The 71,199-nt window shown below is 45.7% G+C and overlaps 3 protein-coding genes and 2 long non-coding RNA genes across 6 annotated transcripts; 4 read left to right on the plus strand and 1 right to left on the minus strand.

Moving 5' to 3' along the window:
* Window positions 1–1,543: 1,543 nt before the first annotated feature.
* Window positions 1,544–5,234, plus strand: LOC135240016 (uncharacterized). Of its 2 annotated transcripts, XR_010325550.1 has the most exons (3): window positions 1,544–1,860; window positions 3,588–4,098; window positions 4,905–5,234. It is a non-coding gene; the product is annotated as an uncharacterized LOC135240016 (long non-coding RNA). The 2 variants fall into 2 exon arrangements; XR_010325549.1 differs by lacking the exon at window positions 1,544–1,860 and having other exon boundaries at window positions 1,875–4,098.
* Window positions 5,235–6,041: 807 nt separating this feature from the next.
* LOC135240015 (uncharacterized) lies at window positions 6,042–22,570 on the plus strand. The gene is made up of 3 exons (XR_010325548.1): window positions 6,042–6,292; window positions 20,419–20,558; window positions 22,521–22,570. It is a non-coding gene; the product is annotated as an uncharacterized LOC135240015 (long non-coding RNA).
* Window positions 22,571–23,999: 1,429 nt separating this feature from the next.
* LOC135239465 (rabphilin-3A-like) lies at window positions 24,000–42,766 on the plus strand. Its single transcript, XM_064308134.1, is given in 17 exon segments — window positions 24,000–24,166; window positions 25,120–25,249; window positions 25,762–25,845; window positions 27,396–27,561; window positions 28,200–28,244; window positions 28,801–29,016; window positions 29,418–29,597; window positions 30,399–30,478; window positions 31,061–31,135; window positions 32,501–32,519; window positions 32,522–32,609; window positions 33,670–33,796; window positions 34,726–34,782; window positions 35,876–36,027; window positions 36,983–37,064; window positions 37,577–37,673; window positions 40,069–42,766. Coding segments are annotated over 17 exon segments (1,758 nt in total). The 5' UTR covers window positions 24,000–24,137; the 3' UTR covers window positions 40,200–42,766.
* Window positions 42,767–45,739: 2,973 nt separating this feature from the next.
* On the plus strand, window positions 45,740–54,463 carry pla2g3 (phospholipase A2 group III). The gene is made up of 7 exons (XM_064308135.1): window positions 45,740–47,294; window positions 47,561–47,693; window positions 49,172–49,306; window positions 50,380–50,957; window positions 52,251–52,380; window positions 52,865–52,987; window positions 53,287–54,463. The coding sequence occupies exons 1-7, from the start codon at window positions 46,742–46,744 to the stop codon at window positions 53,498–53,500; spliced, it is 1,866 nt and encodes a 621-aa protein (XP_064164205.1). The 5' UTR covers window positions 45,740–46,741; the 3' UTR covers window positions 53,501–54,463.
* A 2,520-nt stretch (window positions 54,464–56,983) lies between these two features.
* On the minus strand, window positions 56,984–59,152 carry LOC135239623 (hydroxycarboxylic acid receptor 2-like). Its single transcript, XM_064308432.1, has one exon. It carries the CDS (start codon window positions 58,866–58,868, stop codon window positions 57,735–57,737), a length of 1,134 nt encoding a protein of 377 aa, XP_064164502.1. The 5' UTR covers window positions 58,869–59,152; the 3' UTR covers window positions 56,984–57,734.
* Between the last annotated feature and the right edge of the window lie 12,047 nt (window positions 59,153–71,199).

Below are 71,199 nucleotides of genomic sequence, written 5' to 3' on the forward strand. Positions count from 1 at the left end.
AAATAGCAAGCTCACACCTCTATGGCTGTTTTGTCCTTGTGTGTCAGACTGTGTGAATTCCACACCACGAGCGGTGTCATCGTTAAGCAGCAACAGTGACTTCATCTTTCCCAGCGCCAGGTGTTGACCCACCAGCCCAAGGACGTCATTGCGAGAAAAATGCAACTCCTCTGCAATTCACAAGTCAGTAGGGTCGCAATTTCCCCCATGTCGGTCACAGGATGCTAAATACGAATATTAAATTAAAATACAGAAGAACAACTAATCGCAGAATACTGGATTTAAGCAAATTAAAACACAGGAAACTGATAAAAGCCAGGAAGCCCGAAGTGAAATTCACGCACCTTTGGGCTGCTGGGTAGCGCACTCTGTAAAAGCCTTGATTGTGCGGATTGATCACCACGGTCTCTGGTCAAATCCAACCTACGCCAGTGCCGATTGGCCGGCAGCCCCACAGGCGTGGCACGTAACCGACTTTGCGTGGGCTCAGGCGCATGGGAGGGACACTGGCTGTGTCCCAAAACGAAGTCAGCTGCCTCACTACCTGCATCCTTAGAAGGCAGCTCCCTCTGCAGGCAGCATCCTAACGGAAAAGGAACCTCGAAAAAGCAATGAATTTGGGACATGCCTATGAAGGACAAGTGTGGAAACTAGTGAAAATGCTGCCTTCTAAGACGGCTGACTTTGTATTGGGACACAGCCACAGTCGGTAGGGATATTGTTCCTTGCTCAAGCAGCTCCTGCTGGCTGATTTGAAGGAAAACTACGGATATCTGCAGACGCCATAGCCCGCTGTTACTCAAATGGGGGTCCTTGAGGGCCAGGAACTGCTAGTTTGCTACCCTCCCTTTTACCTGGGAGTCGAGTATGACTCGACTGCTCAGTTAATTACCTGGGAGAAAAGAAAACCAGGGCCGGAATTGGATTCAAGGGCCAGATTTGAGCATCCATGCTGTAGCCCTCCAGGCCACAATACATTATGTCAGGAATACTGAAATCCAGCCCTCAAGGCCAGTAGAACTACCTGGTTTTTGTTTTTTCCCTCCAATCAGGACGGATTTAAACCTGGGCTCTTATCCAGAGCGACTTACACAACTCTTTTTTTTTTTCTTTTTTTTATGTAGCGTTTACATTGCATCCATTTATACAGCTGGATATATACTGAAGCAATGCAGGTTAAGTACCTTGCTCTAGGGTACAATGGCAGGGTCCTACCTGGGTATCAAACCTGTTACTTTTACACTGCTGCCCCCAGGACTGGAGTTTCAGGGTTCCAGGTTTTACTTGGTGCAGTTATCCAACTAACTCCATAATCCTGCTTTGTGGAAAACCCCCCTGGAAGGCTGCAATGACTACAGGTTTAACTTCAGTCCTGAAGGGCCAGAGCAACTGCAAGCTTAACTCCAGTCCTGGAGGGCTACAGTGTCCACAGGTTTTTGTAGTTTCCTTGCAATCAGAAGCCAGTTTAGACCTTGGGAACAAAGAGTCTTTAGCCAATCAAGGACTTAGATTAAGCACTTATGTACTTGAGCCGACTGGAACACATTGAAAACCACAGTTTTTTGTAGTTTCCTTGCAATCAGAAGGCAATTTAGACCTTGGGAACAAAGAGTGAAGCCTCTTTAGCCAATCAATGACTTGGATTAAGCACTAATGTGCTGGAACCAGCTGGAACACATTAGAAAACCAGCAGGCGCTGCAGTGAGTTGTTTGAGACCCCTTGCTTAGAGTTTTTGGACACAGCACAAGGCTTATTAAATTTGGCGCCTTGATTTTCAACTACTGGCACGCAGGTCCAAAAAGTTTCCCGACCGTTATAAAGAGCACAGATGAGGGAGTCACTTGGAGCCGAGCATGAAGGTAGTCAACCGAAATTAAAACCAGCAATGTGAACACAAAAATATAACCGCTGTTTGAGGGAGAGGTACGGGTCTGGAGTCGGGAATATCTCTACGACGTATGTTTACACGGCCCAAAATGTAATATTTAGCATTTTGTAATTTCTCCTACATCTGCTCCCACAACCCAGGATGTCGAGCGTCAGACATTACGCCGCATAGCACGTAGTGTTACTCGGTTAGTTTACTTTAAAGAATCTCGAAATGATTTCGACTTGCACATCCCATTTCATATTCATTTTACGCCCGGGCACGTTATTCACCGAAAACAGCGTTACTTTAGCGTAGTACAAATTAAGTGCTTTTGACAAGATTTTAATTCGCCCAAGCGAGCCAAAGGAAAGTCCAATGGATGGTTTAAAAAAGAGTGTCGTTACCAAGAGTGGAGCGTTTCCAGCGGTAATGCTACGTGGCAGCACGGTCGGTCATTAAACAGCTCGTTTGTGATTGCATTGCTTTTTTTGCCAGCATGATCGATGCCCCACAGCGGCGTTATGTCCCCGTGCATCCACCAAAGTATTACGTGCATGAAGGGAGGTGGGCTGTTGGAAGACTTATTACTGCAATCTGAGGCGTACGTACATACATAATTCCGCGCTCAATGGGCGTTTTATAGAAATGAACGAATATGATTATGGCGTAATATGATGTCAGCACCATCACTTTAATATCGCCCCTCAGCTGGTGTGTGGCTGGAAATGGCGGCCGCGAATCACCTTGGTGGGTGTGATGATTGCTGGTGGTGTTAGTGGCTGAGCTGCGGTTCAGTGTTCTGTAAAATGCTCTATAAATGCACATTGTCGACTCGTCATCATTGAGATTTGAAACACTGATGTATGCAGCTTTAGGCGGGGTAATTGGTGGAAACAAAACAAAAACCTACATGCACACCTACAAGCCTCCCAGGCTTGTAATTGTCCCTGGGCGATATGGCAATGTCCACAATCTTGTGCTGCACAGCAGTAATGCTACCAGCAGGCTTAATATGTCTTGGCGCATAAAGACCTTTGACTTGGCATAGGGTGTGCTGGTGTGATATACCAGCACAGCTGTCCTGTTTTCTGCATAATGTCTACTTTAATTCCAATGTGCAGTGTAGTTTCATGACTCACCATAGAAGAACCTCATCACAGAAACCGCCATTTCTATATTTTTCATTTATTTCCACATTTCTACCACACTTGTCTGTCACTGGCAATGAATGGAAATCCTGAGACCAGCATAGTGTTTTGAACCTTTAAAATGTTTAAACATCCATGGACAGGAGTGCGGTTTATTTTAGGCAAAGCAATGAGCTATCAAAATTAAGATGGCTTGTCCTTCAAGATGCCTAAGAATATATACCCCCTGTGGTGGTGTGGATGACTTTTCACATGCTGCCTCTTTATGCTCATGTGCTCATGTCTTGCATCGACCAATTACAGCTGTGATTTGTATTGACAGCTTTGTCTGTGATTCAGCTTTATCTGTAATGATTCCGTGCTCTGCTCAAACTGAGACTGAGGCCTCCGTTTCTTCCATCATGATGATGATGATGATGATGATGATGACAGTGCTCCCATTTTTTCATTTCATGACTGCATCTGATCAAATGCTTCGAGTTTTAAGCTGACTTCTTTTCCTTGTGGCACCAACGGCCGGCTGAACCTGTCGATGATCACCCATCTCCGGGGGCGACGGGGCATGCAGCACATCCTAAAGGCGATTCAAAAAGTATTCCTTAATGAAGAACGGTGCTGCCATTACGGCGATGGTGAGATGCCCCAAATCCTGAGCAGGTATCACCTCTTTCCCTCAGCTGAGATCTGCAGTCTGGCTGTGTGCGATTTCTCTGAGCGTCTCACCTGGGACAGGTGGCTGCTTGTGGAGTTCTGATGTAGGCCGAAGGAGGGGGGAGGTGTGGGAGTAGGCTTGCGGGAATGAAAGGTTGTGATTTGACAGCGCAGACAGCCCCCCCCCGGGCCGTCCCCGCTCAAGAGGTGTGCAGAGGAGGATATCAATTGAGGGATTGTCAGGGGGCACTTAATGAGCCCGTCTGACAGGCAGTCAGTGCTGCACACCGCCCTGCTTTCTCTCCTGCGGTCACGGACCTGCAGCTTGTGGCAGCCGTGCCCGTGGGTCTGATTTGGCCCGCGCCGTGTCCCCAGCCGATGTGCGCTGCGTTCACGAGCTTTCAGTCATCGCAGACCGACACTGAAATGTAAGTCTTAAATAGAGGGTCAGTTGCATTTTTATTTTTTTTATACCATTTGAGAATATCATTGAAATATTAATACTGATATGTTTTCGTTTTATATATGCACACACGGTGAGCTCCATAATGTTTGGAACAGAGATTTTTTTTTCTTCTTGATTTGGCTCTGTACTCCACAATTATAGATTTGTAATCAAACAATTCACACATGATTGAGTGCAGATTCTCAGCTTTTTTCATATATTTTGGTTTCATCCTGTAGAAGTTACAGTACTTTTTATACATAGCCCCCCCCCCCCCCCCTCATCATTCCAGGGCACCATGATATTTCGGACATCTTAATGTTGTGTGAAGTAGTCATGTTTAGTATTATGTGACATCCTTTTTGCACGCAATGACTGCTTGAAGTCTGTGACACATAGACCTCACCAGGTGCTGAGTATTTCTATCCGCATCCATCCACAAGATCTTTTTCCAGAACTCTACAGGCTCTTTTCGGTGGTACTTTGCAAACTGTAACCTGGCCACCCTGATTTTGTGGCTAATTAGGGGTTTGCGTCTTCTGCAGACAGTAGTCAGTGACACATCTGCATATAATAGTGTTTCTGATTTGTCGGACAGGTGTTTGGGGGTTTTTCTTCATTATGGTGAGAACTCTTCTGTCATCAACTGTTGGTGGTCTTCCTTGGCCTACCAGGCATTTTTCAATGACTAAACTCACCAGTGCCCTCTTTCTCCATAATGATGTTCAAAATATTTAGATTTTAACCCTAACCCTAACCTATGTCTCTGACTGTTTTTTTATTTCTCAGCCACATAATGGATTCCTTGACTTTCACCGGCACAACTCTGGTCCTCGTGCTGATAAATGCCAATAACTAAGACTCCAAAGGAAATCTAAAGCCTAGAATCAAGACTAGATACTGAAAGTCCTCCTATACCTGCACTAAGGAAGCGATTGAACACACCTGGCTAATCAGAAATACATGCGCAGCCATTTGTCCCAAAACATTATGGTGCTCTGAAATGGGGGACTATGTAATAAAAGCTGAGAATCTGCACTTTAACCACATGTGAATTGTTTGATTACAAATCCAAAATTGTGGCGTACAGAACCAAATAAAAATGTCTTTGTCATAAAACATCATGAAGCTCACTGAATGTATGTATAAAAAGAGGGAAAGCAAAGGATATTTCACTTTAATTACATTAGATATTTAGTAATAATTAATGGCACCATTACTTTGAATAAAAAACATCGCACCTGGATTTTTTTTTTTTCATTTAAAGTTTAAATACTCAAAAGTAAAACCAATACCAACTACTGATACGCAATAAATGCAAATGCAATTTTATAAATTGCGTAGCCGCATAAAATAAACAGCAGTTTAGCTACCTAAAGAAACTGACGCGGTACTGTAGAGTTCCTGTTCAGTAGAATTACTGTACTGTACCAAAATAAATGGACGTTCTCTTAGCTGGCCACGGGAGGGCGACAACTGAATGATTCATTCAGCCAGTACGGCGTAGTTTAAAAATAAATTGGCACAGGCAATGGTATTAAACACAGCTGGCCATTTACGCGGCTTGAAGCCAACTAAAGCAATAGGCTATTGGAAACCATATCCTTAGAATATAGTGTGAAATAACTTCGAAATGCAAATCTGATTTGCGGTTCAATATCGACACCCGTCACGGTGTTTTGTTGATGGGCTCACACGATATTAAGTGTAGAATTACCCCGTCATGGCATGGGGTACAATCTCTAAGATGCAGATGCACATAAGAATGGACATAAATTTGCCGTTAAACCGGCAAAAGATTAAAGTCGTGTTTAGAGGGTGATAAATTATAATAACAATCATCATCAGTGTGTCCACTGTCCATTTCTGGTGCATTCTATGCATTTGGTTGATGCAGGGGTTTCCTTCCCCGGGTAACAAGGGCTTCTCATTCTTTGGGTGCTGATTCTGACTGAGCCCGGTGAGAGAGCGCGCAGTAGTAGCTCGGAGCGGCGATGCTGCGCGATACAGAGGCGTTATCAGCTTAAGAATACTGGAGCATCCCTCGCGGCAACTGTTAACTGGCTCGTGAGAGTGCCTGCATGCGCAAAACACGTTCCCGTTGGTAACTCCCGACTGTGCAGAATTAGGCGGCATCATTCGCTCATATCTTCATTAGAGAACCGGCTGACTCCCAGGTAAGTGGGTTTATAGCAATGCTTTTCCCCAATGCAATTTGTTTGCCGCAGCTCAATAATTTGTCTCCGTGGAGAGGGTGTTGGCTTTACCCAGTTGAACGGTTTGAGCAAAAGGGCTTGCAAAAAAGAACAATGGTAGATATAGTGGACCAGCACAGCTGGTGGTCTATGCCTATTTGATCAGCTCTGTCTATTTCTATTATTGTACATGCCGTGGGTGAAGTGGATTTTATTTTAATCTGAAAATGTCATTTAGTCTGAATTGTCCAGGAATGTTGTTGATTGGATATTGGGGGGCACCATCCCCCTTACTATGCACAGTTCTCTGAATGGAATTTTTTCTACGGTTACATATTTACACACGTTTACTAACACACACGCTCACAGGTGCATGCGTAGGAACACATTAAGTGAATATTATTTGACTGAATACAAAATAACGAAGTACCTTGCAAAAGCCGTGAAATGGTGATTTCCTCTGAACGCCTTATTTTTTGAAAATCTGTGGACATCGGTGGTGTGAGTGCTGCTACCCCCTTTTGCTGAGCTGAAAGAAAGAAGTATTTGGAAGTGTCAAACAGCTTTTATTAATATTTTTGCGTGTGTGTTGGGGATTGGGCGGTTCTGCCGTTCATTTCTTAACGTGCCAGTTCATTGACTGACGGGTGACTAACGACCGTTCTGGTCAATCCAGTTTTGGCATCACTGCTTCCTTGTGTTCTATCAGATACTCCACTGTCTATTTTTAGGTGAGAGGCAGGTAGAGCTTGTGGCATTCTTGGTGGGGGGCGGGGGGTTGGGGGCATACCCTGGGCTTTGGTGGTCTTCAAAGCTCCTGAAGGACTGAGGGACACCTGAGGGGTAGGTGGCTCCCCTCTATCCGTGTGGCCAAAAACTCTGGGCCATTTCAGGGGGGTGTGGGGGGAGGGGGTATGGGAGTGGTCCCCCCCCCTTAAGGTTTGCGGAGTGCTACCAGTGGGCCTCTTCAGCACTGGAAGCCTGAACGCCTGCAGCCCTTTCAGCCACCTCTCGATGAACACTCAGACTGGCTGCTGATTGGTCAGCACCATTTACCTCAGATCCACAGCTGCCTGGATGTTACAGCCGCAGAGTGAGTGAGTGAGTAAAGGAGGAAAGAGTGCTGAGAGAGCGAGAGAGAGTGCAGAGAGTAAGAGAGAGAGAGAAAGGGTGGGATGGCAAAGAGAGCACGGGTGGTTTGAATGAGAAGGATGTAATGAGTCAAAGAGGGAAAGACAAAAAGAGCATAGAAATTGGTATAGACAGCAGATACTACATGCCTCTCTGTTTGTGTGTCTGTGTGCGTACACAAGCTCGCATGTGTGTATGTTTGCATGCGTGTGCATGCGTGTGTGCGCGCATGCATGCATCCATGTGTGTGTTGCAGAGTCAGATAAAGTGGCAGGGAAGTTATAAGAAACCTCTATACCAGGGTAAGGAGTTTGAAAGGGAGGGAAAGTGTGTTATGTGCATGTGTGTGGGTGTGTGCGCACATGTGTATGTGTGTGCGTGTGTGTGTGCATGTATTTGTGTGTGTGTGCGTGCGTGTGTGTGTGTATTTGAGTGTGTGTTCATGCGTGTGTGTGCACGCATGCATGCATCCATATGCATGTGTGTGTGCGTGTGTGTGTGTGTGTGCATGCGCACGCACACACGTGAGAGGGAGCTCCATAAGCAAGCTGTGCACTAGAGCATCTGTGCATAATTTAAAGGGTTAGCGGTTTTACAGGCAGATGGACCCTTTTTCCGGCGCTATATGGAACTGTGAGGAAAACCTGCGCCTTCTTAAGCGACTGCATCTATTTTAGACCTCGCTGCGCTGCACTTCTGATCCTCCGCCCTGGGCCTGCAAAATAATTCATTTAAGCCAGCGGGTCTAAAACAGTTTTGGCCAAAGTTCAATTTTACATGACTATTTCAGTTTTCTCTCTCTCCAACAGTGATGTAATATCCCCCCCCCTCCCCTTTTTAAAATTTGTGCGAACATGAGTTGACTCCTCTGAGCTCTCATAGGGGTCGCACTGAGGTGGTGAACGTGCGATTGCACAAGCACATGATGTGGTCGGGGTGAGGAGGGGGCTGGGTTGATTTATGGACTGCCACATGAGTGACCAGGTATCAGACCGTCTTGGGTTCTTCCAGCGGTGACCCCCCGCCCCCCCCCCCTGCTGCCTGTCCTTCCGGGATAGAATGTAATGTATAGCTTATATAGTATGATGTAATGCTTGGTTAAACTAATATAACATGTATGGTGTTATTTCAGTAAGGAGCTCTCCTACATTATGACATTTTTAACGCTGGATGTGCCAGGTCAGTCTTTGTGCTCAGAGAGGGGGGGTGGGGTAGGGGAGGGGGGTGCTGGTGGGGGCTCACCTGAAGTCAGGTACGATGCTCTTGTATTCTGCCAATTTTTGGATCTCTCTGCCTAAGATCAGAACAGCAGGAACGGGGGTGGGTTTTTAAAAACCCAACTGAAGAAGATTTCTTTTATTTGTGCTTTTGTGTGAGCTGTACGCACGTGACTGACAGGACTGCGCCTTGCTCGTGTTTTGCCGGTTGGAATTTAACTGTTCGGCACCCTGGGCGACCCCTGGTATGAACAGCGACACTGAGAAATAAAATTGACTGAAATCGATCGTTGATTGAAATTGAGAGCTTTTCGGCTGGAACGAAGCCCGGCCTTTGCCGCTTCTAGAAGGTTTGCGAGCTCCCCATTGCTGTGAAGCCTTTTTCCATGAAGGCGTGAAGCCTCCCCCCCCCCCCCAGTTATGGAATGCCCAAGGCCGTCACAGGCAAACGTGCATGTTATCCTCCAGAGTGTGTTGCGCTAATGAAAATGAAATTTACTGCATATATATTGAGATAAAATATATTGCAAGATGGGAAAATATATTGCAACACGTCGCTGTTAATGGGCAAGTAGGCAAGTAGCCATTTTCAGTTTGTGAGAGATGTGAGCTTGACGGCTGTAACTTAGCTCCTGTGTCTCAGCGCTGTAGCTTAGCCGCTGTGTCTGTGTCAGTGCTGTAGCTTAGCCTCTGTGTCTCTGTGCTGTATCTTAGCCTCTGTGTCAGTACTGTAGCTTAGCCCTGTGTCTGTGTAGTTAGCTGTTAGCTGTAGCTAGCCCCTGTCTCATGTGCTGTAGCTTAGCCCCTGTGTTCAGGCTGTAACTTAGCTCCTTCTCAGCACTGGTTCCTCTGTGACACTGTGGCTTAGCCTCTGTTCAGGCTGTAGCTTAGCCCTGTGCAGTGCTGTAGCTTAGCCCATGTGTCTCAGCGTGTAGCTTAGCCCCTAGTCTCAGCGCTGTACTACTCCTCTACTAGCTGTTCCTCCTTTGCACTGTAGCTTAGCCTCTGTGTCAGTGCTGTAGCTTAGCCTCTGTGACAGTGCTGTAGCTTAGCCCATGTGTCTCAGCGCTGTAGCTTAGCCCCTGTGTCTCAGCGCTGTAACTTAGCTCCCATATCTCAGCACTGTTCCTCCTTTGCACTGTAGCTTAGCCGATGCTAAGGCGTAACTTACTCAAAGGTGCTGCGATGCGCAGCAGTGGTAGTGCTGCCCGTGTCACTCTGCTCATCCTGTATAGCAGCGCCGTGTGAGCGTTCTGTGCTTTTCTGTTCTCCCCCTGCCGAACGCGGCCAGGAGGCTGAAGTGTGGTGATGACTGTCAGCGGCGGCTCTCAGCAACTGGTCTCGGTTGAAGACCCTCGGTGACGATTCGCGGCGATGGCTCTGGGCTCAGTTGGAAGGTTGACGTGATTGGAACAGACCCGTCCCGTCACAGACTGTCTTGAAAGGGCTGATGACTCATGACAGCTCTTAAATGGCGGCCTCGGCTTGTAGGGGCGGGGTGAGGCGCAAACTGGTGAAAGCCCCCACCCCCGCCCGTCCATGCCCCCCCTCCAACACCCCCCCCCCAACGCCCCCAACCCCCGGGGCCCCTTTTGTTGTAGTCTTAGAATAGCAAATACAACACTGAGTGATGAAACAAGACGGGGGGGGGGGGGGGGTGGGGGAGGCACTTCAGATGCCGTTAGGCTTCTCGCGTGAGACTCTTCACGTTGTTGCCGTGCGCGGAACCGTAAGGAGGGGCTGTTTGTGAACACAAACCGGTTGGTAGCACCGTGTCTGTGGACTGCATTTGTTAACACAGCCCTGAAGGTGTGTGTGTGTGTGTGTGTGTGGGGGGGGGGGCAGTCAAGCGAGCGGTTCAGGGCCACGAGGACACTCAGCAGGTCACTGGTCCAAGCCAGGAGATTTAGTGCCACTTTCACTCGATGGTAGCATGCTGTCCGTTTGCACTGGCGGGGGGTTGCCCTGCCCTGGCCACGCCCTCAGCCCCACCCCCGCCTCCCATCCCCAGTGACAGCAGCAGCAGCAGCAGCAGCAGCAGATGGATGGCAGCAGATCTGGGATGGGGGGAAGGGAGGGGGGGTAATAAAACACTTTCACTGTGGCTGTGGTGACAATGCCTCTCCTACGGCCTGACTAACACAACATGCCCAATCACGTATGTGGTGCGCGCGTGCGAGCGCGCATGTGTGTCTGTGTGTGCGTGTGTGTGTGTGTGTGCATGTGTGTGTGTGTGGCGTGCATGTGTGTGGTGTGTGTCTGTGTCTGGGGTGTGTGTGTGTGGTGTGTTGTGTGGTGTGCAGTGTTGTCTGTGTGTGTGTGTGTGTGTGTGTGGATGTGTGTCATGTTGGGAGTGATGTGTTGGTGTTAATGTCAGGGTTTGTGTGACTGTGTGCATGTGTGTGTGTGTGTGCACTGTGAGTGTCTGTAGGGTCTCAGTGAGCATCCACAGAGCAAAAGGCTGCGCTCCTGTTGCCCTGGAGACGCACTGCCCATGGATGGGCAAAACTGCAGTTCAACCTGTCCCATCACAAAAAATTACTCCCTGTTCCGTCACAAAAAATTACTCCCAAAAAATACAGAGGCGAATCCAAATAATGATGACCCAGATGCAGGGAGCTCACTGAGGCCTGGACTGTACAAACCAGAGGAATGCAGCCTGTGTTCATGTGAAATTCCGACATGCAAATCCACATTTCAAACGCACGTACGTGTCTGTGGGGAGGGCGGGTTGGCTGTGCGCTGCCGATGCTTTCAGGCTTTAGGTAGGATGGGGGGGGGGGGGGTTGCAAATCGGGCTCCTCTGGCCCCGGGACGGCTCCCTGGGGCGCGGGACGGCTCCTCGTTTCTGACGCCTCCGGAACGTGGAAGCGCCCCCGCGGCGGGTCGCACGGCGGGCACCGCGCCAGCGCGGCGTTCTTAACGAAAGGAGCGCGGCTCTGGTCCCGACAGATGGCCCTGCAGATGGTCCGCCGTTAATTTCGTACTTATGAAGCAGGGGCGGTGTGCGTGGGGCCGGATCATGTGACCCAACAAGCCCCGCCTCCGCACCGGGACACGCTCCTCATTAATGGAAAGAAATGCGTTCCAGTTCCGGATCAGATATGACATCTGGAGTGCAAGTAATATACTCCAACTGCGAATGAACTAGACACATTGAGGTCAGTTCTTTTGGCTTTTAGATTAAAACGTAGACGTTTAACATTTTTGGAATGGGCCTGATAACCGGCGTATTTTATATACAGTATACGGTATATGGTGTGTGTGTGTGTGTGTGTGTCGGTTAAATGCAAACGTGTGTGGGACAGTGACACAATTTTTGTTTTGGCTCTGTTCTCCAACACATCTGAAAACAGTGAAATGATGAGTGGGTTAAAGTGCAGACTGTGAGTCTTAATTTGTGGGTATTTACATGGCTGGTGATCTGTATAGTTATAGCTCTTTTTATGCATAATCCCCCCCACTGCTTTACTGTTAGCTTCCGTCATATTCATTAAGCTTCAGTCAGATTAATTTAGCTTTCGTCAGATTTCGTTAGCCATCTAAATCAATGCCTCCAACAAAGTCTGATTTAATGCCCCAAACATCCAAATGGTATTAAAAGCCCCTTTTGGGATCTATAATTTTGCCTCAAAATTTTCCTCAAATTTTATGTAGAGATTGAAACATATCAATAAGATTTCTTCTGATGTTTCAGCCTATGAAATCTGCATGACAATGAAGGAAAGCCATTTCTCAAAAAGCATCTCAGTTTCACACTGGACTAATTCGAAACGACAATTTGAGAATTTGCAAATTTTGTCTTAAATCTTTGTCAGCTTTTATCATGAAAACTGCCAAATTACCATGATGGAGGTCTACACTGTGTTTTCTCAGGGGAGCAGGAGTTCACACGAAGGTTTTATAGTGTCCTGTCCTGTCGCATAAACATTCATTTTGCATGTACGCCCCTTGGCTTTCATCGGTTGTGTTCAAAAGACCACTGTGAGTATTTTCACAATCATAGGACTGTGATAACATCCTCTTCTCCTGGCTAAGCTCATGTGACATTTCCGTTGGCTGGTTTTAACGCCTGTATATTTTTTGTGACAAGCAAACAGGTGCCTGTAGCTATGCAGAGCTCCCAGGCTATATGACGAAAAGGCTTGTTCTAGGCATGCAGCCAGCTTCTCCATGTTGCATTAACATAGGTCCCCTTTTTGGTGTTGTACTCCTGTGCATATCTTTCACAGGGCTATATGAATAAAAACACTTTAGTACTATAATTCGGTAATGAAAATGGGTCTTTGGTGTAGACACATCACCTCAATGCCACACCCCCACATGGTCTACATCCATATATTCAGAGTTACATGTATATATTAAGGCTTTTTGTCTACATATTCAGTTACATTAACATATTCATGGTTTTTATTTATACTGTATATTCAGGATTTCAGTAATTATATCCTGCATGCCCTCCCCTATATATATATACATATGTGTGAGAGAGAAAGAGAGAGAGGGCACACAGTACAAGGTCTATAAATGTGACAGAACTCGGAAAATGTAAATAATTAAGAAATACTGAGTGAAGTTACCAGTTACCACCCCCCCCCCCCGATCCCATCGGTGCTGCTGGTGTAGTGCTTTCCATTCCTCTCCAACCCTTTTAGTGCCTGCACCCCCCCCCCCCACCACTCTCCAGAAGCCTGGAAAAACAACCTTCTCCAAAAACTCACCCCCCCCCCCTCCCGCCTCGCCCCTCGCCCCTCGCCCCCGCCTACCCAGCCGGATTACGCAGGCATCTCTGCCTGCGCTGAGTCAGGTGCGCCTGCAGCCCACGTCCATTACACCCTCAGGCGCTGACTCCTTTATTCATGCCTCTCTCTCTCTCTGTCAGATTCAAATTCAAATGCTTTTTATGGCATGACATAAAATGTAAAAATACATATTGGCAAAGCGTTGTGATAACTGAAATCAACGTAAGAATATATAAAAAACAACAATAACAGCATAAATGAAAGTAACATTCCCTTTATTAACTATTAAATTAACTATTAAATGTTATTACTCTACTATACTATTACTATATTATGCTATTCTCTATTAATTACATTTTCTTATGCTCTCAATAAAACTATTATTCTTTTTTGTTTTACATCTCTCTCTCTCTCTCTCTCTCTCTCTCTCTTTTTCTCTCCACCTCCACCACATCCCCCAGCATCCTCTGTGAAGCATCCTCAGCCAGGCTGTTATTTCTCAGTGTGCAGCTTTAGCCCCTGTAGACCACAAACACTGATCTCTACCCTCTATGCACCCTCCCCCCACCACCCCCACCCACCCACCACGACCCCACCACTGTCATCCCCCCGCCATTAACATTCTGCCCAGTCCACACCGCGCGTCCGCGTAAACGCCCAGGCTTTGAAGGGCCTGTTGCCGGGACACAGCGCATCTGTGAGAAACCAGCCTGAAGAATAAAATCCCCTCCCCTTGTGCTGCCTTGGGTTTTTTTTTTTTTTTTTTCGTTTCTTTTTTCTTTTTCTTTCTTTTTTTTCTTTCTAGAAAGAGTCATCAAACTGGCAGCCGGGGGATGAAGTGGTCGATGCTGCTTTTTTTTTTTTTTTCCCTCCTGGTAAGCCGCCACTAAGCTGCTTCTCCCACTCCCCACTTAATGGAAAGGAGGTGGGCGGCGGCTGGGATGGAGGGGGTCTGAACTCCTCTGCTCCAATGACACGCAGGGTGGGGGCGTGGCCTCTGGACTGCGCTGTGGGCTGCTTGTCTTTTGGGGAGGTGGGGGCGGGGGGGGCGCAGGGGTTCTGAGCTCCCTGGAGGGGCCCCCATCAAGTTCTGAACGCAGCTGAATTGAAGCGCTGCCGTTTCCCGCTGCTTAAGCTCACTGCTCCAGAGTCAAGATGGCCGTTTGCTTACCGCCATCTTGAGATGGAATACTGCAATATATTCAAATAAAATGTGGTATGAAGCTTAGGAAATATATGTATATGCAGGACTTCACAGTGCATTGGCAAGTATGCATATGATTAGAACTTTTAAAATACTGCTGTATATCTGATGAACCGGTGGCAGCCATACATGCCCTAACTATCATAGATCGGATAGCTGTGCAGGAGTTGACCTTGCCTGCGTGAGTCGGCACTAGAGGGGGAGGGCACTGCTGGTATGACAGATGGGGGTCCCGTCCCCTCCCAACTTGAGCTGGTGGGGGTGGTGGTGGTGGGGGGGGGGGGCAGTGGTGTCTCAGCACAGAGCAGGTAGGCCTGCTTCATTTGCATGCTAATGATGATGGTTTGTATGCGGGGGAAGTGGATCACCTGGACAGTGGAGCACTGAAGGGCTCACTGGGCAATGTGACATTCACAGATTGTGGCTGCAGTGCAGAGGGGTTTCAGCCTTGTGAATTAAAGGAGAGAGGCGAGAGGCATGTGGGACAGTGGAGCTGCAGCAGAGTATAGTGGGCGGCAGTGCAGTATAATGGGTAAGGAACTGGTCTTGTAACCGAAATGTCACAGAATCGATTCCCGGGGAGGACATTGCCATTGTACCCTTGAGCAAGGTACTTGACCTGCATTGCTTAAGTATATATCCAGCTGTATAATTGGATGAAATGTAAATGCTATGTAAAATGTTGTGTAAGTCGCTCTGGATAAGAGAGTCTGCTAAATGCCTGTAATGTAATGTACAGGGTGGAGGTGCTGTAAACTAGAGGAGCTGCAGCAGGATACAGGGTGGAGGTGCTGTACACTAGTGGAGGTGCTGTACACTAGAGGAGCTGCAGCAGGGTACAGGGTGGAGGTGCTGTACACTAGAGGAGCTGCAGCAGGATACAGGGTGGAGGTGCTGTACACTAGTGGAGCTGCAGCAGGATACAGGGTGGAGGTGCTGTACACTAGTGGAGGTGCTGTACACTAGAGGAGCTGCAGCAGGGTACAGGGTGGAGGTGCTGTACACTAGAGGAGCTGCAGCAGGGTACAGGGTGGAGGTGCTGTACACTAGAGGAGCTGCAGCAGGGTACAGGGTGGAGGTGCTGTGCACTAGAGGAGCTGCAGCAGGGTACAGGGTGGAGGTGCTGTACACTAGAGGAGCTGCAGCAGGGTACAGGGTGGAGGTGCTGTACACTAGAGGAGCTGCAGCAGGGTACAGGGTGGAGGTGCTGTACACTAGAGGAGCTGCAGCAGGGTACAGGGTGGAGGTGCTGTACACTAGAGGAGCTGCAGCAGGGTACAGGGTGGAGGTGCTGTACACTAGAGGAGCTGCAGCAGGGTACAGGGTGGAGGTGCTGTGCACTAGAGGAGCTGCAGCAGGGTACAGGGTGGAGGTGCTGTACACTAGAGAAGCTGCAGCAGGGTACAGGGTGGAGGTGCTGTACACTAGAGAAGCTGCAGCAGGGTACAGGGTGGAGGTGCTGTACACTAGAGAAGCTGCAGCAGGGTACAGGGTGGAGGTGCTTTACACTAGAGGAGCTGCAGCAGGGTACAGGGTGGAGGTGCTGTACACTAGAGGAGCTGCAGCAGGGTACAGGGTGGAGGTGCTGTACACTAGAGGAGCTGCAGCAGGGTACCGGGTGGAGGTGCTGTACACTAGAGGAGCTGCAGCAGGGTACAGGGTGGAGGTGCTTTATTTTTTTCTCCTTGTGTGCTTTATTACTCCTCTGAGCCACCTCTGAAGCAACTTCAGTTTCATCGTTTTGACAGCAGTTTATAAATATTTTTGTCTGGGGGACATTTTTGTTTGTTTTATTTTATAATGATCCCTCTGCACCCTTCACCCGCACTTGCACCCACACCTCCCCCCCCCCACCCCAGCAGCGCCCCCATGCTGGGTGCCGGGTGAAGGCCCTGGAGCTGTGATACCAGCCCACGCGACCCAGCCCCCCCGCGGAGGCTCAACGTCTGCCTCCAGTGCCGGAGCCCCGTCTGGCTGCCGCTCGCCAAAGACCAGCTGGCACCATCGTGGCCCTGGGCATGCAGCCCAGTATGGCAGTGTCCCACCCACCCCCACCCCCTCCTCCCCCCCCATAGAACTACCATTACTCTACTCAAAAACAAACAAAAAAATATTCAAGAAAAATGGTCTCTGACAGGCTTTAATCTATGAGCTTTCAGATATTGGCCATGATTAAAAACCCGAATGCACAAAAGGAGCAGGTGCCCAGGGTGGACGTTCTACACTTTTTTAATGGTGGGGTCCCACTTCGCCCTGCCGAATACAGACCCACAGCCTCCTCTGAGATCTGAAATGTAACCTCATAGCCTTCTTAAGGATCAGCGGCCCTCGTTATGGCAGACGCTGATTGAAGCGCTTCAGCAGGCCTTTTGGTTTATGTTCACCGGGAATGCAGCGAGCGCGTTTAGCCTACCCAGAATCCCACGCTGTTCTTCACGGGCAAAGTGAGGTGCATTCCCAGCCATCCTGCGGTGACCTTGACCTTCATTAATGACTCCGCCCCCAGCTGCCGGGCATGTAAATTTGATTGGTTCTGCTGGGGGGGGGGGGGGGGTCGGTAACAGGACATGACCGTAGTGGCTCCGCCTCATCTGTGTTATTGACTGAATTGAATTAGTCAAAGTGAACGAGCTGCTCGTGGTGACAGCAGACCATAGATCAGATCAACAGGAGTCAGTCTCCCCCTAACCCCCCGCCCCCTCTGCCCCTGCCCCCACCCCTACCCCCGCCCCCTCCCCCGCATATAGAACACGATCTTTGGCCCTCCTGGTTTGTTCACTGGCCCCATGGGCTTTGGTGTCAGTACATGACAGTTTGTCATAAATATCAATGGAGGTCACTGTACCTACACCCTTGAACAAGGCCCTTTCATTCTCTCCCTTGGGGGGGGGGGGGTGGTAATATATGTCTGCATGGTGGGAATCTGCCATATAAAAGTCACAGTGCAATGACAGAAAGGGCGGTGCGAGCGTCAGCGCTTATCAGCAGCGCGGCAGTTAGAGTCTGGATACCGTGTTTTTAGGCGTGCGTCGGATTTCCGCGAGGGCTCGCCGGCGACTCTCCCGCGGAGAGAAACGCCGCATAAATGAGTTTCAGAGCCCTGGCAAGTCGGAATTTGTCAGCATGCGGAATGCATAATTATTCAAATTAATTGCCGCGTCTCTTTTTGATCTGAGAATCTCATTAGCCCATTTGGGGAACTTCACGCTTTAGAGTGTTGCAGTCATTTTGTTTATAACTAAATCAAAGGCCTTTTCATGTTGAATTAGCTCTTTTTTATTTATTTTAATTTAATTTATATTATTTTTTTGGAGACAATGGATAAAAGAAGCACCTTGAAGCAGTGTGCTTGTTATACTGGTTTTAATAAACCTGGATAATAACACAGACTGGCGTCAAAGGATTTTGTTTGCTGTCTGTGAATACATTTCTTGGTTCAGCTATTGGTTATGAACTCGCAATCTTATTTTCCCAGAACAGTTACAAAGTACCGAGAAATTCAAACCTCAAAAAGTGAAAATACAATTTTAAAAAATCTCGAATGCAGTAATACACTAAGTGTGTGTGTGTGCACGTGTGTGGGCACACAGCATCCTAGGCTAGGAACTCATGTTTTATGCATGATCTTTACTGAGGGAAAAAAGGGGTTTCGGTTTGTGTTGCATGGTCATTCCTGATGCTGTGCATTTACTTTCGCTTCTGGTCTCATCTCTATTGGTTTCCAGTCAACGAGGTGGAGGAGTCCCAGTGGCTGGCCCTGCACCAAGTCTGTCAGTGTCTGGTAAAATGATCTGCATCGTTAAAGCCTCGATATGGTGATTCCTCCTCTCTCTCTGTCTCTCTCTCTCAAGTGTCCACAAGGAGCAGGAAGTGTGATGTGCGGGTCAGCCATGTGATGCTGATGCGCTCTGCACAGGCTATTTAGACGAATGAAATTAAAGGAATATAAAATGCAGATAAAAATAAAAGAAACGGGTGGGAGTGTGCTTCTGATGGATGGGTACAGTATCAGCTCTTGTAGTACATCTGTGATCCACTCGTTTTCCTTCCCCGACCACCTCTCCCAGAGGATAAAAAAACCCAGGAAATTCACTGTAATATGGAGCAGTATCGGTTAATCCTGTATTTTAAACAATTAATGGCGGCTGCGACCATTAAGAACGTGGCTGGAAACACCACCGGCTTCCTTTTTTCTCACTTTGAGCCGACACCTCAAGCTTCCCCCGGCTGTTTTGGCGTAACCGCCAGCAGCCTCTGCGTGCGTCACGGCGCTCTTTGGCATCTCAGACGTGGGCAAGAAAATGGAATCGGGCTGCCGTTCAAAAACCGCAAGGGAACGAGCAACGGGCCCCCCACGCCTCGGGCTACAGCGACCGCTCCGTGACCACAGCAGCGGCGGCGTAACCATAGCGACGATGCCGCAATCAGCGAGGCCAGCATCGTTTCTGTCTCTGTTTCTGAGCGAGAGCCGTGTCCCCCAGCCTTGGCTCTGTTTCTGTTTCTGAGAGAGAGCCGTGTCTCCCAGCCTTGGCTCTGTTTCTGTCTCTGAGAGAGAGCCGTGTCTCCCAGCCTTGGCTCTGTTTCTGAGAGAGAGCTGTGTCTCCCAGCCTCTGCTCTGTTTCTGAGAGAGAGCTGTGTCTCCCAGCCTCTGCTCTGTTTCTGAGAGAGAGCTGTGTCTCCCAGCTTCTGCTCTGTTTCTGTTTCTGAGAGAGAGCCGTGTCTCCCAGCTTCTGCTCTGTTTCTGAGAGAGAGCCGTGTCTCCCAGCTATGGCTCTGTTTCTGAGAGAAAGCCGTGTCTCTGCTCACAGATGGTTGGTGGCTGATATGAGCCAGAGGACTCTTCTCTGGAGGAAGCAAGAGGAAGCTTTGCCTTTTCACTTCTCTCGCATTGGAGGGGGCGGGGGTGTTGTGGGGGGGGGGGGCGGGGAGATGGATTCTGCATGGCTACAGCTGCTCTGATTGCATGACACAACCGCCCCCCCCCCCCCCCCGCCGGGAATTTGGAGGTGACTGGACGGGGAAGGAAAACGAGTAGATCACAGACATACGACAAGAGCTGATACTGTACCCATCCATCAGAAGCACACTCCCACCCCCCTCCTCTCCAAATGGGGAGCGCTTTTTTATTTCCTTTTGCCTCCCCCATGACACAGCATGGGTGAGCAGGTACTCCGTGAGAGGGAGTGGGAGGGAGAGAGAGTGGTAGGGAAAGAATGGGAGAGAGAGAGAGAGAATGTGGGAGAGTAAGAGAGTGGGAGACTGAGAGAGTGGGAGAGAGAGAGAAGCTGGCACACCATTAGAGATGGAGAGTAAGAATATACCAAAAGAGAGAGGGAACCTGATACACCTTTAGAGAGGACACACAGACAAAGAGAGAGGTGCACTCAGCTGGTCCTGAGGCTCACTAACCCCTACTAACCGTCTGCAGCCTCAAGGACAGCACTGTCCAAAACTAAATTAATCAGAGACAACCAATTCATCACAAAACACAAACAAAATTATACCAGCCATTGGGAAAATCAAACAAAAAAATCTAAGCAATCTGGCATGCTCTCAGGCCTGAAAAAACAAGGATACACTGTGCTGTACTATCATCATTTTCTGTTAACTTGTTATATAAACAATATGCTTTGGCGATGTATGTTTAAAATGTGTCATAACGACAGAGTGAATTGAAATTGAGAGCGAGAGAATTGAAGACTGAAGGTCCTGAAGAAAGATACACCTCAGAGGCAATCAGGAGTGGGTTTCTGAACTGCTGCATCTCTCTCTTCCCTTCTCTCTCTTTCTCTCTCTCTTTTTACTCATTTCAAGGTGGTAGCATCAGAGACCCAGCCCTTTGGAGGACGTGCCTGGCTGTTAGCAGTCCGGTCTACAGATTATCCAGAGGTGTGGCCTTCCAGAGCCTCTGCCCCGCCCACTCTCTCCACTCTGCTCTGGCGTACCTGTCTCAGGTAATCTCACTCTGCTCTGGCGTACCTGTCTCAGGTAATCTCACTCTGCTCTGGCGTACCTGTCTCAGGTAATCTCACTCTGCTCTGGCGTACCTGTCTCAGGTAATCTCACTCTGCTCTGGCGTACCTGTCTCAGGTAATCTCACTCTGCTCTGGCGTACCTGTCTCAGGTAATCTCACTCTGCTCTGGCGTACCTGTCTCAGGTAATCTCACTCTGCTCTGGCGTACCTGTCTCAGGTAATCTCACTCTGCTCTGGCGTACCTGTCTCAGGTAATCTCACTCTGCTCTGGAGTACCTGTCTCAGGTAATCTCACACACTCTAGCATACCTGCTTCAGATGATCTCGCACTGCTCCCCTTCCCAGCCTTTGGAATCCCACTGTGTAATTTTCCCCTCCAGCCTCCGGTCTCAGGAGATGCTCAGAGGATGTCTCTGCATTCGTTTTGGCCTTTTTGCCCCCTTACTCTGGTTATCTGCCTAGCGATTAGTGGTTAGCGGTTCTTCCCAAGTTGCTTTGTCAGACTAAGGCATTGATTTTAAACAAGCCTCCTTTGCCTTGAAGAGGTCCAGACCATCATACCCAACACAACAGGAAGCAGTATGCGGGAGAAGCAGAAATTGGTTGTTGCACATCTTTTTCTGTTTGTGTTATTATTGTAATTAAATAGACAGCCTTTCCCAAAAATAAAGATACGTTAATTTGGTAAGTAAAGCGTTAGGTCATGAGGCGTTCCTCAATGTGAGGCTGCCGACGATGAAAACACAATATATTTAGCAGAAGAGGAGGAGGGTGAAAGTGAAGAAGTGTCTTGGAAAAAAAAGTGTCTTGCAAACTGCCGAATTAATTTAGAATTATACTCTTGTGGGGACAGCAGTTCATCTTGCAATCATCATACTTCATTCTTTTTTTCAGCGCGGTAGTGTCGGAGTCCCGTTATAGAGTGCATTGATACGCAGGCTCATCACGAATGGCAGTGGTGTTTTTGATTTTCTTATGACTGTTGTTTTGTATAATACATCGTGTGATTGATGTTGTCCCGAATGAGCCCGTGTTACGTTAGGGCCATCCGTTTCAAAGCTACTGTTAGGATCTACCATCTGTTGCATCATTACCGTTGGTGGAGAATGTGGGCACCGTTGTATCGTAGATACAGAACTCTCTTGGCTGATAACAATAAGTAACAAACCACCAGAGAGAACCAGATCGATAAAAAGAGACAAAAGATATGATTTAAATACAATTTTCCGTGCACAAAGTTTATTTTCCTTTCTTCCATTAGTTTTTTTCCCCGCAAAACCAGAATTACCTCAGTGTATGTAAAAGCTACAGCAGGCAAAAGATAGGGATCTCCAATAAACAAAGAGGCCTCTAAATCAGCGTTATGAGGGCATTAGTGGCAGGCACAGCGTGTGTTTTCAGGATATTATGACTATCGCACGCATTATCTTTTTGTTGCGGCCTTTTTTTAAGGTTACATTTGTTTACATGTTGTCCATTTAATAGAGCAGGATTTCATTTGAGGTTTGGAACCATATGCAAGGGAACGGTGGGGGCAGAGCCATGTTGTAGCTTTGCTGTTCATTCCAACTTAACCCTTACTGCGCCAAAGCCGTTGTCTCTACATTGATTTTTTTCTCACATTCTTGTGATTAAGCACGTAGCTGTTGACAGCTAGTTGGCCAATATCCCCCTTGCTATTTAAAAGGCTTTCATTGAACGGGGATTTTAAAAACTGATGTGGCAAAGCATTAACATCATAATCCACGCAAGTGTCGTTTTAATGTGCTACTGGAGACGCTAAAATGGCTGATGTGTGTTGGCAGGTGTCCGTGCTCCTTCCTGTTTTCGCAGGTCGCCCAGTACCGGCATAAGGCTTCTAGCCATCTAACTCTGTTCATTAAAACAGCCAGTAAGTCAGTCTGTCTGTCTGTCTCTTTCTGTCTGTCTGTGCCAATGCAGGTCCCTGTAGGGCAGCCATGACAGAAACGGTGACGGCCAGGCACGGCAAGTAAGAGCGGGGCTGTAGGGGATGGGGGGCGGACGGGTTGGTGGGGGTGGGGGGGGGATGGTGGAGGGGGAGGGGGCTGGGAGGAGGGGGGACGTGGGTGGGTGATGCATCCATGGCAAGTAAGAGTGGGGCTGTGGGGGATGGGGAGGGGCGAGGGGGGGGGGGGCAGAGGAGGTGGGGGGTGGTGGGGGGTGAGGGGGAGGGGCAGGGGAGGCAGGAGGATGGGAAGGCAGAGGGGGAGGGGGTGAGAGGTGGCAGGTGGATGATGAATCCAACCCTGCCCTAGGATAAAAAAAAAACAGCTGTAAAGAATAGTCAACCTTTGAATGACCTTGCCATGGTCAATCACTGAGCTCTTCTCTCTTTCTCTCTCTCTCTCTCTCTTTCCACCCATCCTCCTCTTCTGGTGACACAGTGATAAGGACCAGTAAGTAGCCGGAGGACAAGGGGGGCTTCATCTCTGTCTGTGTGTGTTTATGTGCTCGTCCCCAACACAATGATACATCCAACAAGAATGTCACAATATAGCATCTCAGTTCAGCTGCTGCCTGCCAAAGCCAGGGGTGAACACACACACTAACACACACAAACTCACACACACTAACACACACAAACTCACACACACTAACACACACAAACTCACACACTCCGTGTCGGTCGGCAGGAGCAGGTGGATGCAGGGGAGTGAGTGTGTGTGTATATTTATGTACGTGTACATTTGAGTGAGTGAGTGAGTGAGTGAGTGAGTGACTGACTGAGTGAGTGAATGACTGACTGACTGACTGACTGAGTGAGTGAGTGAGTGAGTGAGTGAGTGACTGAGTGACTGACTGACTGACTGAGTGAGTGAGTGAGTGAGTGACTGACTGAGTGAGTGAGGTGATGAGTGAGTGACTGACTGAGAGTGAGTGACTCTGAGTGAGTGCAGTGAGTGACTGAGTGACTGAGTGAGTGAGTGATGAGGACTGAGTGAGTGAGTGACTGACTGACTGACTGACTGAGTGAGTGAGTGAGTGAGTGAGTGAGTGAGTGACTGAGTGAGTGACTGACTGAGTGAGTGACTGAGTGAGTGAGTGAGTGACTGAGTGACTGAGTGAGTGAGTGAGTGAGTGACTGAGTGAGTGAGTGACTGACTGACTGACTGACTGAGTGACTGAGTGAGTGAGTGAGTGAGTGACTGACTGAGTGACTGAGTGAGTGAGTGAGTGAGTGACTGACTGAGTGACTGAGTGAGTGAGTGAGTGAGTGACTGACTGAGTGACTGAGTGAGTGAGTGACTGACTGACTGAGTGAGTGACTGACTGACTGACTGACTGAGTGACTGAGTGACTGACTGAGTGAGTGACTGACTGAGTGAGTGACTGACTGAGTGAGTGAGTGAGTGACTGAGTGACTGACTGAGTGACTGAGTGAATACGTAAGTATTACCGCGCAGTCATGAGCACCGCTGACGGTCTCTCTGCGCGGTGGGCAGGAGCGGCTGGACGCAGGGGACTCGCCCCACGGGGGAGGACCTGACGGACGAGGAGAAGGAGATCATCAACAGCGTCATCGCCCGCGCTGAGAAGATGGAGGCCATGGAGCAGGAGAGGATCGGGTGAGAAGCCTGATCCTGTCCCGACCCCCTCACCTTTCCCACAAACAAACATACCCCTACAAAATCATACCCCTGATATGATTCAAACAGCTTTCCCAGTGTTCCAAAAACATTGCCCATGCTGCCTCAGTACTGGAGTCATGCTGTGGAGAGTTTCTGTGCCTGCTTGGCTTGCCTTATGTGAAGTAATCAGGCTCATGTCGCCACATAACGGAGTCAATGTGTGTTTCTGCTGTGCTGTCTGGTGTGACCAGTTACCAACAGCTCTGATTTAAGCCACGCCGATTACTCAACTTACTGGTGGAACATCATTGAATTGCCTTGTGTTTTTTTTGGGAAGACATTTGCAGAATGAGAGAACGCTGGTTCCTCTGTCCTATGCGGCACTCTCTTCTGCCTCATTTACAGATCACGGTCTCCCATTCCATTAAAAGTCAGGACTGTGTGGCGTACAGAGGCCAGGAATTAAAGACTGTAATTATGAAGAGAGAGTGGGGAGGATGGGAGTAAACTCTGAAGGGGGGGTGGGGGCAGACTCTACGTGGGTCGGCTGTTTCTGATTATGTGTTTTGGCTGTACGTAACCCTCCTTCCAGAGGGTGGTGGCGTAGACAAGCTTGGCCTGCCACCCGACCCGAGGAGCTGGTGTCCCACCCCAAACCCCAGCATCCGATAATGGAAAACCCTTCAACCCTAGACTCTAACCCTAAATCATAAAACCTAAGCCTAAACCCTGACCCTATACCCTAACCCTAAACCCAACTTGTAACCCTAAACCCTGACCCTATACCCTAACCCTAAACCTGTAACCATAAACCCTGACCCTATACCCTAACCCTAAACCTGTAACTATAAACCCTGACCCTATACCCTAACCCTAAACCCAAATCCGAGACCTTAAACCCTAACCATAAACCCTTCCCTTCATCCCGGTTCTGATCGCCCCCCCCACAGGCGGCTGGTGAACCGGCTGAACGACATGAAGAGCGGGGCTCTTGGGGACGGCGTCTCCCGATGCCTGCTCTGCGGGGAGCAGTTCGGCGGGGCGGGGGCCAGCGCAGTGGTGTGCGCCGAATGTAAGAAGGTAGAGTACCCCACTGTCCGGCTGGGGCCCAGAGCAGAGCTTCGCATCCCAATGACATCATCACTAGGGGACCACAAGACAATGGGGAGCGATACACTAAAATGCGCACAGCACCTGTGTATGAGGTAAATTATTCACAGGAAGAGGCAAACAAATTAATTGACTACAGGTATGAACTGTGTACATATAAATGCACATTGCGTGTGCATGTACTGGAAATACTGCCCAGCCCAGGAGACTCACCTGGGTTGTGTGCTGCAAAATGATGTCCTCTGTAACTTTAAAACTGGCTTGAATTGACAAAATATTGATTGGCAGGTTGGGGAGGCAGTGAACAGCTCTCCAGTCATTTTTGAAATGTCACACCAGCAAGCTCCATGTGGGCATTTGTGAGAGTGTGTCAATGTGCGTAGTATGTGGTCGCTTGCACGTGTGTGTGCGCGCACCGTGAGTGTATGTGTGTGTGTGTGTGTGTGTGTGTAACTTCCTGTGGAACCCGTTTCCTTCTGCAGAACATGTGCACCAAATGCGGGGTCCAGACCAACAGCCGGCCGCGTTCCGCATGGCTCTGCAAGATCTGCAGCGAGCAGAAAGAGGTGAGCCAGGGAGGGAGGGAGGGAGGGAGGGAGGGAGGGAGAGAGAGAGAGAGAGAGAGAGAGAGAGAGAGAGAGAGAGAGACACACACAGAGGGAGAGACAGAGCGAGAGAGAGACAGAGAGAGCGACACAGAGAGAGACATGTATGTATGTATATATATATATATATATATATATACGTAAGTATATATTTTTTAAATAATTGATGACATTACACTGTACATTATGTTCATTGTAATGTGTTTTGTAAAGCTTTCGCAACACGTATACTGAAGTATGTCATGTCAATAAAGCATTTTGAATTTAATTGAATTGAAAGAGAGAGGGAGAGAGACAGAGGGAAATAGATTATATGATTATTATATTTTATTGGAATGGAACACACTGCACAGGACATGTCATTTGCCAGTAGCCATGGTAAATGACCTAATCATGGTAGAAATGGCAGTACATCTGTAGTGTTTCATGCTGTGGGGGAGCAAGTCAGGGACCGGAGAAGGCTGTGAATTGAAAGAAACTTCAGCGTAATAGCAGTACAAGAGGAACAAATGGAGTTTCCACCGAGCCATGAAACCTCTACTGCTGTGGGTTGCTCATAAAACAGCCAGGTATTCTTCTACTCTGGCCTTTACTCTCCACAGATTACAAACACAGCCAGACAAATTCTTTCAGTTGGATTATCACAGACAAATCTTGGAGAACAGAAAAATAAAATTACAGGAATTACACCTAGTCTGTCCATTTTTCTTACTCTTTTCTTTGTACTTACAAAAAAAAAATCCCACATGGTGTGCTTCTGGCTTGGATTTCACTATTTGGTTTGATAAATTTGAGTGTTCCCAGACTTTCACATTCAGTTGTGAAATCCTTCCTCTTTGCATGTAATCCCCACTGTAGTATTTGCAATGATTTATGCATAGAGGCCATCATATATTATTCATGAGGAATTCATCTGTTATTTCATATTGGGCTTAGCTTTGGCCAGACCCGCATCAGACGATACTTAGAGCAGTCTGCTCATCCTGTTCCCGAACGGGGGGGGGGGGTGGAAGAGCACCTGGTATTCACACCAGGCCCGATTTTGGCACGTTCTCCTGCCCGTGTGTGTAATCGGTGTTAAAGTTCCAGTCGGAGCTTTAATTTTTCTGGGCTCCAATCCAGGAAAGACGGCAACCCCCCCCACCCCCACCCACCCCTCATCTAATCTCAGGTGGAACCACACAGAGCTGGCACCAGGGGGCAGCGCCCCCCTGTGGAGTGCAGAGGAAGTATCACAGCTTGCTTCATTTCGATTTTTTTTATATATTACGGATTGAATTTGTGCCAGCTGGCACAGCCTCCGCTCCCCCCCCCCTCAAAACCCCTCCCCCCCCACGGGGGTTGGATACGCACAGTGACATGACAGCTATTGTATCAGCTTAATTACTATCATCATTGCGCTTTTGCTGATGTAAGAATCCCTCCCTCCCTCCCTCCCTCTCTCTCCCTCCCTCCCTCTCCTCTTCTCCCCTCTCTCTCCTCTCCTCTCCTCTCCTCGGCTGGTCGCTCAGGTGTGGAAGCGTTCGGGTGCCTGGTTCTTCAAAGGAATGCCCAAGCAGGTGCTTCCCGCTCCCATGCCCGTCTCCAAGCAACAGAGCCCCAAAACCCAGCCGCGGGGCCCCCAGGAACCCCCGGCCCAGCCAGAGGCCACCAGCGCCCCCGGGGCACAGGGCAGGGGTGAGCATCGCATTCCGCGGAAATATATTCACTCTTCCGGATGGGTCCAGAATGCAATCCACCGCTTTCCCTTACAGAAACAGAATATGCTCTGATTTATTGAAAAATAGATGCATTTCATCAAGCTCATGATGAAATATTGATACACTGTAAAATACATTGTGTGAGCAAATATCAACGTTATTATAACTTTATATTGACATTTAACAATGTGTGTGTGAGTGCGTGAGTTTCTAAAAATACATTTCTGTGGAATATATTTTTGTATTTTCCAAGATTTGCATATATTTACAATATGCATATTCTGTTCCTGAAAAGTCTTCTGATACTGCAGTCTTGGGTTCCACAGTCAGCATTTGACATGGTAACCATTTAGTTAACATTTAATTTATTTAATGACATTTAATTCCCAAGGGCTTCAGCTGTCTCAGTGTGAAAGGCTGAACAGTGGTTAGACGCAGTATTATTTTCACCATCTGAAAGGAGAACCAGGATGTATCTGATGAGCTGTCAGATGTGGTATTCTCTGTGATGCACCTCTGCTGTTTTCTAACTTGGTAACAATGTGAATGGCTGTTTAGGGAAAAGGCAGCGATGTTTTAGGAGTAAGGATATATTACACCTGTTGTGTGTCTCAGGGCCTGTGGAGACCCAGCCCCCCAGCACAGAACAACAGGTGACAGGTGAGTGAGGTTGCCCCTCCCCCACACCATTTATGCACTGAGCCACAGTACCTCTATGGTGCATTGACCCCTGACCCTTGACCTCTGATCTAACACCATAGATTCTTTACCCCCACCACATACTCAGCTCCAAACTCATAGCTGTATTCATAATTTTTGTGCAGGAGTGGACTATCGAATGCATTTACAGAATCTGTGCTGACTCCCCCCGGGAGTGCGTGGATAAATGTGCTGGACTCCTCCTTCGTGGTGGGGAGTGGGTGTGGCAGGCAGAGCATGCTGGGATTGGGCTTTAAGGCTCAGGGCCCTGGTGATGCATTGGAAGCATACTGTAATTGTCAGTAAAATGTCACTGTAGACCTGTGAAATAGTTCCCGCAAAAGTTAAAATAGATTACCGTGATCTATGTTGCTCACTATGTGGGTAAAGAACAGTCGGCATAAAAGCATCCGTGCGTGTGCGTGTGTGTGTGTGTGTGTGTGTGTGTGTGTGTGCGTGCATGCGTCTGTGTGTGCATGTATGTGTATGCGTGTGTGTGTATGTGTGTGTGTTACAGAAGCTGACCCCTCTGGGAGAGGGAGAGGAGCCCGGCCCCCTGTGGCCCCCAAGCCCTCCGTGGGACGGGTGGGCCCAGGCGGGGCAGAGACGGGGGACTCCTACCTGAGGGAGGGGGGCAGCGAGGGCCAGGACAGCCCTGTGGTGCTGAAGAGGGCCGTCCCGGTCCACAGCTCCAGACCCCCCCCAGCCTCGGCCACCCCCATGGCCCAGCAAGGTAAAACACGGTGCCCCCCCCCCCCCCCCTAAAGGCACTGCCTCAGTTGTGATCCCAGCATGCACTGCACTCTTATATCGGTGCGTCAGCTAGCACACTGTGAAGACTAGTGGACCAAATCCTGCTCCCAGATGGCTAAGCTGAAATTTTCCCAGTAGAAGCCAGCAGTTTAATCAAAGCAGCAGTTTCTTCAGTCTAGAGTGTGTAGGGATAAGGTTTATGTTGCATTACTGGCATTTTGTAGGCACTCCTATTCAGAGCAACTTAAACCCTTTTTGTTTTGTTTTTTACATAGTATCCATATATATAGCTGGATTACAAACCCAGTTCCCTTTCCCTTACTGATCCTACACTAGTGCTATGATCAGGCCAGGTGTGTGATTTCTGTTTGTGTTCCCCAGCAGCACCCCCTGAGACGGAGAGCAGTTACTCTGCCACCGTCCAGAGGGAAGAGAGAGCGCCCCCTGCTGCCTGGGAGGAGAAACGACAGCCGGTCGCGAGCAACCCTCCCCCGCCTCGGCAGCCACAGCCCCCCCCAGAGGAGGAAGAGGAGGCTAACAGCTACGACTCGGATGAAGCCAGTAAGAGCCTCATTTGATCCCTCATGAAATTATAATATATGTACTGTAATACATTGAAATAGGCTTGGTGGGTGTAGGTACTTTCTCCGGATGAAGGTGCTGTGGGTGTAGCTGTGGGTATAGGTGTTGTGGGTTCTATTAATGTATGTTATGTGGGTGCAGTTGCTGTTTCTCGTGTAGGTGCTGTGGGTTTAAATGCTGTCTCAGGTTGTAGGTGCTGTGGATGTATGTGCTGTCTCAGTGTAGGTGCTGTGGGTGTAGATGCTCTCTCAGGTGTAAGTGCTGTGGGTGTATGTGTTGTCTTAGGTGTATATACTGTGGGTGTACATGCTGTCTCGGGTGTAAGTGCTGTTGCTGTAGGTGTTGTCACAGGTGTAAGTGCCGTGGGTGTACATGCTGTCTCAGGTGTAGGTTCTGTGGATGTGGACGCTGTCTCAAGTGTAAGTGCTGTGGATGTAGATGCTATCACAGGTGTATGTGCTGTGGGTGTACATGCTGTCTCAGGTGTAAGTGCTGTGGGTGTACATGCTGTCTCAGATGTAGGTGCTGTGGTTGTAGATACTGTCTCAGGTGTAGGTGCTGTTGCTGTAGGTGTTGTTTCAGGTGTAGGTGCTATGGGTGTATGTGCTGTCTCAAGTGTAAGTGCTGTGGGTGTAGATGCAGTCTCAGGTGTAAGTGATGTGTGTATAGATGCCATCACAGGTGTATGTGCTGTGGGTGTATGTGCTGTCTTAGGTGTAAGTGCTGTGTGTTTAGATTGAGGCTCCTCGCAGAGCTAACACACAGTCTTTTCTGATCCAGCTACGCTCGGCTCCCTGGAGTTCAGCCTGATGTTCGAACAGGAGAGCAGCACTCTGCACTGCAGCATCATCAGAGCCAAGGTAACTTACCACCTCATCCAGTCAATCAAACTTTATTCATACACGCGTGTTTTACAAAGAATCTGTCACAGTATGCCTTAGCCTAAACTCCAACAGAGCAAGCCAGAAGTGACAATGGCGAGGAACAACTCCTTAGATGGTATTTCCATGCTTGAATATGGGCCTCAGCATGAATTAACGTGACGATTCAATATAGTTGGTGGCAGTAGGCGAGTGTAAGCTATTAATGTGGGGGGGGGGGTTCATGGTTATTAAGCAAATGCTTAAAAGTAACTATGTACCAACCCATACCTGGGAAGTCACCCAAGGGCCTAAAACAGCTATCCCCTACAGAGCAAACCAGTTTTAGCTGAAATACAGGATGTCCCGACAGCAATGTTAGTGACCTCATGGGCAATATTCCTGTGGCATGATAGAGCTAAGAGAACCTCCCCCCCCCCCCCCGTCTGGGATACAACATTCCCAGTCAGCCAAAGAGCGCACGTCCAAGAGGCTCGTCTGGCAGAGTGTGACAGAAAGTGGGAGTTTGACGTTCTGGGACGCTGATTTGGGCGATGAATGAGAGACTCCTCTCTTCCCCAGGGTCTCAAGCCCATGGACTCCAACGGACTGGCCGACCCTTACGTCAAACTGCACCTGCTGCCAGGGGCGAGCAAGGTAAGGCCGAGTCCATTTCCTCAACTCGCCACAAGGGGGCGCTGTCGTGGACCGCCGTTAAACCAGGCTGCTGAGGACAGGGGGCTCGGGGGGAGGGGCAGTGTTGAAATGCAGTGCGGGAGCAGGTCTTCAGCTCAATGAGCACGTTGTCTCTTTCCTTCTGCAACTGGGTCACTTTAAGTGCTTGTTTTGGTATTTGCATTACCAGTTATTTGCTCCTTTCGAAACAGAATATTGCACTTATGTAGGTCGTAAGCTGCATAGGTCGCTTTGGAGCGGCTTCTGAATGCCTAAATGTAAAATGTAGATGTATTTCATACGGCTCATAAAAACATTAGCATCTGCGTATTAGCGTCAGCTGATAATGCCGGACAGAGAGGCCAGAAATAGACTGTGAATATAGGAAGCCATTAGGCCCTCACACTCATTTCACTGTGTGGGGTTCTTATTGAATGGCAGCAGCTAAGCTACAGCTTGGAAATCATAAAGACATAAGTGCGTAAGTGCATTTCCATTTTTATTGCTTTGGCATCTGCGGTGGGGGGGGGGGAGGGGGGGAGCTGAAGCAGAATTAATCCTGTAAGAGAGTCGAATGTAGATTTCATTCATTAACTCTCAAAACCGTTTTTGTAGAGAAACATCATTATACTTATTATTGCCTTGTAACTTATTATATTTATCTCACTTTTGTGATAATTTTTATGTGCCTTCAGCTTTATATGAATATTAGCGGTATGAGTCAATAATTTATATTATGCATATACACTCCGTGGTGTGGGAATGTTGTTGGCCAGGCCTATTACTCAGATTAATCAGATGGATGCACTTGTGTTCCAATACACTCTGCTCTGGATATATGAGCATCTGCTGCATTAATGCTAATCTAATGTAAGTAGCTGAAGTAGTTTTACCTTCATACTTGGAAACATATTTCATCCACTGATTTTCAAACTTGTTTCGTGGAGGGAAAAATAAAGTTCTCCAGAGACCCGAGGACAGGAAGAGTAAAAAGGGCAAGCACTGGAAGTCTTTCACACTCGAGAGCTGACTAATGAAAGCTTACGGTGCGTCAGGGTTTGTGCTGTGAAATCAGCACAAACAGGAAGAATTGGCTGTGCATTTCCATGGGCATATTTCAGTTTGAGTGACAGCTGTGATTTATTTTTTCCTCGCTGGGTGGTGGTGGGGGGGGGGGGTTTGAGAAACTCCCAAATTAATGTTCCTCCAAAGCGCTGCTGGCGGAGGTGAAAACGGACCTCGGCTGTCATGTGACGCTGAGAAACGCAGTGAAAAATAAATGCTGATAACGGATGTTTCTCTGCCCCCCCCCCCCCCCCCCCAACTCTACTCCCTGCCCCGCCTCAGTCCAACAAGCTCCGGACCAAACACTGCGTAACACACGCAACCCCGCCTGGAACGAGACGCTGGACTACCACGGGCTCACGGAGGAGGACATGCAGCGCAAAACGCTCAGGTGAGCGCCCCTCAAATGTTCTGGGGGCGGGGCCAGTGGGCGCCACTCAAATGTGTAGGGGCCGGGGCCAGTGGGCGACACTCAAATGTGCTGGGGGTGGGGTCAGTGGGCACCACTCAAATGTGCTGGGGGTGGGGTCAGTGGGCGCCACTCAAATGTGCTGGGGGCGGAGTCAGTGGGTGCCACTCAAATGTACTGTGGGCGGGGCCAGTGGGCGCCACTCAAATATGCTGGGGGTGGGGTCAGTGGGCGCCACTCAAATGTGCTGGGGGTGGGGTCAGTGAGCGACACTCAAATGTCTGGGGGTGGGGTCAGTGGGCCCACTCAAATGTGCTGGGGGTGGGAGTGTGGGGCGAGTGGCCACTCAAATGTGCTGGGGTGGGGTCAGTGGGCCACTCATGTCTGGGTGGTCATGGCCACTCAAATGTGCTGGGGGTGGGGTCAGTGGGCGCCACTCAAATGTGCTGGGGGCGGAGTCAGTGGGTGCCACTCAAATGTACTGTGGGCGGGGCCAGTAATGTGCTGGGGGTATGGCGAGGCTGGGGTGGGAGTAGGGTGCCACCAATGTACTGTGGCAGGGCCAGTGGAGGGCTGGGTATGGTCAGGGTGGAGTGGGACTAGGATAGGCAGAAGTCAGGCCTGAGGGATTTAGGGGAGGGCAGGACTGGGGGCAGAGTCAGGGACAGACCTGGGAGAGGAGTCGGGGGCAGGGCAGAACAGGGCAGGGCTAGGAGTGGGACATGTTGGAGGGGGCAGGGCATTTATGCCTACTGGGTCACGGTCACCAACTGTAACACTTCAAAATTTGGAGCCCTCTTCACCACTGTACACAGGCCCGTGTACCCTTTAAAACATTATATGATGGCTTTTATATGATGGCTTGCTGTGAGCTGCAGTGTCTTAACATGCAGTGTGGTGCAGGCAGGGGTTTGAATCCTTGGTGGGAGAACGTTGTACCACTGAAAACACAGCGTTCAGCTCAGGTCTATCAAAATGAATGTGCATTAGCATGATGAAATAACAGGGGACAGTGCAATTTAAGGAGCGTGCTCTCCGGCAGGCTCTCGGTGTGTGACGAGGATAAGTTTGGGCACAACGAGTTCATCGGGGAGACGAGGGTGGCCCTGAAGAAGCTGAAGATGAACCAGAAAAAGAACTTTAACGTGTGCCTGGAGAGGGTGGTCCCGGTGAGTCTGTCCTGTTAGCACCCAGCCATTCCTGAAGCAGTGCCTGATCCTGGCTGTGAGTCATCAGGCCTGAGTTAGCCAATCCTGTTCAGGCGTTACAAAAAAACATCCGTAGAATCACAGATCGGCACGGATATATATTTGCCTGTGCTTTTCATATACAATGCAGGTTTCTTTCCTCTTTGACTTGTGTTTGGTTTATAACTCTGTGGTGCCTACAAAGCAAACCACATACCTCCGCCAGTTCGATTGTAGTTTATTGATATGTTTATTTGAGAGCCATTCTGTAAAATAAGCATTCGTGTCCCTCGGTAGAACTGAACATCCGACTCCACATTGACCAACACCGACTGAGGTAAATCAAAACAGAAAGAGGAGATCTTAGACCCTTTTCAGTCTCAGTGATTGTGACCAGGCCTGGGGGAGTTGACTGTGGGGGGGGGGGGGGGTAAGGTGATGCATGCTGGGATGCATGCCAATTCAAAGCAGCTGAAACCACCAAACAGTGTCGCGTTTCCCGTTTTTCCCCTCTTGCCCAAAATATCCAACACTTTGCAAAACACTTCCCTCAGATTCCAGCAGGCATAAAAGAGGAAGTGAAAATGTGTGCTGTAAAAACATAGCTAAGAGGCAGAGTGTGACAGTTATAACAATGTGTCATGATTTTTTTAATCATCATATACAATGTGCAATTCATCGTATAAAGTTTGTGTTGTGGTTGTTATTACCTAACATTGGCTTGGTTTGATTAATATTATCAGTAATGGCACCATCATCAGTCTCATTATAGCAATGTTTCAGCATATGCCAGGGATGCTGTTGTGCGTTTCCTGCTGTGTGTTTTGAGGTGCTTGACTTGTTCTGAGGAAGTGATGCCAAGTGTTTTCGGGTTTGGCTGAAACGGGACTCTTCCCTCTCCCCCTCCTCAGATGAAACGGACGGGAACGGCGGGCTCGGCGCGAGGAATGGCCCTTTACGAGGAGGAGGTAACGTTCTGTACCCAGCATGCTCTCTGCCTCTACCCCTCTGGGCACATTCGCTCTGCAAAATGTGTTCCCTCGTCATCCGATTGGTTCCCGCTAAATTTCAGCCAGCGTTGAGTTGCCATGAAACCTCAGGCCGTAGGTAGTGTCTCAGGTGTGCTGTTTGAGTGTGGAGCTGCAGTAGGTTGGTGTCTCAGGTGTGCTGTTTGAGTGTGGAGCTGCAGTAGGTTGGTGTCTCAGGTGTGCTGTTTGAGTGTGGAGCTGCAGTAGGTTAGTGTCTCAGGTGTGCTGTTTGAGTGTGGAGCTGCAGTAGGTTGGTGTCTCAGGTGTGCTGTTTGAGTGTGGAGCTGCAGTAGGTTAGTGTCTCAGGTGTGCTGTTTGAGTGTGGACTGCAGTAGGTTGTGTCTCAGGTGTGCTGTTTGAGTGTGGAGCTGCAGTAGGTTGGTGTCTCAGGTGTGCTGTTTGAGTGTGGAGCTGCAGTAGGTTAGTGTCTCAGGTGTGCTGTTTGAGTGTGGAGCTGCAGTAGGTTGGTGTCTCAGGTGTGCTGTTTGAGTGTGGAGCTGCTGTAGGTTAGTGTCTCAGGTGTGCTGTTTGAGTGTGGAGCTGCAGTAGGTTAGTGTCTCAGGTGTGCTGTTTGAGTGTGGAGCTGCTGTAGGTTAGTGTCTCAGGTGAGCTGTTTGAGTGTGGAGTTAGTGTCTCAGATGTGCTGTTTGAGTGTGGAGCTGCTGTAGGTTAGTGTCTCAGGTGTGCTGTTTGAGTGTGGAGCTGCAGTAGGTTAGTGTCTCAGGTGTGCTGTTTGAGTGTGGAGCTGCTGTAGGTTAGTGCCTCAGGTGAGCTGTTTGAGTGTGGAGCTGCTGTAGGTGATAGGTGTCTCAGGTGTGCTGTTTGAGTGTGGAGCTGCTGTAGGTGATAGGTGTCTCAGGTGTGCTGTTTGAGTGTGGAGCTGCTGTAGGTGATAGGTGTCTCAGGTGTGCTGTTTGAGTGTGGAGCTGCTGTAGGTTAGTGCCTCAGGTGTGCTGTTTGAGTGTGGAGCTGCTCTAAGTTAGTGTCTCAGGTGTGGAGCTGCTTGCTGACAGGTGTGTGACTTGTGTCACAGGGGAAGGAGGGCGGGGACGTGGAGGAGAGGGGGCGGATCCTGATCTCGCTCATGTACAGCACCCAGCAGGGCCGGCTCATCGTGGGCGTGGTGCGCTGCGTCCACCTGGCCGCCATGGACGCCAACGGCTACTCCGACCCCTTCGTCAAAATGTAGGTGCCTGCAGGAGGAGGGGGGCAGTGAGCGGGGGGCCGGGAGCGGGGGGTCAGGGGCGGGGAGCGAAGAGTGAGGGGTCAGGGGCGGGGGGTGGGGAGCGGCAGGTAATGGATTACAAGAGATTGTTGTGACGAGATCACAAGAGATTCTTCGGGTTGAGTTCTTTCAGTAGAACGAGGGGACATAAATGGAAATTAGCAAAAGGTAAATTTCATGCATTCCGTACAGGAAGAATCTTTTCACACAGGGAGTAGGTAATGTGTGGAATAGCCTGCCAGGTCACGTAGTAGAGACAGAAACTAGAGGAGATTGATACTATCTAGTCTGCAGGTAAACAGAGGTACACTAGGTACAATTTAGTCAGGAAAATGGCAAGCGTTGTAGGGCTGAAAGGCCTGTTCTCGTTGTTATGTTATGTTTTGTCATGTCATGAATGTTGGAGACAGAGTGTTGAGGCTGGGGACTGCTGGGGGCGGGGGGGCTCATCCTGTTAAGACACTACCTGGACTGTGTCAGTGCCAGCTGTGGCCGCCAGCCCTGCAGGGTGATGCACGTCTGGACCCAGGTCCGGGTTCACAGCTTCTCACTGCGCACCAGCGACCCCTGCCGGTCAGCCGGGGCTAACGCAAAACTTGTTGTGCTGCGTAATTGTGCCCCTCCACTGGGAACGATGTGGATAAAATTTAAATTTAAGGAAAAGGTTCCCAGTTTGAATGCGTAAAAGTGTCTGCAGTATGATTATTTAGAGGCCAGAAACCACTCGGGTCAATTATAGGGGCACGACTCCCATGCTGCCCTGAAGGGGAACAGTCGTCTTGGGGAACGCGTGCAGCCAACGGGACTGGGAACTCCGAGACGAAAGTTAAAAATAGCGACGTAGAAAGACGCCCAAATAAAATGTTGGAGGGAGGCTGAATATCTCTGACTGTGTTTTCTCCTCCTCCTCTGCAGCTGTCTGAAGCCTGACATGGGAAAGAAAGCCAAGAATAAGACACAGATCAAGAAGAAGACCCTGAACCCTGAGTTCAATGAAGTGAGAACTGCCCTCCTTTTGCTTTCAGTTTCTTTTCTTTTCTTTTTTTTACTTCCTTGGCTGTGAGTTTAGAACTATTGAGTTCACAAAAAATCTGTAAATTTTCCAGGAATTATTTCGGCCAACTGTACTTTTTCGACTTCACTCTTAAACTTATTGAACAGTAAGGGAAAGGAAGTGCTAACCAGAAGGGTTTGCTGCCCCCTGGCCTAGCTGGTGCTTGTGTCATGTGACTTTTGGATTCTGAAGGTACCTTGGAGCTTTGGGGTTAGAGACAATATTACCAAAACTACGAAGGAAGATAAAAGTTGAACTAATTAATAGAATATTCCGGTTGGAGTGTGTCTTTTTCATTAGCACATTAAGACATTACAGTTCCCTGCAAACATTCAGGAAAATAATTTGAACATTTTGGTGATGGTGAGGAATGAATCTTTGCTGGGCCTTGTGTGTTTTGTCCAAGTGGTTTTGTGATGCTTGTAAAAACTTGTGTTATTGGTCCTGTGTTCCAGGAGTTTTCTTATGATATTAAGCACAGCGAGCTGGCAAAGAAGACCCTGGATATCTCAGTTTGGGACTACGACATTGGAAAATCCAATGACTACATCGGTAAGACAAAGATTTAGCACCGCTTCAAATCTTCTTTTTGCTCCAGACCTGGAATTCAACTGGACAATTTGACCTCAACTTTGACGAACATTTAAAAACAAGAATAACTGTTTTTTGTCAGAAACAGCTTGGCGAGTTCATTAATCAGTATAACTAATCTCGCCAAACTGAGTTTGTGTAGAAAACATGTAATGCTTTACTTATAGGTCAGAGGTAGGGACAAACATTTGATTGACCCTTGTGATGGCACGGACTGAAGCCAATTATTCATTTATATTTGAATATGTTTTAAAGGCTTGAAAAAACATTGGTGTAATTGTGCTGCCAGGACATACACTTATAACAAGGGACACAAGTTTATCTGGGGCAGTTTCCTCACCTGCAATTCGGTAATCTCTTGGCGAGAGATCGATTGAGCCCGCTTGTCAGTCCAGTATAACTTTGCCCCTCTCTAGTAATCTACATCAGTTGGCACTAATTAAGCACAGACAATGATTGACAGCGGTATTGCGCCACACACACGTGCTTCTTTCAGTGCAAAAAAAACAGCAGACATGTGGCAGACATTTTTATTGTGCTGGGCGGTAACATTTTTTCCCTAAACAGAGGGAAAGAGACATAAAACGTGTAAAAAAAAATTAACCCTGTACATCTATCCATCCATCTATTATCTATACCTTGCATATCCTGGTCAGGGTCATGGGGGGTGCTGGAGCCTATCCCAGCATGCATTGGGCGAGAGGCAGGAAGACACCCTGGTCACCAATCTATCGCAGGGCATACATGCCATTCTCTCACATGCTCATACCTATGGGTGTGTCTTTGGACTGTGGGAGGAGTTAACCCTCGTGAGAACATGCAAACTCCACACAGAAAGGCCGCCCATTTGCCTAATCGTAACAATGAGATACTTTGCAGCTGTGCATGCTTATGAACTATGAAAGGCCGAAACAGATGAGCTCAGATGAAATTAAAATGCAAACTGTGTTTTAATTTGATCGCGGTATGTTGTTTTAACACTTTTCTGTCATTCCTTGGCGGTGCTTAGTGTGAACTTGTCCATGGGAAGAGATGCATCTGTCTGCATTGACTGAGTTGGTTGAAATGGGCTGTTATGATTTTGCCGTCTGCGTAATGTATATATTTGGAACGATTTTTCCATCTCTGTCCCAGAGCTACTGGCACAAGGTGAGCTTTGCGTGGCAAATTGAATGCATTTGACATCAAACCTTTGAACTTGTAACTTGCATTACACAAGACAAATACAGTTATATTTGTTGAAATCAAACCTCAAGGTTCAACAGGCATTGCTTGATGCTGTCTGCAGCTGTGGTATCAAGGTACACAAGAGATTAAGTTACCTGTCTAACTTAAAACTGCATGCAGTTAATTTCCCTTGCAGGAACAAATAACCTGTGTAAAAAACATACTCATGGGTTCCGTCTGTTGACTCCTCTGTGACCACAGACCACAGACTCCACTATCTTGACTAGCTCCCTTTAACCTGGTCCTTTCATGAGTCAGTAGCCTGAGGTCTGTGCTTCTGCCCAAGCTGTCTTGCAGTGGGAGCAGCCCCACCGTTTCTCACACGCCTGTTTAAAAATGCGTGCTCGTTTAAGCACCGTCAACTTTTTTCTCGAGTTCCGTCTTTTCTGTCATCTGTCAGATTTTGGATGAAATATGCCCGCCCACTCAATTCTGCTTTTTCACTGACAGAGGGTTCCCCCCCTCCCTCATTTCAGACGGCGATTGATGTTCTTGTCAGTAAATGTCAGCCTATTGATGGTTTTTTTGTGCTTGTGTGGATTTGTTGCCAACCGTGCTAAATTAACGGACTCCATCGGTCTTCAGTGTGCCAGCAGGGTACTGTTGCACCCCAGGCAGTCCCTCAAAGACTTTTTTTGTGTTTGACATTCCGTCCATGTCCCGTTTCTTCCTCACACCTACTGTAGTCTATTACATCAACTAATTGCTTTTTTTAAGTCGCTCTTTTTAAAGTTGAAATCATTTTGAGTAACGTGCCCTGGATAAACGGGTGTCCCTGCTTATTGCAGAGAAGCAAAGTATGATATCTCACGTGAAAAGGGATTTCCCACCCAGGTTCGGGAGAGCAGCGGCAGTTGATCCTGGTTTTCATCATTACTCAGTGCTTACTCTGTCCATTAAATGGTAATGGACTGCATTTATATAGCGCTTTTATCCAAAGCGCTACAATTGAGCTCCATTCCGAGAGTTGGTAGTGTCTGCTATTAGCCATTAATGAAGTCATGGACGAGTTTGGCTTTTAAGCAGGAGACCCCTCGTGACTCTTTGGGGCCAGGAGTTTGGGGGGGCCCCTGCTTACTGTCGGGGTACACGAAACATCACACGCTATGCCCTTTGTCGCCCCCTGCAGGTGGCTGCCAGCTGGGCATCACGGCTAAAGGCGAGCGGCTGAAGCACTGGTACGAGTGCCTGAAGAACAAAGACAAGAAGATCGAGCGCTGGCACACCCTCCTGAACGAAAGCCACGTGTCCAGCGACTAGGGCAGCGCCCCGCCCCGTCCTGCCCTGCCCCGCCCCACCCCGTCCTGCCCTGCCCCGCCCCGTCCTGCCCTGCCCCACCCCACCCACTCGCATGCCTGCCCCAAACTTGCATTTCCTGCAATGGACTTCAACTCTTCCTGCACGCTGGGTCCAGCTTCCCTTAGCCCCTCCCCATTCCCCTATTATCTCATACTAAATAACCCCTGACTTCCCCCTGACCACAGATTCTCTTATTATGTACATCTTATTACCTCAGGTAAACCCCCCCCCCCTTCTATTCGCCCCCCTCCATTCGCCCCATGCGTACCCTGGTAATGCCTTCATGGACCAGTCACTCCTTTAGTGTTTAGGGAACTCCTTCTTCTCTCTCCCCCTTTCTCTCTCTCTCTCTCTCTCTCTCTCTTTCTCTCTCTCACGCATTCTCTCTCTCTGCCCCTCTCAGAGATGGGCAGAATTCCACAGCTCTTGCCTCTTACCACAATCAGAAGTCTCGCACATTAGCAAATGATACATTGATATATATATTCATATGCATAAAACCACTGCGGTTGTGTTCTTTTGAATCCTTATCTTTAAAACGTGTGTCAAAAACACTTTAAATTATGATTTGTAAAATATGTTTCTGAGAATGAATATATTGACGGAGTGATTTCACATAGTTCAGCCTGTCGGTTATGATGTCAAATGTATTGCATTGTCTAGCCCTGTTATTACACAAACCACAGAAACCCTGAAAATGCACTGGCTTGAGAAAAGAGGCCTTTTGAATTTGACTCAGCAATACATTCTAGTACATTTAACGGGATTACACCCTCAGCTTTTGCTGGATCATTAAGGTCTCCTGGCCGTACCTGCAAATATCTCCTGAAAGCTACATATGCAGCTTATTGAACTTGCATGTATATAGTAATAATAATCCACAGAACAACATGGAACCCTTATAACAGATATTACAACTGAAAATCCAAAATGTAATAAAACTTTGGATATATATGTCAGAATATACTGCATGTACAGAGTTTGGATATATCAATTGCCACCTCTTTCCTATATGCAGTAATGTATATAAACTATTCTATACTGAAAGAATTACATATTTACAAATATATCTTAATACTATTTCTTTATTACGTAGATGTTACATATATTGTAAAATACTTTGTACAATATTATGTGCCTGTGTCAGTAGCTGACATATTTACATGCAATATATGCCACATATTTTGACATATGTTCATTTACTTTAATTACATTTTGGATTTTATATATAAACTTCAGAAATGGGCATCTTTGAGAAACGGTGATAAAATAAAGTCGGTATTATGAAAAGATTGTGCATGCACATCTAATTTTATAGACATGTGCAAATGATAGTGTGGGAGAAGTGTATTTAAACTGAGAAGAATGCTTCATGGATGAAAATTCTTTTGAAGTTTGGTTTTATTGACATAGTAAAATGGCTGCTCAGGCATCGTCCTGGAGAGCTGCTTCAGGGTTTGTCTTCCAGTCAGGTATCCCACCAGATGGGTGAATCTTCTCAAGTTTCCTCAATGAACAGATTTATTATGGCTGTGTCGGAATCAGCGCACTTGCCTACTATTGAGTTGAGTTGTTGAGTACACTGGATGAGAGAGTTAAGTAGGCAAACTTTTCTCTAAATGTAGTGTACTTAAAATCCCAGGATGATATAGTTATTTTCATATACTTATTATGGTATGCTTATTTACACTTATTATACACAAGTATATTGGGGACCATACTTTTCAGGAAGTAAACAACAATTTTGGTCCCATAAATATGACAAATGGCTTTGCTTTAAAAATTAGGCACAGCCTTGCTGACATTTTCCATCAACAACAAGGACAACAAAATAAATGACGTGAGCATGGGCGTTAGGACAGAACATCTTAGCGACACTTCCACAGTATGGTTGTAAAATAATATGGAGGATACTTTTTTTGCATACTGCCTATTGCATACTCAAAAGTACACAGTATGCTTATGAGACAGTACATACTGCGAGGACACAGTAGTTAGGAGGCTGATTCGGACGTGGCCTGAAACTTTCAGACTGTGGAGAGTCGGTTCCACAGCTCTGTAGAGAGCAGTGGAAAAATCCTGCTTTACTATAATCATTAAGGTCAAAGTTCAGCAGACGTCTTATTCTCCTCTACAGGAACATGAGTGTCTCTTTTGGCAGTGGGAATTTTTTATCCTTTGTCTGGCAAAGGTGAAATGACATAAACAGCGGCTGCCTCCCAATTCACCAATCAGTGCTAGCCATACCCGGTCTGGGTTATTCCTAGCGCTAGAGGGTTTTAGGGGTGTCTTGTAAACAGATGCTGACTTAAGCCTCATGCAGTTATTGGTCATATATACTTAGACAAGACCAGAACTGGGGCAAAGACCATATAAACCCTTTCTGCAAACTATACATGGAAGTCCAGTTCCATTACTCCCATTTGACAAACACTCTTATCCAAAGCAAATTACAATGAGAAGACGAGTGCATAAATCAGGTTGGAGAGCAACAGTAACCCTAGAGGTGGGAGGTAAATACTCAGAAACCACAAATGTGCAAACCTAAGATCGACTGTAAACTAGTTAGGCCTGTTAGGGAAAACAAAAGAGGATTGCACATTAGCAAAAAACGCAGCAAATAAAATTTGGCAAAATAACAAGATTGCAGTGCAAAGAATATCAATAAGCAACGTGACGGAAAAATGGAAGCGCAATCAATAGTAATCAATCATGCCCGCAGTATTCGAGCCATTGGCAGATGTGCTAGAGAGGGTGGGGGGAGTGTGGGGGGGGGGGGGCGGTAGAGGCAAGGTATGATTTTAAGAGTTGGGTGTTCAGTTTGTGTTGAAAGGCGGGACAGGGGGTTGCAGGACAGACTTCGGGCGTGACCTGGAAATGCCGGCATGCTGAGGGGCTGTCCATGGGGTACGAAGTTGGAACCAAGGATTTAAATTAAAATTATAAGACTAAAATTCCAATATTCTTCTGATGTCAAGAATCGAATAAGATTTTCACAAGCTGTGATAGTGCGTTTCAGTGTTTCACCCCGCCAAAAGTCTCCTTTTGTCACTGTAAGTTCCACATTGAATTGCAAAGGTGCACTGAATGACACAGGCTACCTTAGTGAGTCCCGTTCGGATCGCATTTAGAGTTTGTGTCTCAGCTACGATTGTAGATGTTCAAAACACACTCACGTATGTACGTATACCAATGAACGCTATATTGCGAACTATATTATATAAAATTGTTTGTTGTTGAGTTGTTCTAATTGTTTCCACCACGTGAGAGAGACTCTGCTTATCTGACATAATTTCTGGGAATTTCTACTTTATCGATTCCGTCAGTCGGACATTGACAGCGGATGAGCGTAAATGTGCAGCTTCGCCTGCATGACGCATGTTTGTGGCCCCGTTGTGCAGCAGGCAGACACGCAGCTGCTACGGTATGCCCCCACCCCAACTCCCACCGGGCCCATTGCTCCATTCGTGCTTTTGGCATGCGAGTGTAGACATAGCTACTGCAGACCAAGGAAAGCACACAGGGGGACACAGCGGGGATAACCTCAGGCTTCACTATTGCAGTTTACATGCTAGATTTAACCCTGCACGAGATGTTTTGTGGGTCATAGGGTAGGGTTTTTTGTCTTTTGTTTTGCGATTTTCTTTCTGTTTTAGTTTTTTCCCGCACCCCGGACACCTTTGCGCTTTTCTGCTTGGTGCGCCTTGTTTGGTTGAACATTTTTTTTTCCACCTTGGGAAAGCATTGAGTATTGAGGAAGAGGAAGGACATGCACTTATTTGCGTCCTTTTACTCAATCCCTTTGAAAGAAGGGGTGGAGCTTAAGACGTGACGTGAGTCCAGCCGAAAGTCCCGAACTAACTTGGAGACGCCGCTCCACGTCCTCCGTGAAAGATCAGTAAATGGTCCTTGGCTGCGTCATTTTGGAGACGCCAAGCAGGTGCACCTTGTTTTAGGAACAGATCCATGTATATTTGACTTTTCCCCCTTCTTCTTTAAGGTGTCTCGTTTCATGGTGATGTGCTGTCTTTTCTTAATTTTGTCCGCCTATTATGAAATTAAACACGACTTATTTATTTGTAAATACGTGGTGCATGCTCTGGGGAACAAGTATAAGTATGATTGCAATATAATTTGCATGTAAAGGTTTTACATGGAATTTGGTTCACACTAACAAATTAAAGGTGACTGGAAAACGACTGCTCTTGTGAAGATTAATTTTCTGTGTGCTTGTGTTCCTAAGGCTTTTCTGTGCATTCAGCTCCTGACAGTTCCACTGTCAAACAGTACACAACAGAACCAACATTACCTCATTAAATTCTCAGACTAGCATGGTGATGCCGCAAAGGAGTCCATAAAGTGCTCTCGTCTGCATCATCACTTATGCTGTAGATGGTTTATTAGAAATGGCACTCGGATACATTTTCATTACAAGGGTGTCAAGATATATGGTGACTTTTAAAATATGCAATACCGTTAGAATAAGCAGAACAATGGTAGTGGGAATGATTATATGCTATCATGTAGGCTAATTATGAATGCAGATAAAAGTAAAACTACTCTGCAGTTTTTGTTGTTGAACGTGAGAACATTTTTTAGAGGATTCCGGTTATGTTGTCTCATCAAGATCTCGGGAGAAACGCGGATATGATTTGGGGAAAAACCTTGGCGTTGAACTCCGCGGTTAATATCTAGAGATAACCGGCGGAGCAACAGAAGCCGCCCTCGTCCACGCGTTGTACAGTGGTGACACGGCAGAAAACTTTGTGCACATCAGGCGAGGCTCGCGCCGACCGCTGTCAGGTGGACACGCAACAAGTCGCGTGGTGGACTTTGCCTTTGTTGGTAAGCAAACACCGAATTTCGGCGTTTGCTTACCAACGGCTCCGCGTGCGCATTTCTCAATTTTCAGCTGCGAACTGTACAGAATGACACTGAACGTATAGCCCACAGGACGTTGGTGTGTAATAAGGAAAATAAACTTGTCCTAATGTGTTTTCCCCATAGTATAGGAAATCCAAAAAGTACAATACCGGGATGAATCACATTTTGTGGCGGCAGTATTTAGAGTACTATATTTGACTGGTTGTGTGCAACTTCATTTAAACGTCTTTGCCTAAAGCTTGCATTTAGTCTTTTATGTGTTCTTCGGCTGAAGGCTGTATTTAAAATAAATTAGTTAATAGAACATGATTTTAGTTGTTGTCCTCTTTATTATTAATACTACATTATTAAAAACGACAGAAACCATTTATAAAACAAAAAAAATATTGTTATTAATATCATAATATTGTTATTGTTGATATTTTTAAACAATTGTGTTATTGTTTCTTATTATCATCCTCGGTGGAATTGGAAAAAGGTTTACTGGGCTTATTACGGAGAAAATTATGATGTTTGACCATCGAGGATAATAATAATAATAATAATAATAATAATAATAATAATAATAATAATAATAATAATAATAAATGCATTATTATAAATAATAATAAATGTGCTGTTGATTTACAACGCTTTTGAATACATAAACCAACTTTCGACAAAGCGTTTTCTGGGTACTGAACTAACTTTTAACTTCTAAGCATTTAAACTTTAGGGACAACAATTATCATCTATGAGTAATTCCCATTGGAATTTGAAACTGTCCTGTTGGCATACTCGGGAATATCTCACGTTAGATGAAGATAAGTCATGTTTAATGTCCTGTATTGTTTAATGATATGCCTACACTGATAACGTGTATTTACGATGCATTTTTAAATGCTATTTATCACCTACTGCACTGGTTATCTAGGCAACTTCTTACGTTTTTTATAGTCTGCTATGCACTACGAAAGAACTGTTATAGGCTACTTATCTGCGTTTATGCACGTTAATGTAATGTCGCCTAAAAATACTTCTAACCCCTCCGCTCGTGGATAATCTTGCGTTTGTTGTAATGCCAGGGACAAGTGTTTGTCTGCCAATATGGAAAAGAAAAATCATGCTAATTTGTTTAGTTGAAACATCACCTCATGCTCAAAGGGGTGGCGCGGCCGCCGCCCACTTTCGTCCAACCTGCTGCAGCCTACACGTTCACTGAAATACGCCTGGCAGTGACCTTGTTCAGCGCTACCGGGGAAATCCCACTTTTAATCATTTAAAAGCAGACTTGTAGTTTGTGTTGGTTTCATTCGCCCACAGGCTGCCATCTGTTGTAAGCCGATTCCCGTTGCTGTTTGCCTGGACTGTACACACCGTATGCCAATGAAGTTGTGTAAAAAGTATTTTTCTGCGACCAATTCATCCTGAAAAGACGCAGTGACGTACTGTTATGAAAAGTAAACGGTCAAAATCGGCTGTTTTTGTTATACATTTTTCCGCAAACCTAGCCTAGTTGGAATATTTTATCCCAATTAGGCTACTCAGCACATTTTTATGATAACAAAAAGTTATTTATTGATTCCTATTATTATTTATTATTACCTATCTGAAAGTTTCAGTTCAATTTTGGTGCTGATATGCAAATCGGAAATGCCCTGCGCGTGGCTATACTCCTAGCGTTGTACAGTTTTGCAGGCGCAGATGTAACCGCTGGGGCAGGCAGCGGGACTTTCTGCTATTGGACGAGCAGCGGCGCTCAGGGTCGCTCCCATTACAGCTTCTTGCGACTATCAGCTAATAATGCACGCCCCAGGTCCCTGCAGCTATACCACAGCGTCTGGACACGCGATCGGGGCCTCGTGGACTGCGCGGTGACAGACGAACCAGCTGTCGCGGAGCGCTACTTGTCGCTATGCCGCGGAGAGCAGTCCGAGAAATTCACCGACGTCCCAGAGACGCGTTTCGACGTCAGCTTGCTTTTTGCTCCGGATAACCCGTGTGCAGATCCGTTTCCAGCGGGAGTCCAAGCGTCTAAACGCATGAAGAGGCAGATCAACGACCCAGACCTGGCAGAACGTCAAGCTCGGGATGGTTCGAAAGTAAAGCTCCGGCGCCAGAAGCGAGCGTGGATCATCCCGGGGACAGTTTGGTGTGGCTCTGGTAACAAGGCGACCAATTACAACGACTTAGGTGTGTAATAAACTAATTTTGTGTATTCTTTGAAAATAAATAAGTTTTGTACCCACTTAGACTGGATAGGCTATCGCCTATTGGGTGCAGGTGTGATTTGGAAGATGACAATACATTTTAAGAAAGTTGTCTTCTTGACTCAAAGTGAAACTGCCGGTTTTAAATAATAAATGTAGCTTATTCAAAGCAGTTGCTTGAGTTTCAACACTGGCATGTTCCAATCGTGCGACTGGTTGTCTGATGTGTTTACCTGTGTGTGTCTGCAGGATTGTTCGCGCAAACCGATATGTGCTGCCGGGAACACGACCATTGCGCGGACACCATCACGTCATTCAAGTTCGGCTACGGTATCTTCAACCGGCACTTTTTCACCGTTTTGCACTGCGACTGTGAGGACAGGTGAGCCGCACCCAGACGCCGAGCCATGTCCAAACCCCGCATCCCACGATCTGCTTTCAGAACTTCACCCCGTTCAGTAACCCTCGCTCATTCTTATTATGCTCCCAATAGAATAGAATAGAATAGAATAGAATAGAATAGCTTTATTTTTCCCAGTGAGAGCTTCAGATGAAATAGCCGACATAATAATAAAGTAAGTAAATTAAGCTCCATCCATGTACTTTGCATCATTATCTTGATGTTGTAGCTTGTCATGCCTCCTAGTTAGACTCAGCATAGGTTTGGTTAGTGTGTTACTGTGTGAACTGGACTTAATGTGTTTATGGCTATGAATAACTGTTGCAAAATGAGTATTGTACCTTATCGGACCTGTGTTTTGTAGTTGTTCCAATGACCTTTGGTGTGCATTTATTGTATGTCACTTTGGATAAAAGCGTCTGCCAAATAAATTTAATGTAATTAAAAGTAAACAATTAACATATACTACGTTATGAAATAAAATGACAGAACTCGCATTTAAAGATTCCTAAATGACTACAAATTAATAATTCTATCAAGGGAATTCTTCCATACATAAATTACATAGAATTGAACACTAAATTAGGTAATTTTGGACTATGCTAAATCAGAAAATTAAACATTAAAATTAAAGTGTGCCATGTGATTGATGAGTCTAATAGATGTAGAAGGACACTGTGGTGACACAAGGAGCATTGTTGTCAGGATCCATTTCCGGTGGAAACACTGCCCATATGCACATCAAAGTTTTAATATTGTGAGCTTAATTAGTGTGCAGGCTGTTCTTATTGGGCTTTGCCATTTCGCCAGCCTGGACCCTTAAGACTGGGATGTGTGTAGCCTGTGTACAAACCTGATACCCACAGCCCAGCATAGATAATAGATTTCCTTTCCCAGGTCTCTGAATAATAAAATAGTTATTGCTGTTCAGCTATTGGTCGGTTTGGTGATGTGATCTCTGTCACCTCATGTGAATTTGGAATTAGGCGCCCGTCACCCGAGCTGCGCGGGCACGCTCGTTCCATTACTTCCTGCGCCGCTATCAGGTCACGTGGGCGCGATTGGCGGCTCATACGGTGTAGAGCCTGAGTCTGTTTGCCCTCGCACCCGAGTGCCACGAGACGGAAACATCACAAACCCCGCTGGCTGGAGTGAGTGATCGGCCTGGCACAGTTCTCCTGCTGAGCGGTTTATTGCTTTGCAGATATATGTGGCAAGCCTTTCAGGAAGTGCATGGGCTGGAAATGCATGCAGTGCATAGTGGAAAATTTCAGCTCGGTCAGCAGGAATGAGTCGGGGGAGGGGGGGTCCATGCTGATTAGATTGAAGGAGACGGCAGAGTGGAGGAAATTGCTGAACATGTATATTTTCTCTCTCCTTCGCTGCCCCTCTCTCTCTCTATCTTTCCCTCTCACCCCTTCTTCCTCCCCCCCCTCCCCCTCCTCCTCCTCCCACTTCAGGTTTCGCCAGTGTCTCCTCACAGCAAATGACACCGTCTCCAACATGGTGGGCTATGGCTACTTTAACCTCATCAAGACCCCATGTTTCACCTTTACGGAGAAAATGCAGTGCACCCGGACTAACTGGTTTGGCATGTGAGTGCAACCAAGTTTTTATCAGCAGATAATGAGTTAATGTCTGATCCATGGGCATATAAAGTATAAGGAGACACACACACACACACACACATATATATATATATATATATATATATATATATATATATATATGTATATATATATTTTTTTATTATTATTATATTTTATTTATTATTGTTTATTTATTTAATTATGCAGGGAGGTCCTACAGAAGTCTCCTGAAATCTTTCTGTCATTGATTGGAAAGCATATCTTGAAAGAGAAGCTTTGACCTTGAGATAAGCACTGGTTTCAAAGTTTCATTTTCAGAAATGGGATACAATTCACTTCAGGCGGTTGGCACGTTTTACTGCTTTTTTTACGTTCCTGTTGCTTTTTTAGTGTCAATCATTTTGCAGAAGTATAATCAGCTGCATTCATAAAGACTATCAGCTGTTGCTTTAACGTCACGTGTAGGCTGTCAGAGTTTAGTCACTTTGCTTGGGCCAGGAGTGTCAAACTCCAGTCCTGGAGTCCCACAGTATCTGCAAGTTTAACTCCAGTCCTGGAGGGCCGCAGTGTCTGCAGGTTTAACTCCAGTCCTGGAGGGCCGCAGTGTCTGCAGGTTTAACTCCAGTCCTGGAGGGCCACAGTGTCTGCAGGTTTAACTCCAGTCCTGGAGGGCCGCGATGTCTGCAGGTTTAACTCCAGTCCTGGAGGGTCACAGTGTCTGCAGGTTTAACTCCAGTCCTGGAGGGTCACAGTGTCTGCAGGTTTAACTCCAGTCCTGGAGGGCCGCGATGTCTGCAGGTTTAACTCCAGTCCTGGAGGGCCACAGTGTCTGCAGGTTTAACTCCAGTCCTGGAGGGCCGCAGTGTCTGCAGGTTTAACTCCAGTCCTGGAGGGCCACGGTGTCTGCAGATTTTTATGGTTTCCTTTCTATCTGCAGCCTGAAGGTCTTGACAACACTGAATAACAGCCGCCACTGCAAGCCACTGGATTCTGACACCGGTGGCCTCCACATTCAGCTGTTTCTCATCAGGTTATGCCATAGGCCCTTGGTCCTAACTCCCCAAACTGCTCTCCGACAGGTGCACGTTGTCCGAGATGTCCCCCTATGCCGTGTTGCAGGAGCCCATGGAATACAACGCTACTCAGCCGGTGCCCGAGGATGAGGGGTTTGGCAATGCCACTGTCCCGTCAGCCACTCTGGGAACCGGGAACATCACCTCTGACTCCACGTCCCCGACGCCCATGCTCACGCCCACGCTCACACCCACGCCCACGCCTATGCCCATGCCCACGCCCGTCCCGAACGTCCCGTCTCCCGCGGCGGGAACCGGCCAGCCACCCGTCCGCGGGCCCAAACCGCGGCCCCGCTGTCGCCCCAGGGGACCTGCCAGAGGGCCCGCCTCCAGGCCCGGAAGGAGGCGGGGCTTAAGGAGGAAGGTTTGCGAGGAGCAGCCCAATTCTCCTCTTCCTCCAAAGGGGCGGGACTCAGATACAAATCTTACTGCTGTGAGCGCGGCGGGGGGAGGAGACCCGATTGCCCCTCCCCACCAGAGGGGTGACCCCAGCTCAGAGAACGCCCTGCCCACCGCCCGTCCCAGGACCCCACAGCCTGTCCCGCATAACCACCCTGCACCCTTGGAGGACATCAGAGAAACAGGTGCGTTAAAGGAGACGGAGATAAAGAGACGTTGCTGAAGGGTCTTTCGTTTAGTTAAGTAGGTCCAAAAGCTGCTGCATGTTCAGCATTTAGCCAATCAGATGAAGCACAGAATCATCCATAAGGCTTGTATTTAAAATGCCCTTTTTAATAAAATGGAGCATCGCGTAGTTCTGGCAGGTCACGAGAGTCAAGCGCTCCGGCCGAATCAGCTGATGGCTCAGCTGAGTGATGTTCGCCTATCACAGTACATTCACTAACAGGGCGGTCTACTTAAACAGCCTCCCTCTACTCATCGGCTGCTCCTCCTGCATGCAAGCGCTGCACGTTGCTTCGTAAATCCCCTCCACCACCCCAGCTCCATCCCCATGCGTCAAGAATTTGCATTCTCCATTCCTATGTGTTAAGAAGTTGTATTGTTCCATCCTTATGTGTTAAGAAATTTCATTTGCTCCATTCATATGTGTTAAAAACTGCTTTGCTGCTGGATCTGTTCTGTGTGTACCCCTCTAAGGGGGGTTTGGCTGCTGGCCTCCCGGCCTTATCCACGCGGGCTGCGTGGTTGGCGGGAGAGCTCCAGAACAGAGCCATACCGCCAAACATAACTGTATTGCCTTTATTGTCAATAAAGTTCTACTTGATGACAGTGGTCCTGACAGAACCTTCAGTAATGCTGCAAAGCAGGAATCTCGGACCCCAGTCCTGCTGGGCTGCAGTGTCTTATGGGTAGCAGTGCTTGCATTTCACCGCTCAGGTGCTTAATCTAGGTCACCGATTGGCTGAAGAGTCCACTCTAGTCCATATCTTGTTTTCAAGGCTTTAACTTGACTTCTGATGGAAAAGGAACTAGAAGGAGCCGCAGACAGTGCCTTAAAGTCAGTTTAAAGAGCCCTGAGAATTTAAGAGATGCTTATGATTGGAATCTGTTTTAACTCAGCTGGCTGGGACTGTGAACATGTGAGCTGTCCAAACATTTGGAAAGAGCAAACAGCAGCTCCCACAGTTAAGAGAAAAAAAGGTTGCGGTTACAGGAACAATCTGGGACAAACCCCACCCCTACCCCATGAAGCCCCCCCTCCCACCAAAAACTAAAATGGGAGTGAACTACCAAAATTCAAGAAATGTAAATTTAGTCATTCAAAGTTATTTTTGTGATGTACATTCTTGTATCAGGAGTGACGCACCATTCATTTCATGGGCGATACCATACAAATATCTGTATCTTCAGCATGTACTTTTTTTTTTTAGAAAAGGGTATAATTTGAAGGTATTTTTTCCTTTCTCTTTGTGTAGAGACACTGCAGCCCTGTGATTGCTACAAACACCTGGACGAGTGCAGGCTCAAGATTCCACCTCTGGGCGAGAGATTTGGCCTGAAAAACCCAGAGCGCAAGACCCTGTACCACTGCAACTGTACAAACAGGTGAATCTATACCACTGTGCCTGTACAAACAGGTGAATCTATACCACTGTACCTGTACAAACAGGTGGGGGGTTGGGACCATATCGCCCCACATTCCACAGGGTGGAGCAGGGGTGGTTCGAACCTTACCACTCCACACTCAGGGGGTTAGGACCATATCACCCCACACTCAGGGTGATGGGGGGGTGGTTCGAACCATACCACTCCACACTCAGGGGGGGTGGAACCATACACCCCACACTTAGGGGTGTATTTACACAGGTCCACTGATGAGACCACCTTTGTGCAAACAGGCTGTGCTACTGTAAGCAGAACACCCAGCTGACACAGCGAAGCTCCCGTTACATAAAGCTTTGAGATGGCCATGCCCCCTGGAGCAAGGGGGGCTTATCTCGTTAGCCTAGCTGTATGACCTCTGACCTCCGACCCCCATGGACCCCCCCCCAGCAGGTTGGCTCACAGGTCGCTCTTCTCCCTGTTTCAGGCTGGCCCAGCAGCTTCAGGCCCTGGAGGAGCCGGACGGCGTGCAGTCCCTGCTGGTCGATTTCGTCTCCCAGTCCTGCTTCCTGCTGGCCCCCCCGGAGGAGTGTCCCGGGACAGCTCAGGGGTCAGTGGGGCCACAAAAAAATATGGAAAACTTTCAAAAGTTTTTTATGTTGTACAGTCAAAGGAGAGGAAAAAATATAGTTACAAAATAGGTACAAAGTACCTCCAAAAAAATGTTATATAACCACAAAAGCGCAAATACATATTTGTTACATTCCGTGACTCTACAATAAAGTAAAAAAAAAATTTTATAGACTCATTTAAAAGTGAGATTTTCAGCTTCATCATGATCTCATAACAAGCTGTAGTTTCTGTAACGAGCTGTGGTTTTGGTGACAGGGTGCGGTTTCTACCCCACAGGTGCCCCCCCGCTGTTCTCTCTGAAGCCTCGCATCTCCGTCTGGCGCTGTCCCGGCAGGAAAACAGAGGGGGGGAGAAATACGCGGAGACGCCCATCCTGAAGGTGAAGAGGCACAACACCAGGAAGTCCAAGAGGAAACAGATCCCGGTCAAACTCTACAAAAAGTGCCTAAGGATCATGGACTCCAAAACGTTACAAAGGGCCGAAGGGTGAGAGCAGCCTCAGACCAATGGGCGGGGGGCAGGGGCAGAGCGTCAGTGTGTGTGCAGCTTTTTATGCCCAAAAAAGTGCCCTGTTTTAATGAGCTAATTCATTCTGTAGCCAGTCGAGGACTTAAATCATGAATTACGCTTGTGTTCGTTTCACACTCTCAAAGCACTTTACACTTTGGAGTGGAGCTTCAACCTCCACCACCATCTGGGCTTACACCAGTTCATGACCCCACGTCAAGTTATGTGAACCCCTGTTATGATGAATCCCTGTTCACCAAATACATGGACAAATGCATGCTGTACAAACAGGTATAATCAAAAGAAATAGTTAAAAACTCGCTTTGACAACATTAGGTTCAAACCTAATATAACCACAATAGTCTCTAGTAGCCAGTTTTGCTAATCAAGAATAATAATTAATCTTACATTGATAGATTAATATGCTGTAAGTATATTAATTTTACAACAAAAAACTATATTTGTTGATTCAATTCTATAGCAGTTTTGTGGAAATTCTGTTTATTGAAAACAAAAAAAACTTTTCTGATCTTTTCATATTTTAAATATTGATGACATCCATGGTAGCAGTTAACATATATTTCATGCAGTTAGTCTTTTATTTCTCACTCCGAAAAAGTTTTAAATAGGTGCTACAGCGGTGGCAGTGTGTACACCCTCTTTCTCATAAAAAATGTTCCTGGATGTGTTCAAACAGGAAAAGCAAACTGTAAAGAGCCCTTATTGTGATCGACTAGTCACAGGTAGTGCTGGTTGATTTGATAGGGAACCATTGTAAATGTATATACGTCTATGTAAATATTTTGGTTAGAAAACATTCATGAAAATGTTACGGATATATGTTTTTTTAAATGTAGATATGTTATTTATTATTTGTACATTTTGTTGTGTTGAAATCTGTTTTGTAAATAGCTTGTGTCACTGATTAAAAATGTCTATAAGAGGAGCCTGGTCATTAGTGTCATTCATTTTGAGAATTTAGATACCAGCAAGACCATTTTTGACAAGTTACATACCTGTTCACTCCAGAGTCTGTCATAATGCTATGCGATGTTAAAGGAGTAGATGTCAGACGTGAACATTGGATGTAGGGCTTTAAGCAGCAAATGGGTTTGAGGATATGCACTGCAAGCTCCATAAAATTTGTTTATCTCAACAAATATTTTAATTTTATATTTCAACTTTAAATTGTATTTCTATTACTTTTTTTCTAAATGAGACAAAAATATTATCAATGACATGAGACAGTTTGACACTTTTGCTTGTCAAGCAAAAAAGTAGCTTAAAACAAGCTAATATTTTCTACTTGACATTTTAATTTATTTTTGTTCATATTTTCATACTTTCAAAAATCAGACATTTGAAACATAAAGAAAAATTTGTATTGCCAGGGTTGTGTATCCTTGATAATATCGTTAATAGTGTGATTGTTAAATATTTATTTGGTACAAAATAGTCACATGACGTATATAAATAATATAATGTAACAAAATTATATAAACGCTTGGTGTTGCCAGAAATCCAACAGTACCATCTCTCAATCTGGGCGGGTTGGGAGAAAAGGGAATAAAATATTAACGTAATGCAGATATTGTTTTAGATTGTACAAATATTTCAAATAATCCTGTAATGTGGTATGATGAGAGGAAATATAAATTATTAAATATACACAAGCTGTTATGCACTACTCAAATGCATATTGCAGTACAGTGGTTGATACAAAAATATAATATATAATATATAATATAATATCTGTGTGAATAATTAAAATACTGATAATGTGTGTAATTTAATTTGTATGCAATTTAATTTAAAGCATGGAGAAAGTTCAAAAGTTCTCAAAAAAAGTGAAAAGATGCTTATGGGCAAACATGTGATGTCTGAACTGCTTTGTGATATCAGTTCTTATCAACATTATACTTCCGATTTTAGGAGAGGTCCAGTCTCACTGTCCAGCTACTAAACAGATAAAAATATCACCTGATATTCTGACATCATCTTCATCGCAGACTGCTTTCCTGCCCTTCCAAACTGGGGTTGCCACATCCAACAGTTTAAAGTCCAACAGGCAACATCTCAAAAGCAGCTTTTGCCAAACGTTTACGATTATTGAAAAAGTGTTTCGAGGCTCACGTTGGTGATAATGCACTTTAAATAAATTTGACTTTGACTTCGAAAATGGAAAGCCTTTATTTTCAGAATTTTGTGTCTATGGGATATCTTTATTTATGCTGTTGCTGTGATTAAATGCCACACCAGTTGTTTAGATCCCGGATGCTGTTTGACTGAGACTGCGTTTTACTGTGATTGGCGTCAACATACCTCGTTTCCAGGACTGAAATTGGCAGCTGAGAGCAAGCAGTGTTTCAGTGTGAGGCATATGTCTACCATTGCGACACCATTTTATTGATGCCAAGGCAATGTGCCAAAGTGTTTGGATCGCTTAGCCTCATCTTAAGAAAAGATTTTTTTAAAGCTGATTGCGGCTTTTTTTCTGTACATCGGCAGGGAATTCCTTGGCTCTATGTTAAAACTGAAGTGCTGAAATAAGATATTTGAAGCATCAGATTTTAGGTTTAATTATTTTGATTATATACTAATTATACGTATATATTATATATGTTTTGTTTTTTAAAAAATCCTGTTAAACCAGTTTCTAATCTCCCTCTAATACCATATGTCTAACATAACTCAACATATGACCTGATCAAACTGGGGAGTATTTCATCAACCAGGATGACTGTGTTCGCTGGATAACTTCACTGAGTAAAACCTGGAGCAGCTCTTTTTACTTCAGTCCATACGGAACATGGACTGAAGTAGGAAGAGCTGTTCCGGCTCTTACTCAGAGCTGTTATCCAGCTACCATTGTGTTTCCCTCCGTCACATTTCTCCACAAAAAGACTCAATATGAAACTTTGTGTGACCCCTTTTATTATTATTTGAAAGACATTGAAGGGCTTACAAATAAATTTAGTGCTGCGCTATTTACAAGTGTCTTTCTCCGGTGAGAACGTGCAGTATTTTAATGACTGCATGTTCTTCTACACACAGAAATAAAAACTTTCTAAAAAACATGTCAAATATATTTGAATAGGTTTTAAATACAAAACATCAATTCATTAATTGCTTTGGAACAGGTAATAAAGATTTATTGTAAGTATTCGATGACCATATAACAGTACCTAGTTGATTTTTAGAATATGCAGACAGATTAAATATGTACTTACTGAAAAGCAAAGAGCCTGTTCTCCTGTTCCTCTATATAGACAGGTGAGAAATTAAAGGAAAAACTGACATGAAGTCTCTTTGAACAGCTTTGATGCGACTTGGCATAGATTATACAAGCCTCTGGAACTCTACAGTAGGGATGGAACACCATTCTTCCAAAAGATATTCCCTCATCTGGTGTTTTGTTGATGACCAGTGCCTATGGTTTTTGCACCACTGAACTCTCCAATGTGCATTCGTCTTTGTAATGAGGGGTTTACACACTGCAACCCTACGATAATATCTCTCTTCATGTAGTTGTCGGTGGACTGTTCTTGCTGACACAGTCTGATCACCTCCTGCATTGACATTCTTAGTCACCTGAGGAAACAGGTGCTCTTCTGTTATTCCTTATTTGGATTTGTTATGCTCACTCATGTATTCAGATATTTCCTTAATTTGTCACCCATCTGTGTGTGTGTGTATATATATATATATATATACATGTGTGACTGCAAATATGAGGCATTTTATCTGCATTGCCCTCTGTAAGGTATGTTGGACTGTATGTTTAATCCAAATCTCAGTAAAAATGTAAAATTATATAAAATTAAATAAATTTACAACCCCATCATTTCCATTTCCAGGCCTGTCTTTGACTAAGAGGGCTTTTGTATACCAGCTCTCTCTGGACACATCACACAATGGCCTTACAATTCATGATTAATGCAAATTTTCATACGCAGCCTATATGAAGCTTTTTTTTCTCTCACACTTCCTGCAAAAGGGGAATAACAGCACACTACATTTCAAAGATTGCTGCACACGTAATGATGAATAAACTACTAAGCATGTGTTGCACTGTAAAATTGCACAAAACGCCAATGAAAGCAACTTCTTTCTTCTGAACAAAAAGTACTGCAGTTTTACTGAAGCCCCTCCAGCCTTATCCCACCAATCTGCAGAGTGGAATTTCATTAACTTCTATGAAATACAGTGAATATCATTCATACATTGTTGTTGCTGTTGCGGTTGTTGTTCCTGTTGCGGTTGTTGTTGTTGTTGCTTCTGCTGCTGCTGTTGTGGTTCTTGTTGCTCTTGCTGGTGACTTGGTTGTTGTTAGTGGTTTGGTTGCTGTAGGCAGTTTGGTCATTTTTGGCGGCTTCCTCATTGTTGGGTGCCGACTCTTCCTGAGGCTGCTTTCTGCCGAGGAGACCGTAGAAGAGTTTCTGGAAGGTTCTGCTGAAGGCAGGGCAGGAGAAGTAGCAGATGATGGGGTTGAGCACACAGTGCAAGTAGGTGAAGCAGAGGGAGGAGTAGAAGGCCAGGCTGACCTCTGTGAAGTAGGAGCAATCATTGTACTGGTACTTCAGGACTACAACAGCGATGCGGGAGATGTTACTGGGGAAGAAGCAGATAATGAAGACCAGTGCCGTGGTCAGAACAAATTGGACAGCCCTCTTGACCTTAGCCCGGTTCTCTATCTTGCCCTTGAGCTGCCAGGTGATGCGAACGGTGCTGAAGGTGATGACAGAGGCAGACAAGAAGAACTGGACCATGTACAAGGTATTGTGCCAGGTAGAGACGGGGTCAAAGCCCATGCAGATGTTGAAACTCTCGCACTGGGTTCTGTTGTTGCGGAAGAAGAAGTGCTTGTCTGCGAGCAGGTAGGTCGTCATGGAGAGGATGAGCATCCAGAGGCAGCAGGCCACCCCTTGAGCGTACCTTGCCCCCATCCGGTTGATTCGGTTGCGCGGGTGGACAATCCTGAGGTAGCGATCCACCGCCACGGTTGATAGGAAGAAGATGCCCGCCAGCCGGTTGCAGGCCACTAGGAAGAGCAGGAGACGGCACAGGATGTCGCCGTGGATCCAGTTTTTTCCATGTAGGTAATACTCAGCCCTGACTGGCAGACAGAAGAGCAGCACGGAGTCAGCCACAGCCAGGTGAGTCAGGTAAACGGAGTTGGGCTTCCAGGTGTCCATATGGAACATGAAGGTCCACAGCACCAGGGAGTTGCCCATCAGCCCGAACAGGAACTCCAGGAACAGGACCGGCGGCAGAACCTGGTCCATGATGGGCGTCTCAAATGCACAACAGACGGGGGCACTGCTGTTGGCCATCATCGGGGAAGCGAGCATGCAGATTCTAGAACCTTCTATCCCTTTCCTGCCCTTCGTCAGGGACCTGCACGCTCAGCTCCGGTGGAAGGCTTCTGCGAACTGCGTGCTCTGTGGCTGAACTTGTGAGGGCTCTGTGAAGTTACTGTCCACGCATGCAAATGAACCAGTGCCACAGCTGGGGTGTGTTAGCCTCTCAGGGATTCCCAGCAGCCCGGAGAGACACAAATCTCCCTTTTTAACACAGAACACCAGCCCTCTCACTGCCTAGAGGGACCTCGGTAAGAGTGGTAAGACTGGTGTCATAGTTGGGTCATGCATTCATTTGAAGTCACAACGTTAAGAAGGCACTGTGGTTTTGGGATGTGCACAAACACATTTTGAATGATAAGACTTTTGCAGGATTTGTGTTTCTGTCGAGAATTCTGTCATTAAATAGTGACTGTATTTGTTTGATCTGATGTCCAAACTACAGTTCAAGGATAGGAGATTTCATTTCACAAGTACAGAATTATACAAGCACAAGAATGTTTCAAACACATACAGGTTAGGTTTTCAGAACGTTTCAACATCGGCGATTTAAGTCCCTAAAACTTGGCTAAAAAATCCACACACCTTGTTCTCAAGGCCTTAATTTGCTGTTGATTGACAGGAAACCATAAAAAAAAGACAATCCAAGGCTGGTGTTGGAGCTTAGCTTAGCTAAATTGTCTTGGACAAGGCTGCCAAACTCTGTTCCTGGAAATCTACCGTCCTGGACATTTTTATTTCAAACCCAGTTTGGCACACCTGATTCTACTAATGAGCAGCTCAGTGACATCTCTTGCTGTTGAATGAGGCGTGCTTTGTTAGGGTTGGTATGAAAACTTACGGGTCAGTTGATCTTCAGCAGGGGTCCCCGATCTTATCCAGAAAGGGCCAATGTGGGTGCAAGCTTTTGTTTTAACCAAGCGGTAACACACTTGATTCTACTAATCAAGGTCTTTAGCAAGGACTCTTGTGGTTTATTAGTAGAAGCAGGTGCGTAACTGCTTGGTTGATACAAAAGCATGCACCCACACGAAGAGAATCACCAACAGACAGGACCTGATTCGAACCTGGGACCCTGATGCAGGGAGGTAACGGTGAGTAGCTGCTTTATTTTAACATGCTTCAGTGAACCCAATCAACCACCCCCCCCACCCCCCCACCCCCAGCCCCTTATGACCAAATAAGGGTGGGATATCTCATCTGCAGGATTAATTATGGGGATCTGTGCCACTCACTGTCGTATTGACTAATCCATACAGAATGCCTGGCCAACACAGCATATCACTAAGGTCAGAGCTGTTCTGAAAGCAGCCATTCATTGTCCTAATTTGTTTTGTTCCTGTGAACACCTACTGAATGCAGCCCACATTTAGGCTCTGCTTCCTTGACTTTTGCATAATTCCTGGCTACCTTTCAGGTTTTGCCAAAAAGGAGAGGAAAAATAATTCCCAAACAAGATGGTAGTTTGCACGCAACGTAGTTCTGGTTTTCTGCTTATACTCTCAATTCAAATTCAAACCAGTTATCCCAATTAATTTTTGTCTACAGCTACCCCACAGGACCTGGTAGGGCAAAAGCTTTCTAGTAGTTCCATTGCTTATGACATTACCATAACCAGAATCACTGGGAGGAAGCTCAAATGGTTTAGCCTGAACTCCTGATTCCCACTCTATCTCCAGGACACCTGGGGTGGGAAATGACCACCTGTGTTCTGGTGTCTGCTCAAGACCATGCAATCTGATTGGTTCTGGGCAGTTTTTGCCAGCAATATGTTGCAGGTCATTGGTTAGCATGAATCACAGCCTCCAACTGGAGCCCCACTGTCACAAGGTCAGCTGATGGTACATTAGCAAATCACCTTGAAGTTGGGATTAATTATTTCACATCAGCATAAACCCGGTCAGGCTCATAAGACCGTAAGGTCGTAAGCCTGACCAGTGATGTTAGGAGCAGTTGCCACCCGCTGGATTCTTTTTGGTAGGTTAGGATAGGGATCACACAGCCAGAGCCAGTTAACTGCGGGGTTGAATCTTTCGGTTGCCAGATTGAGTGTCTCTAACTAGGAATTTGCCAAGGACATCATGATTAACACGCCTGCTTGTCCTATATGTTTCGTGGGACCTGGCCTTAATGTTCCTTCTAAATGATCGTACCACCTATGACGCCATGTGTATGTGTAGACTAAACACAGCTAAGCAGGACATGTCAGAGAAACATTGATTTTTTTGTGTGAGTTTGCGTGTGTATATGCTCAGAGTAGAGATTAGCGATGTACTGGGCTATTCTGATAAGAGTGTTATTTGACGAGAGTGTTTGCTGAGCAAACTTCAAATATTAATTATTTGAACATACAATTCAAGATTATAAAAGGTATGAAGCTAAATGCAATGATTATCTGCACATGCCTTTTCACTATAATCTAAGGTTTATTTTTATTGAATATTAAATTGTCTGTAGGTAACTTTAGATCAGAACAGATATTCAATTTTAACAATTCATAAAAAAAGAACATTCTGCTTTTTAATGGGGGAGGTGCCATGTCGTGACCTCCGCAGACAGGCAGTCCAGGTCTGCATACAGCGTGAAAATGCTACACACCTTCTATAAATGGTGCTGTCCGAAGCATCCTGCTCCTGAACGCCGTTTCCTTGGCTGTTAGCACGGCGACTGTGTGAAGCACAACCGACTGTGTGAAGCGCAACCGACTGTGTGTTGGTGGCATTAAAAACGCTCACGGTTTATTGCGGTGGTGCGTAAGAGGCAGGGCCAAGTTCAGCAGGAAGTCAACTCGTTTTGGCAGGAAGTCATTTCCCAGCATCCCGAACGGCCGCTGCAGAACGCGCACCCATCGGCCTTTGGTTCCCGCGGAGTGGCATGCCAGAGGTCACAGAGAGAACAGAAAGGCCTCACGGTTCTCAAGCCTCGTCTGTGTACACGGCACAGTTTGAGCTGTCAGTGAACATTGCTAAAGCCTCAGGTAAATATTTAAGTCTGATAGACAGCTCAAACTTTTCTTTTTTTCCCCGAAAATCAATATACACTGCAGGTCAGTTCACGGTGCTTTGTTTGCAAATGGGGCGACCTTAATAAAGACTCCACTGTGAATGAGCAAAGGAGACCAAAATGATCATTTTATTAGCCCAAAGATTGCTATCAGACCTTTGGCAACGGAGAGAAGCAGCTAGAAGTTACAGAAGTGAAGTGTGTTAGCCAGGGAGGAGGCCCACTCCCCAGCTCCTGTACAGTAAATAAGAGAGAGAGAGAAAATGGCGTTTCTTTTAATGCGGTGGTTCACATTGTGGCGCACTCCTTAGTGAAAGAGCGGGGGGGGGCATGAATGGAGGGAGGTGGAGGTTGTTTCTGGTCTCTACTTCTTCACCTCACCAAGGTCACCAATGCTGTCATCATCCACCTGTGGGAAGAGAATATCCTCATAACAGGGTAGGTGTGGGGTGGGGGCGGGGGTGGGGGTGGGTGGAGCTCAGCTAGCTGACTTCTCTGTTTTACAATGGTAGTATTCAGAATTGCAGTAGGAGAATGATGCTGCATTTGGTCGGTCTCGTCAACATGTGAAGGCAGAACAAATAGCCCAAGTGACCAAGTCGTATGTACAAGGTGCTTGCATTTGTAAGGTAGGTTTATCACGTGAACAATGTTGTCAAGAAACTGGACCGGTGAGATCGCCCACTGCAAGATGTAAATAATAGAAGCCAGGCATGAACTCTGCTGTGTCTTGACATCAGCGGAAAACGAGAACAGAGTAAATCTCACATCCTCACCAAACTTGGCAACTCTGTTTAAAAACATGATAGATAAATAGGCCTAAATTAGTTATATGGATATATTTACCATTAACCTAGTACATTGTTGCTATTGTCCAACAAACAACTGCAGGGAGAGGTCAGTGATACATCACAACTGGTTAACTTGGATACCCTGGAACTTGTGGAAAAAGTAAGTTTCTGACAAGTTGCCATATTGAAACTACATCGGCTTCCGCGTGAAGGCGTTAGTGTGAAACTTGAGTTGTGGTTGGCGAAATGCAACCGTTGTTGTAGCAACTTGTCAGCAACTTAGTTTTTTAAAGTACATAACCGTTTTGAAATTCACAGTTGAGATTTAAAGGTTGTAATTTATGTCACAGAACAAAACGTTTTCTGTTTGATCTGACCCCTGTCACCTGCAGAAGGAGCAACCAAACACCAAAAACAAATCAATTAATCACCCGAAAGCCATATGCTCAGGGTAGTGATAACACACTGCAGCAATACTCAGTGGAACATAACACTTCTACAGCAATACTCAGTGGAATATAACACTACTACAAGCAATACAGGTACAAAAACACCCCCATCTGGGTCCTGCAGTAACACTTAAAGATATCAATTTGGAAACTGTATGTGCATAAGATTTATGAGAGAATATTCAAACATAGTAAATATTAAATTTGCTAAGAGGTTTATTTTTACACTTGGTATCCTACCGTTCATATCATGGCTTTAGTTCTATACAGCCTGATTCATGTTGAGGTGACTCACAAACAATATGCAGAAAATATGTTTGTTTGTTTTTGTTTGTTTGTTTGTTTGTTTTTACAAAGCTGACAGAAAAAACAGAATTCCTGAGAAATGCCATCCTAGATCGAGAATTAGGCTTTCAGCAGCTATTCCTGAGATAGCAGTTTTTTTTACCACAAAAATCCCCAAAATGAATGTGAATAATACCTTACTGAAACACAAAAACAGATAAATACGACCGTAATTAGGCTTTCGTTTCTATATTAGTCTTAATTACAATGCTATACAGATAAACTTGCATATCAGCTTCCTCAGATGGTTTCAAAGCTTACAGCAGCGTTAGTGTATCAAAATATATTGTTGGAGTTGGAGCCAATTTCTCAAGAGCTGTTGTAAATATGTAAAAAGTGCCCCCTAGTGGCTACATGAAATAATGAACATGACTGTGAAACCAATAATTAGAGCAGGTGTGTGTTGGCTTAAACCGGACGAAGACGCTGCCAACAAACTGTTTTAACACTCCGCTCTACACGCTTGATTCTGAGCCAAATACTAGCCTAGAATATTTGATTTAGGCTATTTTGATTTGATTTGATATTATTGCTGATTACATTCTATTTTTTTTGTTTTTATTTGCCATTGAACAAAACAAAAAATAACTTGATAGGCACTGACATCCAACTAAAGAATAAAGGGTAATCAAGGCATTTATGTCACACATAAGCGCGTAGAACTGTACCGAGGGGATTAATTGAACTTATATTTGTGAACAGAAAGACGAAACAAAAAGTTTTTTTTTTTTTTTTTTTAACTTTCAGATCTTCGGACATCGTTCGGATCCGATTGGATTGTAATGGGAGATCGTTTGAGCTTGCCTCGGCGGACTTGTTGAATTCATGTGAACATTAAATTGATTGCATTTTTGAGATATACAAAGACACCACGTCTTTAACATATAGCCTATCTGCAATAATAATAGAGATGATGCTGTAAAGTGATGGGCACGCAGCGCCTAATAGCCTGTCGCGGAGCGCCCCGGTGCACGAGCTGTCAGTTCTCAGAAAATCATTTTGAAATCAACAGCAACCGTTGTTCTGCAACCAACTATTATATTTGCAGGTAATGTATAAAGACCATCATGATTCGTTATGATATAGCCTAACTGTAGGAATGTAGTGTGATGTGTTTTTCGTTGTTTAATCAATTGTAGCCTACATATGAATAATACTATTTTGGAGATCGCCAAATGAAGCTAACCGTTAGCTATCTAACAAGTGGGTAGGTGCTCGCTGGGTAGCTAAGCTATCTACCTGCTGTTTTACAATAACGATTGTATTGTAATGTTATTTTATGTATTGAGAGGAAACCAACGGACATAATGCATAGTATAGTAACTTAGTAACTTATGAACTGTTATTTTAATTAATATGTTAAGAACGAGTAAAATACTAATAGTGAATTGAGCAAAAACGTAGCTAACGTTAACTAACGTCCTGTTCGGGTAAGCATATGGTTGCCAAGGCAACAGCAGGAGTGATTTCGCTCACTAGGCAGTAACGTTAACGTTAATGAAATAGTACATAATATACTAAATTCTATATTGGGTATCTTATGTATTACAATGTGTTTTGAATGGACAGTGTGTTTGTAATGAGTTATAGCCTATTTATAATAGTAATTCATTTAGATATAGGCTAGTGTTTATGTAATGGAATGATATATGTGTTGATGTGGTTGTTTATATTTGTTGTTGATATTTATCACCGTTTATTGTTGTCAGTTATTCCTTCCCGTCCGCTGTTGAAATTAACGGGTCTGTTATAAGATGACGTTACGCCTTTGTGTGATTTGCGTAAATCTTTCTCTGAAAATTTCTGTCACAAATGGAAAGGGACTTGACTCTAATGGAGTCAACCTTTTGGTTTAAGACGCAGCTTTATAGGAAAAACATGCCCTAGAAAAGGAAGAGGCTTAACTGAGTCAGAAGAAAGCTGAATTACAAGCAAGGAAAGAAACATTGACTCTGAAGACTGAAATTGCTGAAGCAAATGCAAAAATCAACAGACCTGGAACACTGGAAGAAGCAAGAAGTGTTCAAAACTCTGGCTACAAAAACATGTGGAATGAACATCTTGCATAGACATGTTGATGACAGTGAAGGTCATGTTAAATCTGATGATGGTGTTGATGAGAAAGATGAAGAGAATGGTGCGGTACAGAGAATCAGCCATACTGCTTACCAAAGCTCAAGAGCCCCTACTGGCAAACAGTTGTATGTGGGACCCAGAGAAGCAAATTCTAAGCAGCAGCTTTCTCCTAAGAACAAAGAACGTTCTTCTGCCCGCAAAGTTGTTTGAAGTGTTCAGGTTGATAAAAATGTTAACATACTAACAATCATGCAAAGGTAAAATGAAATAATGGTGATGTTTATAAAAGCACAGAGACTCTCAACACTCCCATCTTGAGAAATTACTGTCTTTAAAGGCAATCCACTGAACTACATGACTTTCCTCCGTACCTTTGAACACCACATTGAAGACAAAACGAGCAATGATCGTGACAGGTTGTTTTTTCTTGAACAGTTTGCTGATGCTCAACCTAAAGCACTTGTCAGAAGTTGTCTGCATATGAACCTAAGAAGGGATACAAAGAAACTACTGCACAAACATTTTGGCAATAATGTACTGATCGCTTCAGCATACCTAGAAAAGGCACTGAACTAGGCCATTCTCAGAGCCAGAAAGACAGGAAGGCACTTCAGGAGTATGCACTGTTTCTGGGGGTTTGTCATAATGCAATGATTGACATTGATGCACTTGAAGACATGAACAATCCTTCACACATGAAAACGGTCATTTCTAAACTTCCGTTCAAACTTTGACGTAAATGGAGAGGTGTTGCTTATGCTTACTGTGAGCACACTACTCAAAGAGCCAAGTTAAAACAGTTGGAAGATGTTACGCCAAAGGCATCAAAGGAGCACAAAGGAGGAAACCCCAAAGCTAGTGGCACAAGTCTGGACAACCATACAACAATGCCACAATCACATCTGAAGAGGTTCAAACTCCAACTCCGACAAACACCACAAACCCATCAGGACATGCTTGTATTGTAAAGCAGATCATGCTACAGAGGTGTGCAAACAGTTGGAGCAAAAGAAACATAAAGAGAAGGTTGACTTCTTCAAGGCAAATGGCATTCGTTTTGGATGTGGGACAATCTAAGTAAGGACTTCAAAAGGCGACTGAGTTGCAAAATATGTTCACAAAGACACCCCACAATCTTGCATATTCAACAAAGGAAGACAGAAGAAAACAAGAAAGACGATGTGTCTACAAACACAGAGAAAAGTCTGTGTTTACTCATTGCTGCTACCTCCTCTATTCACTCTGAATTCTCCTCTTGAAATATTTCAGAATTTCATTCTTGAACTGCCAATCAGCAAGATTTGTTTTGCTTCTACCAGCCAGTAACTGAAGAATGACTAAGACACGCTTACACTCACACATACACTTGCACCCTCATACATGACATGACATGAAGAATACATTGATTTATTGAACATTTAGAGTTTAGTTTACTCCTATTTTGAGTTTTGTATTGTTATTATGCACCCTGCCCATAACAATAGGGACCGGTGTGTTGGAGCAAATTTCTCAAGTGCTATTGTAAATATGTAAATAGCGCCCCCTTGTGGCTACATTAAATGGTTAATAATGTAATTACGTGGCTGTGAAGCCAATAATTAGAGCAGGTGTGTGTTTGAACCGGTGAAGACGCTTCTGACAAACAGTTTTTTTACCACTCCGCTTTACACCCTACCTTGATTTTGAGCCAAATACTAGCCTAGAAAATTTGATTTAGGCTAGTTTGATTTGAGTTGATACATTCTTTTTTTTGCTTTGATATATTTCTTTATTTTGATGCATGAATCCTAGCCCCTTTTTGTTTTGATTACTTATTGAAAGTATTATTGCGTTCAGATGCTTATTGCATACTCATACAAAATTAAATAAACAGCCTGCTTCGTGGATTACTTCAATCCAACTATCAAGATCATCAAAAACGTGAGTAATACAAGTAGAGAGGACAATCGAAAAATGTATTTCCGGAAATAGTATTGTGATTAAAATATCAGTTTAGCCTTAAGTTAATGTACTGTGAACTGCAATTGTACATAAATATAATATTAATGTGATGTGTCTGTGTTTGTGGCCTTTTAGCCTTTAACTTTTAAAGATTTAATTCAATCTTCTACTGGGACTTTTGCCATTTATTGAGGGTGTGACAGAAAATTTTGGTGCTGCTGACTATAATCAAATGTTTTTCACATTTACCGTTCGATTGAGCAAGTACCATTCAAAGTACATTTTCATGGGTTAGTGCTGTCAGATTGCGCTAGTTACTTCACATTAGCCTTGTACGGCAATCAGTAAAGGCTAACAGCACAGTACCACTGAATACTTGTCGCTTCTATCACCACTGTAATGAACTAAAAAAGGCAACAAACTACATTTTCTGCAGGAAATGTATTGTTGAGCTCACGCACATACACTTCTGGCGACATTCTAATGCTCCGTTTTGCCCTCCCTAATACAAGGCAAAGAAAAGTTATGTCACACAGAAGCGCATAGAACTCTCACAAAGGTGTCTTCTGTGGCTTAACTGAATTTATATTTTTGTGAACAGAAAGCCACAACATATATAATAAACACATTAATTGTATACATATTTTCTCACAATTTGGAATGTCCTGTGTGTGTGTGTGTGTGTGTGTCCTGTGTGCCTGTGTCTGTGTGTTTACTCATTGCTGCTACCTCCTCTGTTCACTCTGAATTCTCCTCTTGAAATATTTCAGAATGTGCATTTTTTTCCAAATAGCCACTGCAGTAAAACCCTTAACTGTACCAACAAGCATCTAAGAACCAGCATGTGCCCAGCATTTCTGATCTTAACAGCATGTGGACAATCACAGCAGAATAGAGACAATGGTTTTTTGAACGCTGTAACGGTTGGTGTTACCATGATATTACGATTTATCCAAAGCAATCAGGTCTCATTCTCCTCAAAAAAGCACAATGGTTGGTTGAAATGACCGTGCCCCGAATAGGTGTCGGTAGCCCCACCTCTTTTTTTTTTTGCTTTTAGGAAGACTGACTGTTCAAATCAGCCGCTCTCACCTCCTTCACCTCCAGCAGGGGGCGTCTCTCCACCTCCAGCTTCCTGCTGTTGACTGTTTTCTGCAGATGCAGAGGCAGGATTCACACTGAGATCAGATCACACGCATCACGTTTGTGTGTGTGTATGCGTGCATGTTTGTGTGTGTGTGTGGACACCTTCTGTCTTTTCTCAACCAAACAGAACCGTTTAAGCAGTTGGAATCAAACAACGCCCAACTAGGCCAACTGGCGTCTCATGGTTTGCTGGTCTATAACTGGCTTCTGTCACGGAATTTGGTGGTAGAAATGGAACTTTCAGGCAAACTCTCAAGTAGGGGTGGGCGATATGGCAAAAATATCATATCATGATTTTTTTCAGGCATGATCACGATCCACAATATGATCACGATTCTTTTTCATGTTGGTTTTTAAGACTGTTTTGCAAGTTAATGAACAATGCAATCAAACTAATATGTAAGAAAATATTGCCCTTCAAGGAAACAAAACCTAAAAGAAAAAGAATAACAGAGGCCATTTGGGCCAAAGTACCAGATTTGAATCAAGTGCAATTCTGCAAAGTATTAAGTTTGTACGGCTACCGCTAGCCTCTAGCTGCGTGGCTGTGCCTGTGGCACTCACGTGAGATCCCCTGATTGTTTGGCTTTCCCCGTGTTCTTTGGGGTGCTTTCTCTTGAGGTGATTAAAAAGGTTTGTCGTGTTGCCATCCGATGTGCGAACATTTTCTTTGCAAATAATGGTGTTTTGCGCCGTGTCGGTTTTGGAAAACCCAAACCAGTTCCATATCACAGACGTCAAATTTTTTTAGGGACCGACTCCTCCTTGGTGTCAGCCATGCCGCTATGGTGTCACATGATTTAAGCGAGATGAAACACCAAGTGGTCACCTCGTGATTTATAAAGCACATAAAAAGGAGGGTGGACCTGAACGGACGGTTAAAAAGGCACCAAAATAATAAGACACATCCCTTTTTTTAAAACCTGCGGAGATTTTTATGTAAGTTAATGTAATGTTGCCTAAAAATACTTCTAACCCCTCCTCTCATCATGGATAGTCTTGTGTTTGTTGTAATGCCAGGGACAAGTACGTAAGTGTTTGTCTGCCAATATGGAAAAGAAAAATCATGCTAATTTGGTTAGTTGAAACATCACCTCATACTCAAAGGGTATGCGCGGCCGCCGCCCACTTTCGTCCAACCTGCTGTAGCCTACACCTTCACTGAAATACGCCTGGCAGTGACCTTGTTCAGTGCTACCGGGGAAATCCCAATTTTGATCATTTAAAAGCAGACTTTTAGATTGTGTTGGTTTCATTCGCCCACAGGCTGCCATCTGTTGTATGCCGACTCCCGTTGCTGTTCGCCTGGATTATACACACCGTGTGCCAATTAAGTTGTGTAAAAGTATATTTCTGCAACCATGTACTGTAATGAACAGTAAACGGTCAAAATAGGCTGTTTGTGTTATACATTTTACTGCAGACATAGCCTATGCTCAGTTGGAATATTTTATCCCAATTAATCAGCACATCTTTATTGTAAAAAAAAAAAAAAGTTATTTATTTATACAACGCCGTATTATTATTATTCATCTCATCAGCAAATGATGCATACCCCAGGTCCCTGCAGCTGTACCACAGCCTCTGGACGTGCGACCAGGGCCTCGTGGATTGCGCGTTGACAGATGAGCCAGCTGTCGCGGTGCGCTACTTGTCGCTATGCCGCAGAGAGCAGTCTGAGAACGCTTTTCGGTCCCAGAGACGTTTTTCGGCGTCAGCTTGCTTTTTGCTTCGAATAACCCGTGGCAGTAGAAGTGAGATGTAGACTGTAGGGCTTTAAGCAGTAAAAAGGATATGCACTGCAGGCACCACAAATATTTTGATCTCAACAAGTATTTTAGTTTTATATTTCAACTTTAAATTGTATTTCTATTACTTTTTTCTAAATTATACAAAAATATTGTCAATAACATTAGACAGTTTAACACATTTCGAGATTTGTCAATGAGGTAAAATTTCACTTATCAAGCTAAAAGTAACTTAAAACTTTTTTTAAAAGGTATGTAAAAAAACAGGTAGGGCAGAGTAGGTTTACATAGAGCACATATTCCTCAACAAAATGTCCTCTGTAAAAATGGACAAAATATTTTCCCTTTCAAGTATTTTTATTCATATTTTCATACTTTCAAAAACCAGACATTTGAAACATTAAGCAGGGTTCAACGTTAAGGTTTTTTTTTCACTTGCCCGGTCGGACATGCCAAATCTGGCCAATCCTTGCCCATTTAGGGGGTACCCTATTTAAAGCTTTATAACTCCAGATGTGAACACCACAGAGACTTGAACAATGGCTTGAATGAAGCAAGACATTTGTACCATGTACAATACTAGCTTAGATTACTTTATATTCATAATTTTGGAAGAAATTAAGTGCCACAAATACAATTGTCTAGGCAAAATATCTAAAATGAATTTACTCCTTTTTTTTTTTAGTTTGCAGTGAAATACTGGGAGATTGCATGTACACAGCAGGTTGAAGTATACATGTCCTGGATCAAAACTTCTTGACCACAAGTTCATAAAATCTAAGGGTGGATATGTAGAACTACTAAAGATCTATGAAGCAAAATC

Source organism: Anguilla rostrata, chromosome 14 (assembly GCF_018555375.3).
Source record: "Anguilla rostrata isolate EN2019 chromosome 14, ASM1855537v3, whole genome shotgun sequence".
Classification (NCBI taxonomy): domain Eukaryota; kingdom Metazoa; phylum Chordata; class Actinopteri; order Anguilliformes; family Anguillidae; genus Anguilla; species Anguilla rostrata.

Bases quoted from the DNA above. Each gene is read 5' to 3' on its own strand.
- pla2g3 (XM_064308135.1), top strand. From the start codon at position 46,742: ATGCAAATCGGAAATGCCCTGCGCGTGGCTATACTCCTAGCGTTGTAC. The intron at 50,958-52,250 runs GTGCGTTAAAGG...CTCTTTGTGTAG, and splicing joins GGAGGACATCAGAGAAACAG to AGACACTGCAGCCCTGTGAT. The intron at 52,381-52,864 runs GTGAATCTATAC...TCCCTGTTTCAG, and splicing joins CACTGCAACTGTACAAACAG to GCTGGCCCAGCAGCTTCAGG.
- LOC135239623 (XM_064308432.1), bottom strand. From the start codon at position 58,868: ATGCTCGCTTCCCCGATGATGGCCAACAGCAGTGCCCCCGTCTGTTGT.